This window comes from Pygocentrus nattereri, chromosome 8 (assembly GCF_015220715.1).
Source record: "Pygocentrus nattereri isolate fPygNat1 chromosome 8, fPygNat1.pri, whole genome shotgun sequence".
In the NCBI taxonomy this organism is placed as follows: domain Eukaryota; kingdom Metazoa; phylum Chordata; class Actinopteri; order Characiformes; family Serrasalmidae; genus Pygocentrus; species Pygocentrus nattereri.
Genome location: NC_051218.1, coordinates 33,678,823 through 33,750,911, shown reverse-complemented (window position 1 = coordinate 33,750,911; position 72,089 = coordinate 33,678,823). Strand labels below are relative to the sequence as shown.

The 72,089-nt window shown below is 36.3% G+C and overlaps 4 protein-coding genes and 1 long non-coding RNA gene across 7 annotated transcripts in view; 4 read left to right on the top strand and 1 right to left on the bottom strand.

Annotated features, from left to right (window-relative positions):
• Positions 1–19,065: 19,065 nt before the first annotated feature.
• On the top strand, positions 19,066–21,388 carry LOC119263878. The gene is made up of 3 exons (XR_005130599.1): positions 19,066–19,119; positions 20,555–20,638; positions 21,254–21,388. It is a non-coding gene; the product is annotated as an uncharacterized LOC119263878 (long non-coding RNA).
• Positions 21,389–23,285: 1,897 nt separating this feature from the next.
• Positions 23,286–34,840, top strand: LOC108416017. The gene is made up of 7 exons (XM_037540359.1): positions 23,286–23,375; positions 23,479–23,826; positions 24,165–24,175; positions 32,850–33,171; positions 34,110–34,202; positions 34,584–34,624; positions 34,718–34,840. The coding sequence occupies exons 1-7, from the start codon at positions 23,330–23,332 to the stop codon at positions 34,838–34,840; spliced, it is 984 nt and encodes a 327-aa protein (XP_037396256.1). The 5' UTR covers positions 23,286–23,329.
• Positions 34,841–36,816: 1,976 nt separating this feature from the next.
• On the top strand, positions 36,817–40,945 carry LOC119263822. Its single transcript, XM_037540358.1, has 6 exons — positions 36,817–36,859; positions 36,979–37,329; positions 37,583–37,915; positions 39,098–39,217; positions 39,352–39,395; positions 40,762–40,945. The coding sequence occupies exons 1-6, from the start codon at positions 36,817–36,819 to the stop codon at positions 40,909–40,911; spliced, it is 1,041 nt and encodes a 346-aa protein (XP_037396255.1). The 3' UTR covers positions 40,912–40,945.
• Positions 40,946–53,109: 12,164 nt separating this feature from the next.
• On the bottom strand, positions 53,110–57,393 carry LOC108417069 (T cell receptor alpha chain MC.7.G5-like). Of its 3 annotated transcripts, none has more exons than XM_037540664.1 (6): positions 57,315–57,393; positions 56,855–57,205; positions 56,025–56,367; positions 55,359–55,481; positions 55,221–55,279; positions 53,110–53,394 (listed from the first exon to the last, which is right to left on the bottom strand). In XM_037540664.1, exons 1-4 carry the CDS (start codon positions 57,334–57,336, stop codon positions 55,370–55,372), a joined length of 828 nt encoding a protein of 275 aa, XP_037396561.1. In that variant the 5' UTR covers positions 57,337–57,393; the 3' UTR covers positions 53,110–53,394; positions 55,221–55,279; positions 55,359–55,369. The 3 variants fall into 3 exon arrangements, with proteins under 3 accessions (XP_037396561.1, XP_037396563.1, XP_037396562.1); XM_037540666.1 differs by having other exon boundaries at positions 56,029–56,367; XM_037540665.1 differs by lacking the exon at positions 53,110–53,394 and adding an exon at positions 53,690–54,130.
• A 3,133-nt stretch (positions 57,394–60,526) lies between these two features.
• The window catches only part of LOC108415071, a 22,812-nt gene continuing 11,249 nt past the window's right edge, over positions 60,527–72,089 (top strand). Inside the window, exon 1 of the mRNA XM_037540357.1 lies at positions 60,527–60,632. Coding sequence (XP_037396254.1) covers positions 60,527–60,632 — 106 coding nt within the window. The remainder of the gene's footprint in view (positions 60,633–72,089) is intronic.

Sequence of the window (72,089 nt, the reverse complement as noted above, 5' to 3'; positions counted from 1 at the left end):
AATGAATACAAAGTAATAGAAGGATAAAATATGTCTAATTTGAGTTTATTGAACACAGAACAAGAAATTAATCAATTCCCAAATATTAGGTCAGTTAAAATAATCTCTGGTCTTGCTCAAGGGCAAGAGTTTCACAGTCTATCTTATATTTGAAAGATGTTTACATAATTATTTATTCTCAGTTTATTGTTGGAGAACACATTAATATTCTAAAGGATTATAAATTGATTGCATTAGTCAGTGAATAAATGTAGATATTCTATAGAAAACAGGCTCTTTGATTTTCATCAGGCAACTTAAAGTAGCTCAGTAAATATTGTCATGTATTAATAACAGATTTGTCTGTAAAAACAACAAAATAAATCCTTTTCTACTAGATTCTATCTATTTTTCAGTGGATGATGATGTTTATTTCTCACAGGAGCAGAACACTGAGAACCTGCATTACGCTGCCATCCACATCAAAGAGAAGAAAGCCAAAGGTGGGAGAGTGAAGAGAGAACAGCCTGAAGACGTTGTTTACTCTCACGTGAGAAGCTCCAAAGCTGCTGCTCAGCGCTCGCATCGCTAGTTTCCTAAGATGATCATGAGTGAAGATTTGGACCTTTTCACTCCTCAAACAAGCTCCAGTCTTTAATCTGTCACTGTTTATTTCTTGTTAGTGATTGTTCTGTTGACTGAAAGTCTCGATTCTCTGAAGGACGACGTGAAAACTCAGCTTTAGGGTGTGTGGTCACTGTGATCACTCAGACTGATGGTGTCTGATATTCAGCTCTATTCATAGAAGTGTAGTGAAATTTTGAGATGGCTGAAATATCACAGTGATAAATGATCACAGTGGTGTGTTTGGGCAGTGCAAATGTTTGGGCACCCCTGGTCAAATGTTGATTTTGTAAACATAAGTTTCACTTCCTCTACAGAGAACAGACGTCTGCACAGCTTTAATACATGATTACTGTTAAAATTCAGTAAAATTCAAATAAATAGAAATTTTGTGCAGAAATGTGATGGAATGTGTTAATTTTTTTCCACTTAGATAATCAGAAAAACAGGACTACAACTTTAGACAAGTAGCTGATTTTATTTAATGGAATATATTTCAAAAGAACACATATTAATGTATTAAAAATATATTTAATGGAATATATCTCATAAGAACACATACTAACAATAATTATATTTTTACGTATTAATTTTTAATATAAATTATATGTTATATAAGTGGAAACCGTATGATGTCAATGTAAGAGTAAAAAAATACATAAAAATTATATCATACAGTATGTACAAATAAATCACTGAAGATCAGAGATTAAAGCATTTTTGATATTCATGCCACATTTTAATTAAACCACCATGTTACTATTTTCTCTTCAGTACATATTTCAGCTGTTTCATTTGAGCATTTAAGAATATTAGTAAAACCAATTCCAAAAGTTTTGGGACAGTAGGTAAAATGCAGAAAACAGAAAGTGGTTTATGAACGTACTCATATTCGACCTGTATTGGAAAGAAAACAGTACAAAGACAAGATGCTTTATATTTGTTTCTTATCCATTTCATTATTTTTTGTAAATATACAGCTCTTCTGATATTATTACATGTTCTTAGTTTTTCCTAGCTTTACATAATTTGAAAATTCAACTGCATTTTAATGTCCAAAATGTTGGCACAAGGTCAGTTTAAGACAAGAAACATGATTAAATGTTGAAAAGTAACAAAAAGTTTTGTTAGTTTTGTTGACTAGCTCTGTGTGAGTGAGGATGGTCAAGGCTCACCACATTAATTAAAAAATTCCATCACTGTAAAAATGAATGTTCCTATTCAGACTGTATTATGCACTGAGGAAGTCAAATGACAATAACACATAGAAAATGAGCTCCTCTACTTGTTCTACTTGTCCTTCACTTCATTTTTCACCAGGTTTAGGTATTTATGGCCAGAATTGAAGGCCTGCTACTAATAGCCATAGGTCATCAATGATGAATATAATGTTCAGCCTATTTGTAAATAATTAGTTCATTTATTAACTTATTCTATATGTCCAAAATTTGGCAGACACCTGCTTACCCAATGTTTCTTCTAAAATAAAGAGTATTAATAAGGAGTTTGTCTTTCTTTTTTATTTCATAAACCTTATCATAATGATGAGCAGCAACATGATAGCGAGTTTAAAAAGTGGTTTTAATTCTTTTCACTCAGTCTGGACCTTCTGCTGCGTCGCTCTGGACTTATTATTCATATCGAGTTCACTGGTGATATTTTATGTATTAAAGTTTTTATCTCAGGGCTTCTAGTTTTTGGCTTTACCAACTATATAAGGTGACATTACAAGATTTATTAAGTAAAATATTAGTTATTTAGTTATTAGGTACTTGATGAAGATTTAAATAAATAAAACAGAAAAAGTTGAAAAAAAAATTGAAAAAAAATGCAATCTAAGGCCAACTCTTACTCAAACAAAGGGAGACTGAATAAAACAAAATAGTCATATGTTCTTTTACAATATATGAGAAAGACATTGTCTACAAGGATGGAAGTAGTTAAAGGTGAGTAAATCTCTTTAACAGCAAAACTGAAAACCTTCACAGGCAGATATCCTGAGCTGCTCATATATGACTGCTTCTCTATTGAGAGCTTATGACAGCTGCTGTTAAATATAAGACTATGGCAACCGAAACTATTGATAAGAGCTCAAACAGAGCCCAGAGTACTTTTTATGGCCAAACAGATCAAGTCAAGCAGACAGAAAGACCCATGTAACTTTTACCAGCCAATGAGCTTCAGTATAAGACCCCAGGCTAATGCAGTTTTGTGCTTTGGTTCCATTCTTGCCTACATATTTGCCTTCAGGTTATAGCTGTTGCTTTTTCAATGATGGTTCAAGCTGCAATTATCATCTTACTTCTCTACAAGATATGTAAATTTCATTAAGTTCAATGATTAAAAAAAATATCTATTTTTGTATTTATTATTGTTAATTCTGCTTGTTTTAAAATTAATCCACATTTTTTGAATTGACTGAAAGTAAACTTTGTTTTACAGACTCTGTTCCAGCAGTGAGAAATTCAAAGCCAGTAGTCATCTCAGCTGAGCCTGGTAAAGAGGTCACTATCACCTGCACATTTGTAGATGACTCTAGTGCAGATGTTAGGATGTGGTACAAACAAAGACTGGAGCACGTTCCACTGGAAGTGGGATCAAAGTTTAAAGATAAGGACCCAGTAATGTCACCACGTTTCAAACAAACAAGATTTAAAATAGGCAGAATAGCGAATGGCATTTCTCTCAGGATTGAACATGTTACTAAAGAAGATGAAGGAATGTACTTCTGTGGGCTGGACAGACAGAATGCGATGGACTTTTCTACTTCTACATTCTTGGCTGTAACAGGTGATATAATTGATTGATTGTTGTCAGTGTTGCTTTTATGTAAAATGTCTTTTTAATAAGTCATATTAATGCTTTGAGAATATTTGAAATCATACGAAGCCAGTATTAAATACATTGTTGGCATTGATAGTAGAACATTTCTTACACAGTCTTTATTATGTTTTCTAGGACAGTCAGACATATCAGTGCTCCAAACTCCAGTGTGGGGGTCAGTTTCTCCAGGAGAGTCGGTCACTCTGCAGTGCACGGTCCTCTCTGAGATCAGAGCAGCAGATCTCCGAGTGCTCTGGTTCAGAGCCACGGCAGGACAATCCTTTCCTGAAATCATTTACACTCATCAGAACAGCAGCAGCCGTCAGTGTGAGATCAGCTCTTCTATGAACTGCTCTCTGTATGAGTTCTCTAAGAACATCCTCGACCACAACCATACTGGAACTTACTACTGCGCTGTGGCTGCTTGTGGGAAGATCATTGTTGGGAATGGAACAGCTGTAGAACTGAGTAAGTGTTTTTTTTTTTTTTTTTTTTTTTTTTTTTTAGTTTTTGTACATTTCTTTTGAGAACTGAGCTTAGAGGTCAGTTTAAGTTCAATTTGCTATGCTGCTCTTCACCACTCTACTGTGGTGCAGTACCAGCATCTACAGAGGTTTGATTAATAACCGGCACGCATCACCACAGCGTTTAAAATCCCACCAATAAAATGATGAATATTCTATTTTAGAAATCGTCATGTGGCAGAATATTATGGCAAAATATATACTTCCAATATACTTCCAAATATAACATTAGTAGTAAGCCGAAATAGGGATTTATGCTTAAATACCGTAAACCCTCAGTTCCTTATGATCATCATCATCCACAGCATCCTTAGTTAATGGGGGATTTCAATAACCATGGTACCACTTTACTAGCCCAGAAAGAGTCCTTTCTTTGAGGGAAGCTTTCAAGGCTGAAAATGTCCTCAGCCACTAAGGCAGAACATTTTTCCAGCATTCGAACACCACCAGTCCAGGCACCCATTAGGTACAATGTAGCGTCATCTAAGTGGGCAGCCCAGGTAGCCATGTAGCTGTGGTGTAATGTCACTTAGGCAGCCGGCCCAAGAGGCCTCATAGTTAGTCAAATTATGTTTCGTCCCCAAACCATGTCATCTGTCCAGATGTTTTGAAATTTTTGCATGTGACTTCAGCTATGAAGTATTATAGTGGGTAACATTACAGCCAGGGGTTTAAATCCCTGTTTGAGGAGTTGAGCTGGTATTCATGGCTGCTTTAGGAAACTCCAACACTTCTATGAATGTAAATATACAGTAGTGTCATATTCTAATATCTTACAGCCTGTCCTGTGGATCCCACTGTGTTCTATCTGGGAGCAGCTTTGGGAATCTGTGTGATTGTGATCTGTGTTCAAGCCGTTCGAAACTGCAGCGGTGAGTGTAGCTTAATTTGTCATATATGGTGTTATTATACTTTGTAAATAATGACTGATTAATGCATTTTAAACTGATCTTTTACAATAATAAAATTTCACAACAATACAAAATTGCAAGATTTATGAAATATTAACATACAGAATACATGTAAAGTCCTTTTTTAAAAACTACTAATGGAATAACAGCATTGAATGTCTGACTGTATAACTGAACCTGCAGTTTTTATGTTCTCTTGATTTTATTTTTTTGTATGCTTGCTTTTATTTGCCTTTCTAGATGTGATATGAAAATATGAATACAAAAGTATGAATAAATAAAGTGTATTATTACTATTAGTGGGCTTCATTCAGTAGTGTCTTCTTATGTTTTTTTCCTGTGGAAACACCTAAGATAAAGTTTCAAATAAGAAAACATTAATGACTGTCAGAATTTTGAGGGTTTTAAGAAGAAATTTCATCTTAAGATTGCTTAGTGAATGAGGCCCATTATATGAGGCCTAATAATGAAAATTAGTAAAATAATGATTCATTTTTTATTAATTTGGCTTGTGCAAACTGACTGTAACTAAAAGTAACCAGCACTGAGGTCATATTCTCTGATCTAAACTCTAAATATGACACTGTGATCTTTCTTTACTCCATCATAGGGAGAGATCGTGATTCGGTGGTGGAGAACTAAGCCAGTCAGGTATTACATGTTCTCGCATCTACACTGATGCTGTTTAATTCTTATAGAGTTCTCTAATCTTCAGCCTTTAATATTTCATATTCATCTCTACAGAACTCTGCAGCTGTGGAGCTGAGTTATGCAGCCAAAAGCCTGACAATGAAGAGTGGACGCTCTGGACACAGTGTTTACTCTGAAGTCAGATACTTCTCAGTTACTGACCCCAACAATCACTGACTCACTGGACTCTCTTCTCTTGTAGCAGCAGAAGTGAAGTTTGGGGATGTTTTCTGTTACTGTCAGCTTTGTAATCTGTATCTGTTTATTTGTGTTTGTGCTGATTTCAGTCAGGATCTACAATCATGTGCTTCACTTTGCTCTTTGCTCAAAACTGCATGACTGAAAAAAAGCAGTCTGGTCTGGTATGAAGTGTCAGTTCTCTGAAGGAGCCAAGTGAGAACAGCTTTAGAGTGTGTGGTCACTCAAACGTGTGACAAACACATTAATGAGCTCAGGTATCTGATATTGTTCACTCTCAATGGAAATGTAGAAGACGTGTTTCAGGCTGTAGTGAGAACAGATCTATATACACAGTTACTGTTTATTTGCTTTGTTTAACATATTGGGAGAAAAGTAAAATAAAATGTGGCCTCCACAAAGTTATGGAAGTTAACCTAAGCACATAAAGTCCAGTCAAGTTTGGTATGAACTGTCAGTCCTCTGAAGGAGCTGAGTGAGAGCAGTTTTAGAGTCTGTGGTTACTCACAACTGTGGTTGCACGACTGAAAAAAAAACAGTCTAGTTTCAGGTCTCTGAAGGAACAGAATTTGTGGTCACTTTAGACATTTAAACGTGGCAAGCATGCGCTCAGATGGTGTCTGATATTGAGTTCATGAGGCTGTAGAAGACGTATTTCAGGCTGTAGTGAGAATTTCCATATAATCAGTCTAAAATAAAGCTGTGGTTGCTCTTCAGGCCTTTAGAGATTATGACTGATAGCTTGAAACTGAATTCATGCTCCACCTGTTTATTTACGTTTAAAAACTTCTGTTAATAGTGTTCGATTTATTTGTTGACTTTGACATATCGAAAAAAAATTCACAAGTCAATGTTTTGTTATTTATTAGGTTTTTCAACGTGTTTAATTGAGCATATAAACAGTAATTGTTTACTAAAGTGTGCTGAAGTGTGTTCTCTGTAGAAAATCAACATTGTGATATTTACTTATTATTATTTTTACTTTACAAAGTATGACTTTTAGCAGCCAAATAAACACACTTCACATTTCAGGTGGTTGCGGGTTGCTTGCTGAATATAAATATAATCTTCTTATTATTTATTTAGTTCTGAATAGGTAACCGGACCTGTTGACACAGAGAAAGCTCCAATTCTTCAATAAGGCACGTTTTAGTGTTTTTTGAAATATGAGGTTGTTTAATTGTTTAAACCATTTACAATGTCTACATAACATATATTTTACATGAAAAAATATATTAAATCATTTTTTTCACTTATTCTTTGAGGTCACAGGGCAGACCTTTCAGCTTCTTACTGAGACTTGTTTTCTCCCCTTGGTAATGTAGAGTAAAAAGATGTGTGTGTTCATGGGCTTGTTTGTGCTCCACTGTAAGCAAACTAGCACAGTGAGGAGTTTGTCATTATATCAAACCACACCACTCTTTTTTTTTAAAACTGATTTTCCAAGTGTGGCTCAGAGGACTCTTGGGCTGGTGATCTGATGCAGCCTGACCGCTTCAGAGACCTGATTGAAGTGATATCACAGCCTGGATTGGCTGCTTGATTGACAGGTCACTTCAGCTGTGGGGCTGCCTGGACTGGTAGTGTTTGTCTGCATGAGCAGCACTATGGCAGCACTAGAAGGCCTCTCAGGTTGGCTGCCTCAGCGACACTACATCACACCTAACTGGCTGCCTGTGATGGCTACCTGGATAATGCTGCATTGCACCTATGAGGCTGCCTGGACTGACGGTGTTTGGCTGTGGGAATATGCTAGCTCTTTGTACCTAAGGACATTTTTGGTCTTTGAGGCTTTTGGCCTCCTGTGTGATGCAATGTAGTTGCAGGACTAAGGACTCCTTCCATGCCAATGAAATGACTCTATACCATGGTCAGAGAAACCCCCACCCCAGCTACCTGTGGGTACCATGAAGTTGTGCGTGTGTGTGTGTGTATTCTGTGTTGTGTATTTAGGTATTGCTGATTATGCATTTTGTTACTTTCTGATTGGAAAGCGTCTTCAGCATGGGAAAGGCACTATATAAATAAAAGTGATGATGATAATAAAGATATTTCATGATGAACTGATTGATATAAAAGTTGCCTGATATATTTTTTTTCTTTCTCTTATAAAGTTACTGCTTTAGAGATAAAGGGTTTTGTTCTAACAACAACCATATCCTGTTTCAATCTCCCACCATAGTATACATCTGTCTTTTATATTAGTACTGAATTACTGTCAGTATATTTCATAAACCTTATCATAATGATGAGCAGCAACATGATAGTGAGTTTGGTTTAGTAGTTTTAATTCTCATGTTGATAAATGCCTGGCTGGTGAAATTTGCCTGGTACTGGACCTTTTTTATTTATTAATGGCATTATTTTTAATACCATATAATGTGTTAAATATTTTATCTTAGGTTTTCTAGTTTTTGGCTTTGCCATCTATACAAGGTGACATTACAATATTTATTAAGTAAAATATGAGTTATTTAGTTATTAAGCACTTAATGAAGATTTAAATAAATAAAATAGAACAAATTGAAAACAAAATGAATTGCAATCTAAGGCCAACCCTTACTCAAACAAAGGGAGACTGAATAAAAGAAAATGGCCATATGTTCTTTTGCAATATATGAGAAATACATTGTCTACAAGGATGGAAGTAGTTGAAGGGAAGTAAATCTCTAACAGCACAACTGAAAACCAAAACAATCCTACATTGTTTATTCTACAATGAAAACCTTCACAGGCAGATATTCTGAGCTGCTCATATATGACGGCTTCTCTATAGAGAGCTTATGACAGCTGCTGTTAAATATAAGACTATGACAACCAAAACTATTGATAAGACCTCAAACAGAGCCCAGAGTACTTTTTATGGCCAAACAGATCAAGTCAAGCAGACAGAAAGACCCATGTGACTTTTACCAGCCAATGAGCTTCAGTATAAGACCCCAGGCTAATGCAGTTTGGTGCTTTGGTTCCATTCTTGCCTACATATTTGCCTTCAGGTTATAGCTGTTGCTTTTTCAATGATGGTTCAAGCTGCGATTATCATCTTACTTCTCTACAAGATATGTAAGTTTCATGAAGTTCAACAATAAAAACTATTTTTGTATTTATTATTGTCAATTCTGCTTGTTTTAAAATTAATCCACATTTTTTGAATTGACTGAAAGTAAACTTTGTTTTACAGACTCTGTTCCAGCAGTGAGAAATTCAGAGCCAGTAGTCATCTCAGCTGAGCCTGGTAAAGAGGTCACTATCACCTGCACATTTGTAGATGACTCTAGTGCAGATGTTAGGATGTGGTACAAACAAAGACTGGAGCACGTTCCACTGGAAGTGGGATCAAAGTTTAAAGATAAGGACCCAGTAATGTCACCACGTTTCAAACAAACAAGATTTAAAATAGACAGAATAGTGAATGGCATTTCTCTCAGGATTGAACCTGTTACTAAAGAAGATGAAGGAATGTACTTCTGTGGGCTGGGCAGACAGAATTCAATGGACTTTTCTGCTGCTACAATCTTGGCTATAACAGGTGATATAATTGATTTATAAAATGTCTTTTTTAATAAGTCATATTAATGCTTTGAGAATATTTGAAATAATATGAAGCCAGTAGTAAATTTGTTGGCATTGATAGTAGAAAATTTCTACACTGTCTTTATTATGTTTTCTAGGACAGTCAGACATATCAGTGCTCCAAACTCCAGTACGGGGGTCAGTTTCTCCAGGAGAGCCGGTCACTCTGAAGTGCACGGTCATGTCTGAGATCAGAGCAGCAGATCTCCGAGTGCTCTGGTTCAGAGCTGCTGCAGGACAATCCTTTCCTGAAATCATTTACACTCATCAGAACAGCAGCAGCCGTCAGTGTGAGATCAGCTCTTCTACAAGCTGCTCTCTGTATGAGTTCTCTAAGAACATCATCGACCACAACCATACTGGAACTTACTACTGCGCTGTGGCTGCTTGTGGGAAGATCATTTTTGGGAATGGAGCATCAGTAGAACTGAGTAAGTTGTTCTGTGTACTACTAGGCACTCATGTAGTGTGTATATACTTACAAACACTTTATATATCAACTTTAAAATTTGTAAAGCAAATAAAAGGTTCATAAAAGAAATTGACAGTGCATTAGAGCTGTATAGACGTACATTCTGCCACAGTTGTGGGCTTCAAATGATATGTGTCTACATCAAAACAGAAAACAGAAAATATGACAGAAGCAGGTGTTGGAATCCATGTCGTGAGACTATAAATCATAGAGCCTTGCTAAACTATAGCCATGACTTTACAGTTTTGATCCCAAACTTTTGTTGCACCTTAAAGGAAAATTCTACAGTTGTTGATCTTAGATGAAAATTAAGAAAACAAAGTCATTCAGAGCAGTTTAATGTGGCATGATTCACTTCAGAGACACTTAACTGAGCCATATTTCTTTACAGTGGTGGTGATAAAATCCAGGGACCAGGGACCATGAAATACAACGCAAAGTTTACTTATTATCCAAAATAAATATTTATACAGTACTGTGCAAATATCTTAGAATATCTAAGAATATATGAGGTTCTTGTGAATAAACAATACTATTTAAGATACATGCAAACCTGCATAAATATATTAAAAAACAACTAAAAAATGAACATTACTGTGTTTGGTCACAGACTTCTCATTGCTCCCAGTCATTGTATAGTTAAATATATATAATATATACATTTAATAAATATATTTAATTCCATCACCAGCGCATTTGCTTTAATATATTGAGGTACTGATCAGTAAAATCTAAAATATTGGATGACAACTACAATTACTACTGGACTACTTCTAGGAGAAGTTTGGAAAGGGTTGAACAAACATACTGATGGCTGTATTAATGTTATTTGTATTTATTCTAATATTAGTGTTTGTCCGAGTAGATGCTTGCTGACCAGATAAATAGCCTTTTAAATCTAATTTTCTCAGATGCTTAAAACTTTTGCACAGTACTGTATGTGACAGTCATGAAGGGAAAATAGAAGTGAAGATTCTTTCTCATTATTTATTACGTATGTATGTATGTATGTATGTATGTATGTATGTATTTATTTATTTATTTATTTATTTACGGGGATCTATGTTGTAACCCTGCACATATTTCCCAACCATTAATGGAATTACAAAAAAATATATATTTCACATCAAAAAATATATCAGGCATTTCATGCATATCATGCAATAATCTTCTATGACATTAAACATTTACAGTCTCTGGTTTCTATCACCACCACTGTGAACAATTCTGTATGTTTCTCTACAATACTCCAACCACTGCAGCAAACCCCTTATAATGTGTTTATGTATTTTTTAATGACGCAGATTTTATTTTAATGGTGGAATGCCCCTGTACTGAGAGAAAGATGCGTATAAGACCCGACTGAACTAGCAGACCCAACTCAGGTCTGTACTGTGAGAAATAAGTATACAGCAGCTTGAGGTACAGGACGATCAGGGAGGCAGAGAAACAATATAAACTTCAAGCAGACACAAAACTAAAATGTCTTTGATCATGTTTAAAATCAACTTTCTCAACACATGTAAAATGACTTGGTCAAGATAAAAACGTTTACATGGAAAATGGTTTTCATGGCTTGAACTGCTGTGTTCATGTAAACAGTATTTTAATGATTCCTGTCTGTAGATCCTGCAGGTCATATAGATCCTGTAATGCTGACCCTGGCAGTTTTCTCAGCAGTGTGTGTGGCTGTAATCTGCGCTCAAACCATTTTAATCCATAAACTGAGAAAATCTGAATGCCGTGCTGGTGGTAAGAGTTCATTCTGAGATTCAGCTGAACATTTTAATAGAAAGAAAATAGAAAATATTGTTAATACTTATTAATACCTTTAGCCACATTAAACTGTATCTGAAAGTGACTGTAAAGTTTTATATCCTCTACAGAGAAAGCTCAAGAGGGGGCTGTGAATGAGAGGACCACCAGACAGGTACTCTTTATACACTTACTCTTTAATGCTATACGTTAGTTTCAACCAGCAATAAATCTGCCTATTTCTATTTTCATTATGATCTGGCTTTCAGCTGAACTCTCCAATAATTAGTCATCACAATGTAAAATAAATGCTTGAATAATGTAGCTATATGCAAAAGTTTGGGCACCCTGGTCAAATGATGTCTTTTGCTGATCTGTGTGACAATATGTTACACAAATAAGAAAACACTTAAATATGGAACTTGTATGCTACTTTTTTCCCAGTCTGTTAAATTTGTCAAATTAACAGTAAATGGGTATTAAAATGTGCAGACGTCTGTTCTGAAAATCAACAAAACATGTCATTTGACCGAGGACATCCAAGCTTTTGCACATATCTGTACTTTTAATGCAAATTATTTAGCATGAAGCACAAATTATCACCTAGGTTCTCATATTATTGGTATGAAATTTTCATCATTTCTTTCTTTTATGCTGTAGGTAGTGTCAGGTGACCTTTGGAGCTTATTGGTTTAGAGCTAATACGAGTTTAATAAGTCAATATAATAAGTTGTGTTCTATAAACTAAAGTAGAAAGTTTTGGTCATTACTACTTAGAGGCTAAAAAACACAATGATTTTTAATAATTTGTCAATTTCTGACTGAAATTCCAAAGTAAGGGTCATTTCACAGGCAGTTAACAGAGAAAAGTTACAAACAAATGTTTTACATATAATAATTTACATAAATCTAGTTATTAAAATGTGATTAATGTCTAATTACACACTCAAGATCTTAGCCGTTTATCTTTCTGGGTCATGGGGGCTGCTGGAGCCTATCCCAGCTCTCAGTGAGCGAAAGGCTGGAAACACCCTGGACAGGTTGCCAGTCCATCACAAGGCAGACACACACACACACACACACACACACACACACACACACACACACACACACACACACACACACAGAGAGTCCAAGGGGCAATTTAGACGTGTTGTACTGCATGTCTTTGGACTGTTTTTGGACCTCACCCAGCTGGAGAATGGAACCCAGGCCCTTCTTGTTAATGTGTTAAAAATCATAACACCACTGCACCACCGCGTTGTGGCCTACTAAACTCTGATTAGCTCTAATAAACTCCAGACCTGACACAACAGCCTATAAAATGAAAAGGAATGAAATGGCAATATTATGCTAATAAGATGGTACAACTAATTTGCATAAACAGATTAAGTAGATGTTATTATGTATGACTGTTTATTATTTATGATTACAACAACTAAAGCCATTCAGTTTTTATATAATAGACCTCCCTGAATAAACTATGCCTTAATTTATTGAATAAAGAATGAGACCTTAATAATCCCCAATATGTAATCCTTAAACTAAAGTGTTGCCTTCACAATCAGGATTTTACAGTCTTCCTGTATTTGACAGACATTTTTCAGTTTCATGCTAGAGAACTTTCTTCTGTATTGTTTTAAGACAATTGTGTAAGTCAGTGAGTAAAAGTAGATGGTCTTTTGAAAAAAAATAAGTCTGTCATTCATCAGGCAACTTGAAATAACTCTGGTTATTCAGTGTTTTTTAAGAAGAGTTTTTATTTTTTTCTCCATAATTACATCATTGTTTCAGCAAACGATTGTGTTTATTTCCTAGGAACAAAATCCTGAGAACCTGCATTACGCTGCCATCCACATCAAAGAGAAGAAAGCCAAAGGTGGGAGAGTGAAGAGAGAACAGCCTGAAGACGTTGTTTACTCTCACGTGAGAAGCTCCAATGCTGCTGCTCAGTGCTCACATCGCTAGTTTCCTAAGATGATCATGAGTGAAGATTTGGACCTTTTCACGCCTCAAATGAGCTCCAGTCTTTAATCTGTAGCTTTTATTTCTTGTTAGTGATTGTTCTGCTGATTGAAATGAAATCTCGGTTCTCTGAAGGATGATGTGAGAACTCAGCTTTAGAGCGTGTGGTCACTATGATCACACAGACTGATGGGCTCTGATACTGCATTGTCTTCATGTGAGTTATTGATATTGGCAAGAAACTTATGCCTCAAATAATGCATGAAAAATGACAGTGATGTGCCAAAGTCTAAGCACCTCAGGTTAAAAGACATGGTCAAACTTCTGCATACAACTGTAAGCTTGTAAGTGGTTTAGCTTCAGATAAGTAGCTGATGACCAATTGAACATTCACTTTAAATTAATAGTTTGTTTTTCTACCCCAAGCGCTGTTTTAATCACAACTTTACATTAAAGACAACAATAATGTTTTGTGTGTGGTGTTTTAATAAGACATCCTGCTTGTTTAGAAAGGGAACCAATCATTTTCATATATATATATATATATATATATATATATATATATATATATATCCTAATAGATTGGAAACACTATGAATGCAATAAAAACATAATAATAAGTAAATTACTTTTAATTATTAAATCCAATAACATTGTAAATTATTTCTAACGTTATTCAGAATCAAATGATGATGTAAAAATAGAATGTCACACATCATTCATGTATTCACACATATAATATTTTAGTCAGTGGTGTTTTCCATTAATTTTCCACTAAATATTTTTATTCAGGGGGGCTTGGATAGTCACATCCACTAATCTCAGAATGGGAACAGGACATGGACATGGAACAAGACATGGAACTGAAATTCCACTCTCCTGCATTAATATATATAAAACTGTAGTAGATTATATTTTATTACTTTATTCATATACTTTCAAATTCATGCCAGATTTTTATAAATCCATCTATGATGCTGTTTTCTCTTCAGTGCGGATTTCAGCTGGTTTAACTGGTCATTTAAGCAGATTTAGATTCAAGCAAGTTAAATGTTTTCTAAAGTTCTTAAAGGACACATGACATTTTACACGTCAAACTCCTTTTCCTTTGTGTTTCTTTAAGGAAAACTATGATGATGCAATTGTGATTAAATATATATGCTATATGTTGTGTTTATACAAGAATCCAAGAATACAAGAATTTGTTCATTCTTTTATTTACAAGCAGTCAGTATTAAAATAGGAAAGTCATAATTGATTAGAATTATAACTGGAAATGTTATTATAACGATTTATTCCCAAACAGTTACCAAAACTCTGTATTCTTACTTCTAAATAAAATATAATTGAAAGACATAATTAGATCAAGTGAATGAAGCACATCACTTGATTCTCTGATGATTCATAAGTCATGATTCATTAAATATTACTGAACAGACATTTACAGAATAATATAAACAGGATAACATGACTTTGTGATTGTGACAAAACCAAATCTCCATTTATTTATTTATTTATTCATTTATTTTTATTTTTGGAGTTGCAGTTTACATTGCGTTAAACTAGTATGATCAGCAGACAAATAGAAATGGTCCAAAATGACTTTAAAAAATCCATTGTATTAAATTCTATTAAAAACTATAGACTTTTCCTCTTTTTCTGTAAAGTTTGTATGTTGGAGATACAGTTATATGCAGAAGCATGTGGAGGCTTTTTCGGTCTTGTGTTCAGTAAGTGAGGCGCTTCTCAATGTGGTTCAGATTTAATAATTGACTTGGTATTTGAATAAAATTCTGCTTTTGAGCCTGAAAACTCCACAGTTCTTTTAAGTATGGATGCATGTGAAACTTTCAGAGTGTGGCAACATGAGTGTTTGCAATTTTTTCTGTATTTGGCCCCAATTTATATTAAATGTCTAAGACAATGTAAATACAACAATACATGCAACAGCAATGTAACTGCTGGTGATGCATTCAGTGTCCAGTTTATGTAAACACAGTTTATGTAAACACATATATGTATCAGCTTTAGCTCACTTCACTCATCAAATAGTTGCAGCAGACAGCATCATGTAGTTACAATGTGTAATAAAGTGAACTGCTATTTTTCCAACAATACTGTTCTGATTGTAACAAGAGATGCTACTGTGCATAGTATTAAGAGTATTTTCACTGAAGCTGCTCAGCAAAAGCCAACTTTCCTAATATTTAGCTAGTTATAGTAGAAAACTTTGGTTTAAATAGCCAAAGTTGTGGGTTTGAACCATTCTGTAATATAATGGTAACAGCACATCTTTAAGTGTAGCATTTATTAATGCATCTAATTATTTGTGTTGTATTATAATCCCAAAAGCTATGTCTGGATTATTTAATTTCACTGTATCTACAGGGCAGCTATATTTTCAGTTTTTGACATAATTTGAAAATGCATGTTGGTCTTTATAATATGTGTACATTTCATGAAGGATGGACCAAAATAAATGGCAAAAAATTACTTTATAATATCTGGTTCCATTCACTTATAGATAGATAGATAGATAGATAGATAGATAGATAGATAGATAGATAGATAGATAGATAGATAGATAGATAGATAGATAGATAGATAGATAGGGCTTTATTGTCATTCACATCACACGTGGTACCTGAGGTGGAATGAAACATTGTACTCACGGTCCAGTTAACTCCCAATGTGACAAACAATAAACAATAAATAGAAGGTGCATAAAGGGGAGGACAGATAACAGCAGCATGGACCACAGCAGTATGAGTATGAGGTAGAAGGTGTACATCTTAATACTGGTAATGTATAAAGTGACATGTGTAGGCATGATATAGTGGAGGCATTGATTCAGTACAGCAGCAATAAAATAAATAAGTGGACATGAAGTGCCATTGCAGTTATTGTTCAGTTGGAATTTGAGAGTCTTACAGCTTCAGGGAAGAAGCTGTTCCTCAGTATGGTAGTTTTGCTCTTAATGCTCCGCAACCTCCTACCTGAGGGAAGTGGTAACTTGATCAAATTCATCAATCAATTTCTTGAATTTTGAAGATAATAATTAGAAAATATGCTGTTACAGATATCAAAATATGTATGTAAATTATGTAATTAAATGTAATTAAAAACTAGCTGACACAAATATTTATTCAAATAAACTGCATTGTCTGTAACATTGAATACACAATAAATAGTAACAATGATGTTCCATGTACTATTAATGTGTAATTACACAGTTATTAGAGGTGCTACAAATAAAAAGATTTACGTTTTTGTTTCCTAATTTTGAATCTGACTTTTTTAAAGGTTTTGGCAAGTGGACTATAATTTTAATTTCACTACTTTTCCATTAGAATGCACAAAAGCCTGTTGTTACCAGTAGGTGGCAGTGTGAGCACTGGCTGTGTTTTGGGTATCAACTGTGGTTTCATACTTCTTTTCTCTCAGACTTGAGAGACTATAGTGAATATAAGCCACATCTTCTGTCTAATTACTTCATTTTCAACCCTGTTTTACAGGAACATTGTCAGACATACAGGACACTGACTTTTAAAAGAGTATCATGGAAAAAATTCTGTAACTGTTCAAATGTTTTTATTAATGGCTGAAAGTATTTATTGGTCACTGTTGTGGTCACTATTGTATGGTATATATGATTGAGAATATATGTGAGATTCTAAGAAAACATGCGTGGAGTTATTTTTGCAGTTAGCCTGTTTTTCCAAATCCTTTGACTGTCCAAAGTCAAGTCAAAGTCAAATCCAAAGACTTTGATTAAATTCCACCCATTTAAAGAACATTCAGCATAATTCAAGTGAGGGGAAGTAAACTAAGTCATTCAGAGTGGTCTGATGTGAAATGGTTCACTGTATATGATACTGCACTGCGTTGGTGTTCTGACTTGGCCTGAATTAAAGGCCTAGCTCTAATAGTCTCATTATACATTCAAGTCTTACATTCTTACATATCTCACATATATACATTCATTTCTTTGTAGACTCCTGATCATTCAGTGTTTCTTCTGAAATCAAAGCTATTTGAAATCTATTTGAAAGCCATTACTTATTACATACTAAGTATTATTCTTGAGTAACTACAGGGACTTCATTGCAAAGTAGCTGAGCTATTCTTAGGTTATAGAAGTGTGTAATAAAACTTTGCACCCCAGCCCTGGAAGAGGTTACACAACAAGCAGACCCAAAAAACTCAAATTTTAGCAGCCAATGACCTTTGGATTTGATCTACTGAGGCCAACCAGCTGATTGTACTCTGTACTTAAAATAAAAGCTGTGTTCTTCTTCTATGTTGAGTGTGAGGTTAAATTAATTAAGTTTTTACATATCTTCACTAAGGGCACTAAGAATCGACTGGAGTGGACTGTTTTTTTAATGGTACATAAATCATTATTAACAAGGAAGTCAGAAGAATGACTGGTGGGAAGAAAAAAAAACAAAACCTTGTGACATTTCCCAGCCAGTGAGATCTCTTGAGCTCAGCATACTAATACAGTTTCCTGCTTTGATAATAAGGTCCCTTTTCAAGTTACTTCAGATAAGCTTCTTAGAATGAGGAAGATGATGATGATGATGGCTCCAATGATTCTAATTTTATCTCTCTACATCATATGTAAGTTATGAATTTCACAAAAGTTATTTTTAAATTCTGCACTTGTGTAACTTCTGTTTGTAGAATGTCATCCACTGTTTTTCTTATTGCTCATAATTGATTTCATGTCATTTTGTAGGTCTTGTTGAAGCTGTGCAGCTTAATGAGCAGTTTATCTCAGTTAACACTGGAGAAAATGTTACTCTGTCTTGCAAAGTTGAAAAGTCTGATACTCACGTTAAGGTTTGGTACAAACAACAACTGTGGCAGAAAACTCAAGAAGTGGTATCAAAGTTTGACAAGAAACCTCCATTCATTTTAAATGGTTCAAAATTCAGTGTAAATGAAGATTTTTCTTTGACTATTAAAGAAACTTCTGAAGATGATCAAGGAATGTACTTCTGTGGGAAAACTGATGGAAAAACATTCACATTTTCTAATATCATAGTCTTGGCTGTGACAGGTAATCATATTACTGCTTTTAATGTATAATCATTTACAATAGCTTTTTTTTTAGTAATGTTGCAATCATATTACACAGGATTTATTATGTTTAGAACAGAACATTGGGTTAATGTCTTACATTTTAAATGATTAACATAATACCATTTTTGATCATGACATAATGTATCTATAAGTAAGACATCCTTATTATATTCACCAGGGCATCCTCAGTTAAACATATCAGTGCTCCAAACTCCAGTATGGGGGTCAGTTTATCCAGGAGAGTCGGTCACTCTGCAGTGCATGGTCCTCTCTGAGATCAGAGCAGCAGAACTCCAAATGCTCTGGTTCAGAGCTGCTGCAGGACAATCCTTTCCTGAAATCATTTACACTCATCAGAACAGCAGCAGCCGTCAGTGTGAGATCAGCTCTTCTACAAGCTGCTCTCTGTATGAGTTCTCTAAGAACATCCTCGACCAGCACCATACTGGAACTTACTAGTGCGCTGTGGCTGCTTGTGGGAAGATCATTGTTGGTAATGGAGCATCAGTCCACTTAAGTAAGTCTGTGTCTGTTTATGTGCCTGAAAGTTTTAAATACTATAACGTTGTTGGTTCCTGGTTAACAGTGAAATGAAGGTGTATTACAAAGTCTAAAATTGTTTTAAATTTGACAGCATTCTAAAATCATGTGGATTAAATTCATTAGTTTATGCATGCTGTCATAAACCGAACATTAACTAGATTTAGGCCTGGTTCTGTGGGACTTTAAAAGTAGGCAAAGAACTGTCAGAAAAGCTTTGCTGAAAACACATTTAGCCAGCCCACCTTACTCATACCAAAGACCAGTGCTGTAGTGTGCACATCACTTTTCTGGTATGTAGAACGGCTCTGACAAATTATACTTCCTTTTTCTGAACATTAAAGAAAATAAAAAATAAAAAAAATAAAAATCTGTAAGTTCACAGTAACTTAAAGTAGGTATTGTAATAAATATGAACACACAATATAAAGTCTTTTCTAATAATAACTTCTCATGAAGTATTTACTAAACATTTCACTAAGAATCTGCAGGAAAACATGTTACATACAACATACAAGCTCCATTATTAAAATTGAAGCTACAGCTATATAGTACTAAACGCAATGTGGGAGAGTCAATGTATGCCTGCGTTAGCTTGGCGCTATCATAACACTGCAAAACCCAAACACTCTTAAAACAGAAAGTCAACTTGAAATTGTAAAATATAACTGTATACACTGCTTTTCACTGTGTTCATCTAACTCAAACTTCCCAGTTCAGTCAAATGTTCTAGTAACTTTGAACAGCAACACTTTCATTTGTTGTGCAACTTTCTAAGAGTTCACCCCACCATCAGGAGATTGGAAGTTTGAAACCCAGTGATTCCACATTCATAGGGATCCCTGTCCATATGAGAAAGCCCAATTCATGCCCCTGTTGCCCTTTCTTCCCCTTGATACCCTTGATTCATGGGCCTGTTTGCATCTTCTGTTATTGGTCCTGATGTTTACTTATGTTTACTTATCCAACTTATCCATGTAAAGCTCTTATATCATGTTATTCCTGTGAAGCACTCCTCTTCCACAGAACCTAGTTGTGTTTTTATCTTGTGGTTGTAAACTCCACAACGTAAGTTAAAGCCTTGATTTTCCAGTAGTTTTGATGATATATTGACAAACAATTTCCAGCTGGCTTTCCTTCTATTTTTGAATAACCATGCATCTTTGAGTGAATACATTCATTTGTTTGTGATGTATCCACTCTTTCTGAATGGACGTCATTGGAGTCATGCTGAACAGTATTTTGTTTGCAACATTAATCTAAAGAAGAACTTTATCTCTATGACCTGTGCATCATTCATAGATTGAAATGAAGCTCTTTTCATTGCAGTGAAAGATCATGATCTGCTGCTGTCCAGGTTTGAACATCTGTGAATGTTAATATACAGTAGTATCAATTGTAATGTCTTACAGCGAGTCCCACTGTGTTCTATCTGGGAGCAGCTTTGGGAATCTGTGTGATGGTGATCTGCATTCAAGCCATTCAAATCTGCAGGGGTGAGTGTAGCTTAATCTATTATGTACGATGTTATTATGCTTTTGTAAATAATGATTGATTATGAACTTTTAACAGACCCTTTACATGTCTCTCTTAAAAATGCAATGGTTTGGTAATATTTACTGAACATGTACAAAAGAAAGAAAACAAAATAATAAAAATCAAATCTTTGGTCAGGCCTGACCTCACACTGCATGATGCTAAGACAGTATATGTTTGTTTTCTGCAGTTCAGGTTATTGTAATACATTGTTCTCTGACATCTTCAAAAAGAGTATAGACAAACTACAGCTTGTATCGAATCAGCAGAAAGAGTTCTTACATCAACGCAGGAGAGTGAATATATTACTCCAGTACAGGCCGCACTTTACTGGACACATGTTCAGTATTAATAGACTAGCACCATTTATTCAGTTGAGCTCAACATCTGGTCCCATTTCTTCTTTTATACTGGCTTTTATTTGCCTTCCTTTTACAAGCATTTCTGCATTTTAATGTATGAAAGCTGCTATCTAACTACAAACTGGGTCTTAAAAAAAGTGACCAGCACTGAGGTCATATTCTCTGATCTAAACTCTAAATATGACACTGTGATCTTTCTTTACTACATCATAGGGAGAGATCATGATTCGGTGGTGGAGAACAAAGCCAGTCAGGTACTACATGTTCTCTCATCCACACTGACGCTGTTTAATTCTTATAGAGTTCTCTAATCTTCAGCCTTTAATATTTCATATTCATCTCTACAGAACTCTGCAGCTGTGGAGCTGAGTTATGCAGCCAAAAGCCTGAGAATGAAGAGTGGACGCTCTGGACACAGTGTTTACTCTGAAGTCAGATACTTCTCAGTTACTGACCCCAACAATCACTGACTCACTGGACTCTCTTCTCTTGTAGCAGCAGAAGTGAAGTTTGGGGATGTTTTCTGTTACTGTCAGCTTTGTAATCTGTATCTGTTTGTTTGTGTTTGTGCTGATTTCAGTCAGGATCTACAATCAAGTGCTTCACTTTGCTCTGTGCTCAAAACTGCATGACTGAAAAAAAGCAGTCTGGTCTGGTATGAAGTGTCAGTTCTCTGAAGGAGCCGAGCGAGAGCAGTTTTAGAGTGTGTGGTCACTTTAGTCATTCACACGTGGCAAACACTCATGAGCTCAGATGGTGTCTGATATTGTGTGGATGGAAATGTAGAAGATGTGTTTCAGGTTGTAGTAAGATCAGATCCATATACACAGTTTATTTGCTGAATTTAACACAATAATAAAATATGAACTGTGTAACTGCTGTGCATGTTCTCATATATATTCTTTAACCTTAGACTCTAGTGTGTTATTTTAATTCATTATTCCTGCCTTTTAATCTCTTGATGCAATTTTCTTAAAAGTTTTTCTCAAATATTTTGATGTGAAAGCTGAAAATCTGTTGATATGTTTCATTTTTTACAAAATGTGTCTTTCAGGAGGAAAAATGCATTTAAATGTATTATTTTCTGAATAAATTAACCGATGATGACTTTGGCTTGCAGCACTCTGGTGGTGTTATGTTTATTATCAACTGAAGCATTAAACATGTTACTGTAACTGATTTTAATGGTAATATCTGAAAGAAACCTTTTGCAATAGAATAGTGGTGAAAACTACTGAATAAGTCTTGAGTGTAAATATGTTTAGCTGGTTTTGAGAACTTGCTGTCCACATAATGAAGCCATGTTTATATCCTGCACTGCTGTGAAGAACTAAAGTGTGTTTAATGTGTAAATGTTTTAAATGTGTTTGTTAAATAATTTTCATGAAAGTTTTTTGTTCTATAACCATGTGAAGATTTTTTTTTACATGAAATAAAATAATGTAAGACATCAAATAAAATGGATTCATGAAGGAACAAAACATTTAATAGCTACAAGATTTAATAAAACACTGTATTTTACATGAATATAGTGTTTCTCTGATGTGTTTATTTAGATGTTTGTTTACATGAATCCATGTATTATAGCTCTAACACAAACAATATAAACACGTTTAGATGCATATTTTGAAAACTTGTTTAACATATAACATATTTAAATAAAGTAAATGTCTCTTATGCATTTATTTTGATTTTGAGAAAAATCACAAATCATTACTGTGTAAAATAATTTTGTAAATATCACAGCTTTATCACAGCGTTAGTAACTATATAAAATAATAATGCAATAATAAATCTAAGTACAACAACAAAATCAAAGTTAAAAACAAATTCAGAATCTGTGTTTTGTTTATTAATGTGTTTATGACCAAAATTCTTTACAATGTCTAAAAACATTCATGACTGAAAGAAAGAAGTATAAGAATTCAGAGACAATTAAATCTCTCTAACATTGTTACTGAAACCAAAACAAGCCAACATTCTTTTTCTAAAATGAATCTGGTCTTCAAACTTTCACAGGCAGAAATTCTGAGCTCCTCACATTTGACTGCTTCTCTGTAGAGCTGATAGCAGAGACGATGACAACCATAACCACTGATAAGAGCTCACACAGAGCCCAGAGCACTTTCTGTGGCCAAACAGATCAAGTCAGCAGACAAAAAGAACCATGTGACTTTTACCAGCCAATGAGGTTCAGTCTAAGAACCCAGGGAGCTAATGCAGTTTGATGCTTTGGTCAGTTACAGCCTTTAGAATATTTGCCTTCAAGTTGTAGCTGTTGTTTTTCTGATGATGGATCCAGCTGTGATTATCATCTTACTTCTCTACAGAATAGGTAAGTTTACCCAAAAAAACCCTTCATATTAATTATTGCTGATTATCGTTTGTGTCTTAAGTTTCATTGCAAGTTTTTTGTTATACTGAACTTTGTTTTAAAGATTCTACTCAAGCAGTGAGGAATTCAGAGCCGCTGGTCATCTCAGCTGAGCCCGGTGAAGCGGTCAATCTCACCTGCACATTTGTAGACGACTCAAAGAAAGATGTTAGGATGTGGTACAAACAAAGACTGGAGCATGCGCCACTGGAAGTGGGATCAAAGTTTGAAGACAAACCGGCTGTGATTCCAGGTAAATTTGACAAATCGAGATTTAAACTCAACAGAATAGCGAGTGGCATTTCTCTCAGTATTGAACGCGTCACTAAAGAAGATGAAGGAATGTACTTCTGTGGAGAGACTGGAAAGAAAACGCTGGACTTCTCTACTGCTACATTCTTAGCGGTCACAGGTAACATTTAATGATCTCTGCTTCAGTTTTCTGCTTATTCATTCAGCTACAGCAGAATGTAAAGGAAATTGAATTGTTCTTGTATATGTGAACTTACCTTTTCATTGTAAATACTGTTACAGCTTTTACCAGAGGCCAGTTAAAAATATAATATTGCTGTTTCTAGTGCAAATATCCATATTATAATGCTGTAAATATCTATAAATTAGCACCATCACAGTCTATATTCATAATAGAACACATATCTCACAGATATGCTATTATTATACTGTCTTTATCCAGTGATGATACTGTTACAGTTGAATACAAATGTACACTGTTTATATTATATTTTCCAGGGCAGTCAGACATCTCAGTACTCCAAACTTCAGTACGGGGGTCAGTTTCTCCAGGAGAGTTGGTCACTCTACAGTGCACGGTCATCTCTGAGATCAGAGCAGCAGATCTCCGAGTGCTCTGGTTCAGAGCTGCTGCAGGACAATCCTTTCCTGAAATCATTTACACTCATCAGAACAGCAGCAGCCGTCAGTGTGAGATCAGCTCTTCTACAAGCTGCTCTCTGTATGAGTTCTCTAAGAACATCCTCGACCAGCACCACACTGGAACTTACTACTGTGCTGTGGCTGCTTGTGGGAAAATCATCTTTGGCAATGGAACATCAGTAGAACTGAGTAAGTGTTCCTGTGTACTACTAGGAACTTGTAGTATATTTGTTTTATTTATGTGTAATTCTATCAACGGTTTGGGCTTCAAAGCTTCAAGTCAATGATATGTATCAACATCAAAAGAGAAAATAGAAAATGTGACAGAAACAGGTTTTGTAACTTGTGTTGTAAGACCACACATCATACATTATTTATACAGTATAGTGTAGCACTTACTACAATGTTAAAAGACAGTTGTTGTTGTTGGACTAGAACTAGGTTCGTAAAAGAGCAGTAATTGTTTAAAGAGTAATTGACCATAGAAAATGGAGAAAACACCACAGACCAAAAGTTAAGTTTAGAATTGCCGGCTTTATCAAAAATAAAAGAGAAAAGAAAAGTAGTAGAAATGTATTATTAAGAAATAGGATCCTTCAAGACATTACAGACACGACATATAACAGAGATAAATAATTGCATATGAATGCAAAGAGAGTCAAACAAGTCTTACTCAGTTACCCTTTAAGTTAGGAAAACCGATTTTTGAATTCTTAACCTCTAGTTAACTTAACTTAGTTGGTTTTAGTAGTTTAATTAGTATCTCAGTTGAGCTCTTATTAGTGTTCTAGTATTAGCTTGCAGTTATTTCATATAACTATTTTCTTTAAATTTATTTTTAATTATCCATCTTCAATGTTAATCAATTTAGGCCTATTTTTGTTATAACTAAATCAAAAGCATTTGGTATTACCCTCTATCAGTAGGTTATTACATACAACCAAAAAAAAAAAAACATAGGGCATCTCACTAAGCCCGAAAGTTAACACCAGTAAATGTAGTATCAATCAACCTTACAGTTAAACACGTTCAAAGTATATACATAACATGAACCATAAAACGGTTAACTGTATCAATGTCCATTAAATCGAGTCCTTAGTCCCTCTCACTCAGCAGCGCGAGCACTCCACGCACTGCTCACGTGATTCAGAGAGAAAGTAACGGTTCAATCTTGAACAGTCTTACCACGGTTGGTGATAGATCCTCAGCAGGGAGAGGAAGGGAAAGGCTGAAGCACCCGGCCTTCTCTGCGATGTCCACTCTCCCCGGATGGGAGAAAAAAAAGACATTTCTTTCGAAGCACAACACACAGTCCAGTCGTAGCTCCTACCTCTGATGGCTCGCCATCTATTTTCCTTGATCACGCGCTGGATGCGTGCTCCTCAAAACTTCACTTTTCTTCCGCGATTCTCGAGAGTAATTCAAACTAAAACGCTGAACAAAACCACAGTCTATCAACATAGACAGAAGGGTAAACAAAACTCTTACAGAAACAAAATAAATAGTCAAATACACTTAGATTTCTTTCTTCTTACTGGAGCTATTCTCAAACGCGACTTCACCTGTTCTTGCTTCCTCGATTCTACACCAGAATCCTCCGGGAGAGAACGACTATCAATGCGGTGATTTGCTGATAGATATGACCTTTCAACTTCAACCAATGATAAAATAAATGACCAAAACCATGAAATAATGTTTTTAATTCTATTTATCTATTTTAGATGTTTTTAATATCACTAAAGTAAATTATTTAATTGATGAATTTCTGCTTGATATTTATTCTTATTTAATAACTATTTAATAACCAATGACTACTTTCACCTGGGGTACAATAAACATTAGTTCATAGTTTTGATTTCAAACTGAAATTGAAATGAAATGAAAATAAATGAAGCAAAGTTAGTCAGAGTGATGGAGTGAAATGGTTCATTGTAGAGAAACTTTTTATGCTAATTTATTTACAGTGGTGTTGATAGGAACCAGGGGTCATAATATCAGCAACATGTATTTTATTCACTATCCGCCAGTCCAACCACACAAGTTTATGAATATTTGCTCATTTTATTAATTTAATGTTGGTGATGAAATAAAGGCTGATTCAGATTTTCGTTTATGTTGTGGAAGGTAGTGACTTGTTAGAGGCACTAAACACTTCAAGTCTTTGATTCTTGTCATCAGCACTGTGAATAAATCTGTCTGTACTATGAGAGATAAAAGTAAATGATGGAATATTAACATAAAATTCAAACTAAAATAGTTAGATGGGAAATGGCTTGAATTTCTCTATTCATGTTTACAATGTGTTGATCATTCCTGTCTTACAGAAGATCCTGTAGTTCCTGTAATGCTGACTCTGGCAGTTTTCTCAGCAGTGTGTGTGGCTGTAATCTGCACTCAAACCATTTTAATCCATAAACTGAGAAAATCTGAACACTGTGCTGGTGGGAAATGTTCATTATGACACGTAGCTGAACATTTTAATAGAAAGAAAATAGAAAATAATATTAATACTTACAAATAAATGTAGACCCATTAAACTGTATCTGAAGGTAATTGTGATGTTTTATCTCCTTTATAGAGAGAGTTCAGCAGGGGGCTGTGAGTGAGTGGACCACCAGACAGGTACTCTATACACTTATTCTTTATATTACATTTTAGTTTCAACCAGTGAGAAATCTGCCCATTTCAGTTCTCAGTGCTCTGGTTTTCAGCTGAACGAGCAAATTACTCTGCAGAGCTCTTCATCAGACAGTTGGAGTGGATGATAAAATGTACAGAAAATTGCAGGCGGTCATCCGAGTGCCAAGTTAAAGGAAAAGGAGGATAAACACTTTGATATTAGAGTCATGTGTAAAAGTTTGGACACCCCTGTCAAATTACAGGTCTTGTTAATTTTCTGAGTTATCATAAAGTAACACATCCTCCAAAGGAAGCAAATTTAAATATGGCAGTTTGTCTTCATTTCGGGGCATTTCTAGTCATTTGGGTTTTACATATTGGGGAAAAAAAAATCAAACAAATCATGTAAAATATAAATGCGTCAACAGTTTTGCACAGGCCTTATATCATGTTTAATGTCTTTCTCCATGTACTAAGCAAATGCACAGTAATTCTGGGTGATCAAGGGTGCTCAAATGCATGTGACTGTCCATTCTTATGCAAATTATTCAATAATGAATCTTCACCTATATTCATATTTTGTGTGTATTTCATGTATTTTATGTGCATTTTTGGCATTGCGTAGTTTATAATGAGCCACTAATACTTCACAATGTGCTCTGTGTACCAAAAAAATTTAATGGTCACTATACAGAGACTAATAAGTTTACAGTCAATCAATTTGTGTAATTTATGTTGTAAATTAAAGATCCTTGCATTGATTTTTTTGGGTAGGCATAAAAAGCACATAAACATAAAAAGCAATAAGTATTTTTTAAGTTTAGTGTAATTTCCAAAATACCAGACAAAAACCAAAATACAGACAAAAATGAAAATTGCTAACTTTTTTTAAGTGTCACAGCCAGGTTGTGAAATTGTAATGCAAACACATTTTTATGCCTCTAATAAGTGATGAATAAAACATTCATTAGTTTGTGGAATACATCTTGAAATATTTCTGACTTATTAAATTCTTCTTAACTCTAATACAGTACCTCAAGAGCTCACACTACTGAAAGCCTATAGGAATAAAATGTAGTCAATATAAAATAAAATTAATATGCATAAGCAAATTATTTCCAATTTATAAAAAAAAGATGTTGATAAAGTCCAGATGGCCCTTCCTTAAAATAAAGTGCTCAAGTGGTCATTCAGGAGTTCACAGTCTGTCCTGTATTTCACAAACTTTCACCCCAATCTGTAATATTTTTAAGATGAGTGAATCAGTGACATCATATATTATAAATCATCATCCTGAACAATAACTTCATGCAGATGATGATACATAGCTAAGAAACTTGCTTTAAACTCTGAGCGTCTGTCTCTATGAACACGTAATTTCCTTGCTCACAACCACTGAACTCACACACAGTTTAAAATGATGCAGCTGCTTGAGTAAAAGTGTGAACTTTTACTACTTACTTACTCACAGAATATAAATAGTCTTTTGCTGAATGTAATTAGCAAGTAGTTAACATTAATTACACAATAATTCACAGTGTTTACTGAACGATAAATCTCAGGATTAATGTGTGAAATAGCAGCCTAGATATTGAGGAGTTTAACCCCCCTGTAGTTCTCTGTGGTCTATTATAAACAGAGCTGAACTCCAGCAAACGATTGGTCTGTAACCACAATCTGAGCACAAGCACAAAAAAAAAAAATCACACCTTCAGACGACGTGGCTTTAACAGCAGTTCATACACAGAGCAGCCTGTCAGGGTCAGCGGTCAGTTTCCTCACTTAGAATAAACAACATGTAGACACTGATATTCACACAGATAAAGTGTGTGAACTTCTTTCTTTCCAGGACAGAAGGTTCTTGACTTTCTCAGACAAACATAAATAAACAGAATAAAAAAACAAATTGCTGTTTAAAAATTCCATAGCTTTCAGTTCCATCCCTTACTTTGAGTTATTCACAGAAATCTTCAGGGATATTTTACACACCTGCACAGTTCAGTCTTAAAAAGTAATTACATTTTCTGCTTTTCACAATCCCAATAACAAATTCAGATTCATCACTTCAGAAAACCGCATTTCACATCTCACGTCCAGTTTCAGTTCTATTTAGTACAATTTGTCTTTTCTTTTAGGTCATTTAACCACCTCTTATTGTAAAATCCTTAAAGTATCATCTTCTAAATCATCAGTAAATGTTCATCTTTGTGTGTTTCAGCAATCGAGTAAAAAGCTCTGGAAAATGTATCACTGATTACTCTGATTATATTTCCACTTGCTCATTTCTTTGCTGATCGTCTGTTTCTGAAACAGGACTCTGACTCTGAGGAGTTTGATTTCACTGCATTACGTTTCTCTGAGAAGATGAAGAGAAGAGCACTAAAGGAGAAAGTTTTCACCCGAGTGAGATTCTTCCCTGTTTCTGACTACAGAGCAATTCAGTAAAGCTGTATTACACCACAGGAAAGAAGTCTTACTGAGTTCATGTAGTCATGTAGACTCTCTGTGTTCTGCTGATATTTTATACCATATTTTATGTATGAAAGAGTGTCCAGATATACTCTGTATACAGCTGAATAAAAAGTTTTGCTTGTTTTTGCATATATACAGACTTTTTTATTTATTTATTTATCTATTTCTGGCCTGGCATGTGAACCATATGGTAAATGTGAGTAAAGTAGTGGTTCTCAGGCAGGACATGAGATGACCTTGGCAAATTCACTGTCTACACTGATTTAATCTATATACAAGTTTTCATCTATAGTTTACAAAATTTGGGGAATTGCCTCAGCTGGTCTTTATACCTTATGGTGGTTATACATTGTTTTGTTTTAGTTTACAGCATTAAAAACAAGCCAAACTAAAGGTTTTAAATGTGAAAAACATGAATCCTGCTGGACTCTGACTCTGGTATTTGTTTTATGTTACATCTATCATGTGTGTTTATTGTGCATAGATCATCTCAAGCTTTCTGATGCATCGTAGTAGACATGTTGCATTGACCAATGATTAAAACTGAATACTTGGATAAAAATTGGCCAAACTGGCAACACCTTTAAACTCATTTAAGTGGCCTGAGAAACATCTGCTCATTTTAATTTGCTCCATCAATGTATGCATGACATCATCCATGATGTCAGTCATTCACTGAAAGGGGTCAAGCTATTTAGATGCTCTAGTTATAACCTGATAAGATACTGAGGTCAGAATTTAGAGGGCTGTCACTGACAGAGTGAGTGTCTAGGCCTCTCTCTAAAAGCTGTGCAGTCTTTGATGCCCTGTACTGACAACAGCCTCTCAGTGCCATTAAAAAGGGATGCTGAGCCAGATCTGGGTTTAGAGCTCACTGCCCTGGTCCTGGATATTGGTCAGCTTTCTTCAGCTAAACAGACTCACTGATACAGCAACACACACACAGGCCTACTGTGTATAAGTGAGTGGTGTGTGTGTGTGTGTGTGTGTGTGTGTGTGTGTGTGTTTGTGAGATGTCTTATAGATGATAATCTGGGGTTTTTGCTTGATAATGGGTGGTACTTGCTCTGAAAGGTTTGAAAACCAAAGCTGTAAATCTTATTTTTTTATTCTAAGCATGTTTTCCCACTGTGGGGCTGAGGTGACCAGCTGTGGCCACCAGAGGGAGACAGAGACCCCCTTTATAGCAATCAGGACGAGTAGCATGACCTGTGGTCAGCCTGCTTGAGGAAAAGGCCCCCACTATTCCAGTGGCAGTATATATGTGGGGACCAGATGAGGTCAGTCACGTCCACTTCCTGTGTGGTGGATATCAGGAACGTGTGAGACTGTGCAGACGCCTTAATGACACAAATCTCCAACAGGCTGTTCAAATCACCGCACAGTTTGTAGGAGCTGCACACAATTTTTAAACATGTTGAAGGAACAAAAACATCACAACTATTCAGCGCCATAGTGCACTTTCACCATAACATCACTTTCAGTTACTAGTTCCTAATTATAATCATTATAAAAAAGAATAAATATTATTTACACTGTTTAAAATGACTATCATTCATATTATTATTATCATTGATCAGTGAATAAATAAATAAATACATAGCTAATAAAAATAAATATTGCAAGCAAACAATAGACAAAAAGATTTAGAAAAAAACAGAAGTCATAAAAATGTTTTTAAATACTTCATTTAAAAACAGGTGTTGGTGGTATAGTTGTAAGCTTAGCTGCCTTCCAAGCTAAGGAGGTTAGGGACCCAGCCTCATGACCGGAAGGTTGCCGGTTCAATGCCCAGCACCGACAGCACGTGACTGAGCTGTCCTTAAGCAAGACACCTAACCCCCAGCTGCTCCCCGGGTGCTGCGGATTGGGCTGCCCACTGCTCTGGGCAAAGTGTGCTCACTGCCCCCTAGTGTGTGTGTGTGTGTGTGTGTGTGTGCTCAATAGATTGTATGTGGTGTTTCACTTCACGGATGGGTTAAATGTGGAGGTGAAATTTCCCCGCTGTGGGACTAATAAGGGTCTCCTAATCTTCATGAATTATGAACCATGATTGTCTGTATTGTTGAGCTGTTTTTGCCACACTAAACAACATCAAACACTGGATTTTGTTTAAAATTAACATCAAGTATCACTGTTTACTGCATGTTTGTTATTATTATTATTATTATTATTATTATTATTATTATTATACATTGGAAATGCACCATGCTTTATATCATTAGGGATTTTCTACTCCAGACGTTACAGTGCGGTATTTGTGAGTCACAGTTTTCACATCATTTTCTGTACAATGTTTATTACTGAACGGTGTTTATTCTGAGGCTGTAAGATGATAGAAAGGCCTGTTCATCAAATGAGAGTCCAGTCTCTGTAGAAGTGGACAGGTACATAAGATGATAGTGAGCATCTAAGTATCTGGTGCTCGCTTGATAGTATCTGGTGCTTACTACGTAGTATCTGGTACTCACCACATACTATAGTATCAGGAGTGCACCAAATGTTTACCTAAAAAAATCATCCCCTTCACCTAAAAAAAAAATAAACAAATAAATAAATAAATAAATAAATAAATAAATAATTCACTGCATCCCTTCAGGGTCTCTGTACCTACCTACCTGAAATTTTTTCTTAGGACTGTGAGTTCTTTTGTGAATCAGACCTTTGATGCTCCCTTTCTCAAAGTTATTAATGTTATTATTCATGCAGTTTATAATCTAAACTTTTTATATCTGCACAAAGCTGCTCTAAAGTATGTTCTAGGTTTCTGCACCTGGTGGGGAAAAAAAGTGACACTGTGACTTTTGCCAGCCAATGAGATTCATCTGTTGAGCTCAATGTAGTTTGGTGACTTGGCCAGAACTTCCCATTCCAGTTTACATCAAATAAGCAAAGCATCTCATGATGATGATGATGATGATGATGATGATGATGACAACGATGACGATGATGAAGGCTCCACTGTGGATTCTTTGTTTAATTCTCTATGCAACATGTAAGTAAGGAACTCTTTTCAGAAGTATTAGATCCTCTATTAGTGCTATTAGTTTCTGAACTTCTGCTGCTAAAATGATTTCATTTTTTTTATAACTGACTTTCTGTTCTTTTGTAGGTCCTGTTGAAGCTGTGGAGCTTAATGAGAGAATGTTTATCTCGGTTAAGACTGGAGAAAATCATACTCTGTCTTGCAATGTTGGAAAGTCTGAAACAAGTATAGTTTGGTTCAAGCAACAGTTGGGGCAGGAGTTTAAGGATGTGGTAACAAAGTTAGCCGACAAAAAAGCCATTTCAAACAATTTGAAATGGGATCTAAACAAAGATTTTTCTTTGACTATTAAAAACATTTCTGAAGATGATGAAGGAATGTACTTCTGTGGACAAAATGATGGGGTCATTTTTACGTTTATTAATGTGATATTCTTGGCTGTGACAGATCAACCTCAATTAAAAATCTCAGTGCTCCAAACTCCAGTACAGGGGTCAGTTTCTCCAGGAGAGTCGGTCACTCTGCAGTGCACGGTCCTCTCTGAGATCAGAGCAGCAGATCTCCGAGTGCTCTGGTTCAGAGCTGCTGCAGGACAATCCTTTCCTGAAATCATTTACACTCATCAGAACAGCAGCAGCCATCAGTGTGAGATCAGCTCTTCTACACACAGCTCTGTGTACAACTTCTCCAAGAACATCCTCGACCACAACCATACTGGAACTTACTACTGCGCTGTGGCGGCTTGTGGGAAGATCATTGTTGGGAATGGAGCATCAGTACAATTGGGTAAGTCCATTATAGTGCTTTGTGTTGTGTGTCTGTATGCTTCAAATAGTGTAAAGCAATAGTTTTGAGCCATGAAAACAAATAACAAAATCCAAACATGTTTCAAATGTGCCTGTATTCTGAGTTTATTGTCTATTGCATTTCACCATGAACTGGACACTGAACAGATTCAGGCCTGATTCTCTTGACTGCACTATCAGAGTCTATGGCCTGGAATCTGCATGCATCTTCAGAGTGTTTAACATGTCACCAATAAAATGATAAATAATCCATTTAAGATTATGTGACATTACATAATGTCAAACTCTCCAATGTATCAGTGCAACAGCGTCATGTATTATGATCAATTCGTATCTTCAGTTGTCAGCTTGGATGTTCACTAATATTGGGAAAAATACCACGCTGTAGATAGACTACCATAAACATACACTGTTTTTTAAATGAATAATACTTAAACATTCAAAACATAAATCATACTAGTCTATTATATCATGCCATTCATATGAAGCACCAGTTGTCCATTGAACATCTGATGCTTTCTGCTGGTGGTTGTGATGTCCACTCATTAGATGTTAAAGCATGAGATATTCTGCCATTGCTTAGACATGCACATTTTGGTGGATACAACTGTTTACTTCTGATGTACCTTCAATGATTATCTTCTGGAAATGGACATTATTGGAGTCATGGTGAACAGTACCTTCTGCAGTATAGGAGGCAGGGGTGTCATTCACTAGACTATACCAACCACTACCTCTACATGATCTGAGCATCATTCAAATATTGAACTGAAGCTCTGACCACTTATATTTCTGTAAATTGAATGTTCAATAAGTATGTAAAGTTTACTGTTTGCATGTTAACAAAATAAGCTGTTTTGTTACATTGCTGGTTTGAGTGTTTATGTATGTAAATGTACAGTAATTCAAACTTGACAGCTCGTCCTATAGATCCCACTGTGTTCTATCTGGGAGCAGCATTGGGAATTTGTGTGATTGTAATCTGCGCCCAAGCCATTCATAACTTCAGTGGTGAGTGTAGCTTAATCTGTTATGTTGGTGGTTATTGTGCTTTTTTAAATAATTTATGGTTTCACATTTTAAAATGATGTTTCTCGCAATGCATGAAACTAATACATTCTAAGTTTAAATGTAAGAAAGAGGCTGTATTAATAAAGTTTATTATAACTATTATTATTATTATTATTATTATTATTGATATTTTTGTGGTTGTTTAGTCTTTTAAACATAAGCAGGCATTTGACATTTTTTTTCACAAAAAAAGTAAAGCAGTGGTTCAGTGTTCATTAACTAGAATTGTGCAAACTGACTGTAACTAAAAGGTCTAAGAGGTCATATTCTCTGATCTAAACTTTAAATATGACACTGTGATCTTTCTTTACTCCATCATAGGGAGAGATCATGATTCGGTCGTGGAGAACAAAGCGAGTCAGGTACTACATGTTCTCTCATTCACACTGACGCTGTTTAATTCTTATAGAGTTCTCTAATCTTCAGCCTTTAATATTTCATATTCATCTCTACAGGACTCTGCAGCTGTGGAGCTGAGTTATGCAGCCAAAAGCCTGAGAATGAAGAGTGGACGCTCTGGACACAGTGTTTACTCTGAAGTCAGATACTTCTCAGTTACTGACCTCAACAATCACTGACTCACTGGACTCTCTTCTCTTGTAGCAGCAGAAGTGAAGTTTGGGGATGTTTTCTGTTACTGTCAGCTTTGTAATCTGTATCTGTTTATTTGTGTTTGTGCTGATTTCAGTCAGGATCTACAATCATGTGCTTCACTTTGCTCTGTGCTCAAAACATCATGACTGATAAAACAGTCCGTTTTTATTTACTTATTTTGTTTTGGATGAGGTGTCAGTTCTCTGAAGAAGTTTAGAGTTTGTGGTCACTTTAATCTTTCACACGTTGGAAACAAAGGCGGTTAATGGAAACGTAGAAGACGTGTTTCAGACGTGAGAATTTCCACTTCAGCATCATCAGTTTAAATGTAAATTTTCTTCTTTGTAAACTTCTTTGTTTAACATCCAGTGGTTTTGTTATTGTCCTGTGAAAGATGAAAATGTTTTGATTTTTTTTTTTTTTGCAACTTATGACTTCTAGTAAACAAATAAACACACAGGAATGTATTTTGTTCTGAATTCTACACAAAACACAGAAAGCATGAGTTCTTCATCTTACTATCTTACTCAGATTCACTCACCTTGCAAGACTTTGACATCTGCACTTTAGTGGTATTACATTTATTTTCTTTTGAAGCATTAGATATGATACTTTAACTTAATAAATAAAAACAATTACCAAGTAGAACAACGAATTTACATTTTTTATTAATTTAAATTAATCATAAAATTGATCTAAACTGGTTATTTCCTTGCCAAAACATATTTTTTCCATTTTTTTCCTGACTCTAAAGGCAGTTTTTGATAAGTTGCTTTGATTCCACACAATATAGTGAACAAATAAAGTTACATGAAAGAGGCCTCAAATATTCTGGAATAACTCTCACTAGGATGAAGCAATCTGAACACAATGTGTTTCTCAGTATATGGAGCTTTGAACAAGCCAGGATGACCCTGAGGCACGACAGCCGTCATGATGTTTAACCTCCATTCGCAGCTTCTGGGTGCAGACCCCTGTACCCCTTCATGTGTCATGAGCATTTTGTGACGTACGAAGTGACAAAAATAGTTTATAAATGCTTTAGTTTCTCTTCTAAAGTGACTATTTTGAGATACAAGGTTCTGGGCTGACAACGACTGTAAAAGACATTAAGTGCTCAGTGTTTAGAATGTCTGTTTAATTGAATTCTACCTACCACCAAAGTACCACATGACACAATAAACATTTCTTAAACAGAGATGGTCTATCTTTGAAAAGTTCTCTATCATTTATGAATAGTTCACTGGTCAAACATATGTACTGATGTTACTATGTCAGGTCTTCTTCTTCATACTTTCACTAAAACATTTTTTAAGGCATCGTCTATGACCTAGTTTATTAATGGTGATAATCTGGTGATTTTATAAATAAACAAGTCTGTGTAACTTTGGTTCATTAAATTTAAATTAATATAGAAAATAAAAAGGAAATTTGTGTCTAAGGTCATCCATTGGATACACACACAGATACAACTGCTCATAAGAGACTGTCAGTAAGGAGATTACAGTCTCTTGGAGGAATGAAGTACAGAGGAAAAGAATATTATTTGTATTGTTGAACAAAGTTTAATCACAATGTATAAAACACAATAACATCTAAAACAGAGTGTAAGCACTCAGATACAACTTCAGCAGTACCACTGAAAATTATGCCCCATTTCTTCTTAAACAATTGATCAGGATTTTAAACCTCACAGACAGAACTTCATATAAAGAAGTGCTTTTCTTTAGAGACTTATAACAGGTGCTGACTACAACAACCAAAAAAACTGATAAGAGCTCACACAGAGCCCAGAGACCTTTTCTGGTCAAAAAGACCAAGACAGAAACAGTCATGTGACGTTTACCAGCCAATGTGGTTTGGAAAAAAACAACCCAGCGAGATAATACAGTTTGATGCTTTGGTCAGTTACACCTTTTAGAATGTCTCCTCTGAAGTTATAACAGTTGCTTTTCCAATGATGCCTCCAGCTGTGATCATCATCTTGCTTCTCTGCAAAATGTGTAAGTTTCACAAAGCTACCCAACAAAACTTGAATTTGAATGTATCATTGTTCATTCCGCTTGCTTTAATCTCTGTCTACATTTTTTCTTAGTAACTCAGATTGAACTTTGTTCTACAGATTCTGCTCAAGCAGTGAAAAATTCAGAGTTGTTGGTCATCTCTGTTGAGCCTGGTAAAGCGGTCACTCTGAACTGCACATTGGAAGGCAAATCAGGGGAAGATGTTAAGATGTGGTACAAACAAAGACTGGAGCATGTGCCACTGGAAGTGGGATCACAGTTAGAAGGAAAGTCGGCTATGATTTCAAAAGAATTTGAAACTTCAAAAAGATTTAAAATCAACAGAATAGCAAGTGGCATTTCTCTCAGTATTGAAGGTGTCACTAAAGAAGATGAAGGAATGTACTTCTGTGGATCAGCTGGATCAAACACACTGAACTTCTCTACTGCTACATTCTTAGCAGTCACAGGTAATAGAAGTGATTTCCTCTTTCCTGCTTTCATTGTTCTTAACATGTAAGATTTCTTTTACAAAAAGCCCTGAGAATGCATAATAAATGTTGAATATCTGCTACGTGAATCTGTTCTCAAATACATTGTTTCTGCTGATGTTTTGTAAATATATTATGTAATTATCCACTAGTCAATGTAATCACACTTTGAACTCATAACTGATGCACTAGTTCCTTATTATACTGTTATTGTCTACATTATTTTTCCCAGGGCAGTCAGACATATCAGTGCTCCAAACTCCAGTACAGGGGTCATTTTCTCCAGGAGAGCCGGTCACTCTGCAGTGCACGGTCCTCTCTGAGATCAGAGCAGCAGATCTCCGAGTGCTCTGGTTCAGAGCTGCAGCAGGACAATCCTTTCCTGAAATCATTTACACTCATCAGAACAGCAGCAGCCGTCAGTGTGAGATCAGCTCTTCTACACATAGCTCTGTGTACAACTTCTCCAAGAACATCCTCGACCACCACCACACTGGAACTTACTACTGTGCTGTGGCTGCTTGTGGGAAGATCATCTTTGGCAATGGAACATCAGTAGAAATGGGTATGCTTTTTTATTGACTGTGGGCCTTTCTATAGTATTGCAAAAAAAAAAAAAGAAAAGAAAAAATGGCACAGTTGGAGAACAGAGTGTCCACTGACCCTTACTTCACTTCATTAAAATCATAATTCACAATTTTTCAACTCAAACTGAAGGTGTACCTTTATAGTGAACTTTAGAATTTTGATCTGAGAAGAAAACAAACCTGTTCAGTGATTTGATGTGGTTCTCTTTAGAGAAACTATCCAAAACCACCAGAGAACCTACACATGTGCTCTGAGTTTATATATGTAACATTCATGATGGTGAAATTATGGTGAATATGAATATAATTTAGGGGAAGGGGGCTATTTTGTCTTATGCAGAGGTGGAAGAAGGTCTTTACTTAGTAAAGGTGCTCTGGTCCAAGTCAAATTTTTCCTTAAGTAAATGTTTTACTGTACATGCTTCTGTATTTATTAAATCATTTAAGTTTTATTATAATTTTTTTAAATTTTGTGTCGGTTTTGTGTCAAGATCAAGAATGACTTTTTGCAGGGAATAGTAGGTCAAATAGTTCTTGTAGTTAAGCTGTAGACAAGGATTTTGTTTTATATGCATGTATATATACACATATATATTTGCACCATCAACAATATAAGATGTCTTACCGCTATGATTTTCTTTGGATTTCATCATTTACGCATTTCACTTGCTGCTATTTGTAGCTGTGGAAGCAGCCAATCATATGTTTTTATAGATTATCTTGAAATGATCCATTCAGAGTTACGAGTCTAGCTTGAAAATTCTAAACGACTGTGACTAATTGTCACTCAATACGTTTCTATACGATGCAGCAATTTCATGGCAAACCACGTTGTTTTATCGTGGTTTTTATTAGGCAGAATTTGTAAAAGGTTGGTGGAATTCCCCTTCAATGAGATATAAGTATCAGTATTAGACCCACCAGCTTCAGTTCTGGACCATGCATCATAAAAGCTCACCATCTTGGGGTGCAGGATGATCAGGAGAGCACAGGATGATTTTGTTCACATTATTTCAGCTTCTAACTTACAAAATATCCTTGATCAAGTTTAAAATGAATTTATCTACAAAAAAATATAACATCCAACCCTAGACGGAGAAGAGTTTCCATGGCTTGAACTTTGAATTCATGTTCACATGTTGATCATTCCTGTCTTACAGAAGATCCTGTAGATCCTGTAATGCTGACTCTGGCAGTTTTCTCAGCAGTGTGTGTGGCTGTAATCTGCACTCAAACCATTTTCATCCATAAACTGAGAAAATCTGAACACGGCGCTGGTGGTAAGTGTTTATTATGACACGTAGCTGAACATTTTAATAGAAAGAAAATAGAAAATAATATTAATACTTACAAATAAATTTAGTCCCATTAAACTGTATCTGAAGGTAATTGTGATGATTTATCTCCTTTATAGAGAGAGTTCAGCAGGGGGCTGTGAGTGAGTGGACCACCAGACAGGTACTCTATACACATATTCTTCATACTACATTTTAGTTTCAACCATTGAGAAATCTGCCCATTTCGGTTCTCAGTGCTCTGGTTTTTAGCTGAATGAGCAAATTACTCTGCAGAGCTGTTCATCAGACAGTTGGAGTGGATGATAAAATGTACAGAAAATTGCATGCAGTCATCCGAGTGTCAAGTTAAAGTAAAAGGAGGATAAACACTTTGATATTAGAGTCATGTGAAAAAGTTTGGACACCCCTGTCAAATTACAGGTCTTGTTAATTTTCTCAGTTGTTATAAAGTAAAACATCCTCCAAAAGAAGCAAATTTAAATATGGCAGTTTCTCTTCATTTCAGGGCATTTCTAGTCATTTGGGTTTTACATATTGGGGGAAAAAAACAATCAAATCATGTAAAATATAAATGCGTCAAAGCTTTTGCACAGGTCGTATATCATGTTTAATGTCTTTCTCCATGTACTAAGCAAATGAACAGTAATTCTGGGTGATCAAGGGTGCTCAAACTTTTGCATATGACAGTCCCTTCCTGTGCAAATTATTTGTGCATATTTTGTGTGTATTTCATGTATTTCATGTGTATTTTTGCCATTTCGTAGTTTATAATGAGCAAACATTACGTCACGATGAGCTCCGTCTACCAAAGAGTTTTAATAGTCACTATATAGAGACTAATAAGTTTACAGTCAATCAATTTTTGTAATTTATGTTGTAAATTAAAGATCCTTGCATTGATTTTTTTGGGCGGGCATAAAAAGCATATAAACTTAAAAGCTATAAATATTTTTAAGTTTAGTGTAATTTCAAACCAAAATATGAAAATATGAAAATTGAATGAAAATTGCAAACTGCCTCTAATAAGTGATGAATAAAACATTAATTAGTTTGTGGAATACATCTTGAAATATTTCTGACTTATTAAACTCTAATACAGTACCTCGAGAGCTCACACTACTTAAAGCCTATAGGAATAAAATGTAGTCAATATAAATCAAAATTAGTAACGTTTGATGCATAAACAAATTATTTCCAATTTATTTAAAAAAAGACGTTGATAAAGTCCAGATGTTCCTTTCTTAAAATAAAGTGTTCAAGCGGTCAGTCAGGAGTTGACAAGCTATCCTGTATTTCACAAACTTTCACTCCAATCTGTAATATTTTTAAGATGACTGAGTGAATCAGTGAGTAAAGCTGGGCAAAACTGAAATATTGATATTCATAAGGAAATGTGAAGTAGCCCAGCAAATGTTGTTTATTCATTATTTGTTTATTCGTAACAATTTTTTGTGTGTAAATACAGTAACTGGCCTTTTCTTTAAGTTAAAATCTATTTTTCAGTAAATGATGTTTATTTCTCACAGGAACAGAACACTGAGAACCTGCATTACGCTGCCATCCACATCAAAGAGAAGAAAGCCAAAGGTGGGAGAGTGAAGAGAGAACAGCCTGAAGACGTTGTTTACTCTCACGTGAGAAGCTCCAATGCTGCTGCTCAGCGCTCACATCGCTAGTTTCCTAAGATGATCATGAGTGAACGTTTGGACCTTTTCACACCAAATTAAGAATTCAAATTCAAATTAAGACGTGAGAACTCAGCAGATATGAGCTTCATTCACTGCAGTGTAGTAAAACATTGAGATTGACCAGCAATATATTATTAAATTAAGGCCTAAATATAGTCTTATGAAAAAGTTCTGGCTTTATGGATTTTCAAAGTGAGAATAAGAAGTAGAACATCTTCTATAGAGAATCACACATCTCTCATTTTAAAGCACAGTTACTGTTCATTTGTTAAAATAAACACATTGAGGAAACAATATGTGATCTGTGCTAATATGAAGGTACATTTTATGTTTTATTTTATTTATTTGGGGACCTCTCTGGTCTAATTATACACAGTGAGTACCGTTCACTGTGAAATGGTGAGTCTTTGTCTCCTATTCTCTCTGGTGGATTTGTTAACTTATTTTCACTTTGGAAATCAACATTCAGGTGGATTGTGGGTAGGTTGAGGATGTGTTCATCCTTCAGAACCTGTAAAGAACTAAGACTTTATATGAATGGCTGATATTTGTGGGGCTGAATTCCAGTAAAGAGAATTGAATTGTGAAATAATGAATGTCTGTGTTTGAAATGAAAAGCACTGCATTGAAGAAAAGCTACGTTAGATGAGAGTCAGTCAGGGTGGAAGCCATGTGTGTCCTTTGCAGGAGTAAAAATATTCAGAAGTATAAAAAAGAGTATAAAAGTTGTAAAATGTCATGTTGCTGTTTCTGGTTTTAATATTATTTTAGTGCGTTTGAAGTATAATTGTATGCATTAGTCTGTGTGTCCTGGTCAAATTCTATGTTTTGCTGATTAATTCGTTATGCATCTTCTACAGAGAACACACTTATGCCATTTCAGTACACAATTACTGTTAGTTTAATAATACATACATTGTGGCATCTAATGTATTTTATTTTATTTTTATAATATATTAAACCTTGGCAGCAAAGTCAATGAGATTTATCAATAGAAACATGTTAATTGAATATAAAATATGTGGAAGTCACCTTTAAGGTACAGGGAACTTTTCTTAACTGATATATTAACTTAGAGGATGACCAAAACACGTATTTATTATTAGTGATTTTCACATATCAGATTACAAAACATGCACTAATTTACATCAAAATAAATAAAAAATAAATTAGTTATATTTACTTGATTTCAATGTCTAAGTAAATTATATATAATATTGGTTTGAATCATGAAATGTCAAAATTATATTCAAAATGTTCATAAAGACATGCACACCCTCCTCGTCTACAAACATATCATATAGTATGTTACATTTTGTTGGCTACCGGAAACTAGAAGTGGAGATCTACATTGGGCATTCCCAAAACAACTGGCTTTGTCTGTAGTGTCTCTGTCCGTGGTGCTGAAACAGATGAATGTTGCTGTCCACGGTTCTGAAAATCACTGGCCTAATTTTTCAGTGCTGAATACATTCCCATCCTTTAGACTCTCCTTTAAAACCTTTTACTCTCTTTTAATCTCACTCTGTCTCTCCAGTGAGAGAAATATACGTTTTGATATTGAGGATGTGCTGCACATTTGGCTGACTGCATTGGTGTATAGCCACTAGAAATGTTTGGATGTGCATATGTGCTGAATCAGCAGTACAGGTGGAGTGACCTTAGTCTGGATAGAAAGTGAAAGGGTTAACTCTGCTCTAACTCTACTCTAAGCAGACTTTGCAGCAAGCATAGCTACTGTCCTTGGCAGTTTGCACAAACAACTTGCTCCTCTTATCGGGACAACATTCTGTCCAGAACATTTGTTCTCTTTTGTAGGTAAGATTATCGTACACAGAGCAGAAGCCCCCCTCCCTTGGGCAGTTCCGGTGGTCTGTGAGTGTCAGCCTAGCATTTCATGACTGTTAGACAACTTATTTGGGTCCAGCCTGTTTGCTTGTACGCAACAGGGCAGGACGTGTTTGTATAAAAGAAGGAGTGCCGTTCTTTCTTTGTGCAGAAGACTTAATAAACTCTTTGACTGATTAAGAGAGTGGTTCTGTCTTCCTGCACCGAGCACGCTCGCTGCGACTGAGACTTTCCACAGGACAGGTGATCCACTCTCTGGTTCCTCTTCATAAACGGACCAAAAACGGCCGGTCCTTTTCAGAAAGTAGAGTACCTGAATGTGCAGGAGCTGCATGAGAAACATAATAGCATGCATCACCAGAGAAATTAACTCAGAAAGTGAAAAAAAATAATTAAAATGCATGCTATGTACTTAAATGCCAAAGCCAATGCCAATGGGAAACCTATCTCTAATTAACCTCACCCCCTCAGGCCACCCACTAAAACCAAAAACATGCTATTCCATAGAGAGGGCAATAATAAAAGCAGTTATGCCCATCACCACAAGGGGGTGCTTCCCACACTTTGACTATTAAAGCATCAACAGTTAAAGCCTGAGGGTGGGAGGAGGAGCTACAGTCCACATGTTCCTCCTCTTGCTCAAAGTTTCAAGATACCCTTTTTAATGAGTGAGTTCATTTATTTTAAGGTGCACCCACTGCTGACAAAGAAGTGTGCTCATTCAGCCATGTGGTTTAAAGCCTTTCCAGAAGAGCAAAGGCCATTACTGCAGCAAAGGGAGGAGTGTCCCTTTAAAGACTTTATGAACACCCTTGATTTCAGAAGAAATGAGGTCTCTGACACACACACACATACACACACACACACACACACACACACACACACACACACACACACACACACATATATATATATATATATATATATATATACACACACAGTATTTACTCATCCATCCAAATCATTGAATTCAGGTGTTTCAATCACTTCCATGGCCACAGGTGTATAAAACCAAGCACCTAGTCCTGCAGACTGCTTCTACAAACATTAGTGAAAGAATGGATCACTCTCAGGAGCTCAGTGAATTCCAGCATGGTACCATGATAGGATGCCACCTGTGCAACAATTCCAGACATGAAATTTCCTCACTACTAAATATTCTACAGCCCACTGTCAGTGGTATTATAACAAAGTGGAATGGATTGTGAACAACAGCAATTCAGCCACAAAGTGGTAGGCCAAGCAAAATGACAGTGCAGGGTCAATGAATGTTGAAGCACATAGTGCGCAGAGGTCACCAACTTTCTGCAGAGTCAATCACTACACACCTCCAAACTTCATGTGGCCTTCAGATTAGCTCAAGAATGGCACAGAGAGCTTCATGGAATGAGTTTCCAAGGTTGAGCAGCTGCATCCAAGCCTGACATCACCAAGCACCAAGTGTCGCATGCAGTGGTGTAAAGCACTGCTATTGGACTCTAGGGCAGTGGAGACATGTTCTCTGGATTGTCAAATCACAGTTCAGGGATGACCCCTTCCTGTTCCAAGGGAACTCTTAATGCTTCAGCAGTCTAAGAGATTTTGGACAATTTCATGCTCCAAACTTTGTTGGAACAGTTTGGGGATATCCCCTTCCTTTTCCAACATGACTGCACACCAGTGCACAAAGCAAGGTCCATAAAGACATGGATGAGTGAGTTTGGTGTGGAAGAACTTGACTGGCCTGTACAGAGTCCTGACCTCAACCTGATAGAACACCTTTGGGATGAATTAGAGTGGAGACTGTGAGCCAGGCCTTCTCATCTAACATCAGTGCCTGACCTCATAAATGTGCTTCTGGAAGAATGGTCAAAAATTCCCATGAACACACTCTTAAACCTTGTGGAAAGCCTTCCCAAAAGAGTTGAAGCTGTTATAGCTGCAAAGGGTGGGCATATTAAACCCTGTGGATTAAGAATAGGATATCACTCAATTTTGTGTGTGAAGGCAGATGAGCGGATATTTTTGGCAATATAGCATATATGTATGTATGTAAAGGTATTAGGTCACACATCAATCATTAAATGTATGTGTTGTATTTAGTCCTATTGCCACAGGTATATAAAATCAAGCATCTAACCCTGCAGTTTGTTTACAAACATTTGTGAATAAGCGAATCATTCTAAAGAGCTCCCTGAATTCCACCATGGTGCTGTTATAGGATGCCACCATTGCAAAAAGTCAGTTCCTGAAAACGACGAACTGAATGTTATGATTATGGATTTAGAATGGGCTTCATAAAAGCTCCTGTAGCTGCAATGTGTAGGTGTCCCAATATTTTTGTCAATAACATATTTATATGGGTAGATTTACAGTATACCCACATTTTTCTTATGGTATGAAGAAGTCTTGGGCCATCACATTTATTTAAAAATAGCACTTTTAAAAATTACAATAGTAGAATAAAAAATAAATTTTTCTTGCAGATTGTTTAATATTTTACTTCAGCTCGGAGTAGTTCTAAGATTTCATAAATTTCATTAGTACCACACCAGATCAGCACACTGTACATTTTATTCCGTTTTATTATCATTTTAATGCAGCAGCTTCTCTCTCACTCGGTACAGAAGTCAGTTTGTCAGACACTCTGGAAAATTCACACAGAATGTGAGCAGTGCAGAAGTACCAATGTGGTTTTTTAATAAGGGCAGAATGTGAGATCTCACACCGTGTCGTCCTCTGCTGACTGTGAGCTTTTAGATTTCACACCTGATTACACACCCGAGACGCTTAAGGTGGAAAGAGAACAGAGCAAAAGAAAGACGTTAATCAACCTGTGTGTGTATGTGTGTGTGCGTGTGTGCGCGTGTGTGTGCGTGTGTGTGTGTGTGTGTGTGTGTGTGTGTGTGTGTGTGTGTGTGTGTGCGCATGCGCGTGTGTGTGTCTGTGTGTAGTGTTCTGCTCAGTGACAGCTGGGACAGGCTCAAGCACCCCCTGAAAGGTATTGTAAATAAGAGGCTGAGATAAGGAGTGTGTGTTTGTGTGTTTTTTGAGCAACAAGCATTCTGATATATTCAAGAAACATTGTAAATGCTTCATGCCTTCATGCTTGAGAGTAAAAGGAACATGCAGGAAAAAGGCCCCGTCCTTCAAGAGCTAAGGTGGATTGAAGCTTACCAAAAAAAGCATCAGTAAATAGCAAACTGTTTCAAAACAATGTTTCTCAAAAAGCATTTACAAGTATTTTATGCCATACAGCCTGCATAATATCATCAAAAAAATTCAGGAATTCTACAGAAGTATGTATGTAAAAAAAAAGAAAAAAAAAAAAAGAATGCCCATGACCTTTGACCCCTTGACTGCCTCAAAAACGAATATGGATCTGTGATGCATATCACCACGTGGGCTCAGGTTTACTTGATAAACTTTTGTCAGTAAACAATGTTCATCACTGCATCTATAAATGCAAGTTCAGGCTGTCCTATGCACAGTGGCCATGTATGTGGACGATGTTCAGAATCTTTAACAGGCCATGTTTTTGATACACTGTACTGTTCTTGCAATATATGATATCATATTTGATGTTGCAGTGAGGAGAAACAAATATAGACATTTAGTTTTTCTGATTTAGTGTACATATCCACCTTCTTATTCCAGTGAACATATCCATCTTCTTATTTCAGTGAACACATCCACCTCCTTATTTTAGTGAACATATCCACCTTCTTATTTCAGTGAACACATCCACCTTCTTATTTCAGTGAACATATCCACCTTCTTATTTTAGTGAACATATCACCTTCTTATTTCAGTGAACATATCCACTTTCCTATTTCAGTTCAGTTTAAGAAGTAAAATGGATCATATTAGTATCACATCAGCATTTTATTGCAACATCACTTTTCACATTATGTTAAAGGAAAATATTTGCATGACTAATATTACTTCTAGTATATGAACTGAGAAATAGTTATAAAGTACATCATATAATTTTTACTTTTGCTGAAGTGAAATTTTAATGGTGAAAATCTGCTGGAGCTATGATTTCTCTTCATTTACAATTGTGTACACAGTATTAATAAACTGGAACTTTATGCTGTATGCAGATGTTTAATATTTGCATGTTGTGTCTGAAAATAACCGGCGCATGTCCTGTGACAAACAGCTATAGTTGAGCATCCTGTGGAAAGTTTGACGAGTCGGGGGGGGGTGGGGGGGTGTTTTTCTGAGAAACCTTATCAGAAGTGGTCAAAGTGGTCTGCAGAGACAGCAGTGCAGTAGGTGAAGGAGCGAGGCGTAGAGGAGAAGAGCAGAGCTGCAAAAACCACCAACGGCCTAAACAGCATCTACAAGCAGAGGCATCCACTGACATGTCAAAGAGTTCTAAAATATACACAAACACATGACCACACATTCTACATGCAGTACGTCCAGATCAAAATATATCAGCACATGCTTTACCCTAGAAATTCAGTTCTGAAAATATTAGCATGTGTTTCTGTAATTTAAAAAAATAACTATAATCAAAAGGTCACTCAATATTGTCATCAACAAACACATTGCGCTTATCGTGGATGCTGTGCAGTGTGGATATTTAATGTGTATGTACTTGCATTGAACTCAAATTTAGCACAATATTACAATTGAATGTTAAACACTAACAAATTCATGTACAACTACACTGTGTGCCAGATTTATTCAAATTTAGCTGCCGAAACTCAGCTACTTGATTCAAAGAGAAAATTTTCCCTATAAGATCTTAGCGTTTAAAGGAGGAGGCTGCTAAAAGATGTGCAGTTTGGAAAATCATGACCAAACATCATGACCATCATTATATGACCAAAGGCATGTTGTTACTTGATCATCACACCTACATGAGCCTTTTGGACATCTCATTCCAAAACCAAGGACATTAATTTCCAGAAGATTAGAGTCTGTCTGTGGGAATTTGTGCCCATTCTGTCAAAAGAGCATTTGTGAGGTCTGATGTTGGGCGAGAAGGCCTGACTGGTGATTCCGACATTCCTACTCATTCTAAATGTGTTTAGTGGGGTTGAGATCAGGGCTCTAAGCAGGCCACTGGTGTTTCTCCACATCAAAATAATTGAAATCTGTGTTTTTTGCCCGTCCCAAACCCTAAAATATAGCCTCCATCAAACTTTACTATTGGCACTGTGCTTTCTGGTAGGTAGTGTTCTCCTGAAATCCGCTAGGACAAGATGTATATTTACCTATATTAAAAGTTTAATGAGTCACTAAAACTTTACAGCAGGTTAAGATGTAAAAACTGTTGATAAGGGACTTTTTTAGCTTACACTATTAATGTTTACAAGCTTATATTGCTGACTATTTTCATCAAATACAGAGGAAAATGTTACAGTAACTCAAATTCAGAAAATGGGGACAGTACAGTATGACAACCTTGTAAAGCCTCAGCAAGCAATATGAAGGCATCAGGTAATTACTTTAAATAACTAATATTATATAATAATATTATAAATAATAATTAATAAATACTTTTAATAATTAATCAATAACCAGGGACAATTAAACTTTTCCTAGAGCACATCTAATGATTTTCTAAAGACTTCTCAGTTGGTTATTTACTGGCTGATAATTGTCACTTTGTTAAGCACACAGTAGGGAGAATTTTGCATTTTAATTTGTATATTTTTATCACAGTAATGGAGTTACTTATTGCAGCTACTGGCTTGATAAAGTTAAATAAGGCCGTAACAATGAACACCTAAAATATTTTTATTTCAAATATTAACCACATACTTAATATACAAAATTATAATTCATTATAAATTTAATCAGTTATTTTTGACCAGATTCTGCAAGCATACAGTATGTCATGTGCACCAGAAGACCTCAATGAATGTACATCTGTAAACCTTGCTTTAGGCCGGTGTGTGTCAGGCCCATGGGGCAAGTCAAACCCCTGACACAGTGTATTATTTAAATAAATTGCTTAATCATCCATCATTCAGTGCTGGCAGTGATGCCTGTAGAATGATTTTTTATTCAATTATATTTATTTAAAGCTGAAATATCAGATCTAATAACCAACAGCTTAATAGTTTGTTAATGACTGTAATAGTTATGTAATAATTACGTTACAGATGCATTAATCAATGCACCATTTTATTTTTTAAACAAATATCACTATTAAATGAAAGTGACATTAAAGTTTAGGTATAATTCACACGTCTGATTAGACAGGGGATGATACTGTCATCACTCCAGGGCTTCTTATTTTACTTTTCTCTCCTAAAACTGTAGTTTATGAAAAGCTACCATGATACACTTTCGCCATCATAAAGTGAATGGAGTGAATGTTTAAAACTCATTTAAGCTGCACAATTGGACCTTAAGACCACTGTAATACCTTTGAGGGTGCATTTCAACAAACATGTACCTGTACTGTATCTTACAGTGTACTGACACCTAGTGGAGATTTACAGTACTTTTAAATATGCCAACATTTTGGATTTGAAAGTGTCACTGCTGTGCTGAGAATGACCCACCACCCCATGATATCTGGTCCAATGATAAACGAGGAAAATGACTAATGATAAATGAGAACTACTGACCACAGAATCATCACAATACATAAGATATAGTCTGTAATTGAACATCTACAAAGTGAATAAATAAATGAGTTGTGGAAGTTTTTTTTTAATTAAGTGGACGATGGGTGTCTTTATATTGTACATGGTCAACTGTACATTTAGTTTTATTTACACTGTGTCTCTGTCTTGAAGCAGAACTGTGTTGCTCTCCTTGGTGATGCAAACCATAGACTACTCTGGAGAACAGATTTTTTAAATGAAAATGATTCTATTATTAATAAAATTCTTAATTAATAAAAGTCGAATTAATAAAAGTTTATAAATAAAATATTAGTCTCTGTTGCTTATTCTTAATCTTTCTTTTACAGATCAACAATCTGTAACATTTAGTGTCACAGTGTACAAACAGTTTGAAAAAACTTTTCAGTGTTTTCAGTGAATAAAATGTAAAAACAGGGTAACATTAGAAATGAAGAAGACAGGGAGAAAGAGCAGGAGCTGTGAAAGCACCACACTGAGCAGACTGACCTGCCACTAATAAAGAGGAAAAATCTCTTTATTTCAAGAAAACATAGACAAATTAATCTTCATTTATTCTAATCATTTGTTCCAATGGGTGTTTACAGAAGCAATTAAAACTTTTCTCCTGTTATGATGAACTATGATTTGAACTATTAGGATCTTTCTGTTGGTCTCTGTGCCTCTGTTGAACTCACTCACACATCATGGGCTGGTTCTGTGTTTTCGTGGCAGCCTCCGGTGCAGCCCCTCATTTGCATGGGAGTTTACTAAGAAAGAAAGCTGAGGGCTCCAGTGAAGCGTTTCAGGCACAGTTACAGCTGACAGTGTGGTTTAACTGCTGGTTGGAGGACTTTAGGCATGGAAAACTTCATGGATTGTTATACATCTGTATTTAATTTGTTTCCCTAAAACTAGGAGTAGTGTTGGTTGCTAGTTAGACAGCTAGCTAACAAACAAACTTTGCTTTGATTCTGATCTTTTATGGTCTGGACAGAGAAATACAATAAAACATTTTTTGCTTTTTTAATGACATTTTTCTTGCATAAACTCTCAAACATGCCATCAAGCTCCAAAGTGTTGCTTGGTGACTTTTCACAGCTGTGGTGTTGAGGGAGGTTCCTATTGGTTGGACCATCTCTATTGTGAAGGTGGGGCTGCTACCTCACTTCCAACTGTGGATGCTGAATGGCTGGATTGTGGTGACAGTGAATCAGCTGTGACTGGACAGGGCCTTTAGATCTAGATATGACAGCAGGAACATTTCTTTGAGGACCAGTTCTGATCAGCTGACATCAAGGATGTTTGTGTTGTGGACTTGGACCTCCTGTTACAATTGGGTTCTACACTTCACTGGGCTTGGGAAAGGAAATATATCTGAACAGCACTTTGATCTGCCTTGGCTTCTCCACAGACGTCAGGGGTTGAGCAATCAACTACAGTCAGAGTGGTTCCTCCTGTTTTGACTGCATAGTTGTTCACAGTGGAGGGGAACATACTAGAACTACAGCAAGCCATGTCTGGAGGCCAAGAAGGATTATGTGGTGTTTGGCTGTAATGGATGAATACTTTAGGGAGCCAGTGTGCTGAAGATCCTGAGTGTGGAGGAGGAGCTATGAAGAGCTACACTCACCTTTTATGCTGGTCCCTCATGGATGATGTTCTGGACTGTTCTGAGGGTTTCTGTGTGGATTGCTGGGATGGATCACACTCAGAAGCATGGGAGACTATGTACTGCTGATGTGGAGGATGTAGTTTTAAATGTAAGAAATTGTTGGAGTTTAGTCCAGTAAGCAACTGGAGAATCAGAGAGTCGGCCTGTTCAGGGTAGATATTATGTTTTAGTAGTCCAGCTTTAATGAAATTCAGTTTAATTCAGTTCTCAGCTTCTGCGTTCTACTTTATTATTCTAATAGTTTAGATCAGTAACACTCACTAGATGTAGAATGAGTCTGGAAAAAATGCAAAGAAAGCAACATAAATAGCAAATATAAATGTATAGCATACAAATATTATTACTCATCATGATGGGCAAATGCAGCAAAAACAATTGAGTGTCACATACAAACACATAGTTACCATAAATAGTGGGGTCCAGAAAATTGAGCTCATGTTAAACATCTGGATTTTTTAAAATTTTATTTTAAACATAGAAATAAACCAAACATGTAAGTGAGCAAGTAAAATAGTGAAGCTAATTTTTGACATTTAACATAAATATTATGTAGAGATGAAGGTCTTTAATTAATTAATTTATTTATTTACTGCTGCTGTTAAAAAAAATGCAAAGAGATATGAAATGTGACCTTTAACAAAATTGCTGAACGTCTTGCTGACTGCAGAGTGAATAAAAACAGAGAAAACCCCTGATGTTTTGAAGATATTTGTATTGTGTTGTTTGTTCATCCAGTTTCTGTAGCTGCACTCTGTGTCTAAAGAAAGCTGCTACGTGTCCTATGACAGATACAGATGAGCTTCCTGTGGAAACTTTGATGGTGAGAGGGGCTGTTTTTCTGAGAAACCTGGTCAGGGGTGGTCAAAGTGATCTGCAGAGATAAAGCAGTGAAACTTCAGCAGTGCAGTAGGTGGAGGAGTGAGACGTAGAGGACAACAAAAAGCTGTGAAAACCACCAACGACCTAAACAGCACCTAAAAGCAGAGGCGTCCACTGACACGTCAAAGAGCTTTACAAACAAGCACAAACATTTACTCTATGATTCTGAAGTTTGGAACTACTTTTTACTTCTTATTATATACAATAATACCAGAAACTTATGTAGAATACTAACAAACTAGAAATATAAATTATTATTATGGTATTAAAATTACCCAACGCAGTTCAATAACATGACTTAAAGCAGTTAGGAAAATGATTAAATATTCCATATATTCAAAATATATTAATAAATATATATAATAATTACAAAAAGTTGCACTTTCAGAAATGGGCTGAATGGTCAGAAAGGCGCAGGTCATTTGATTCTTATGACACATTATTTGCAGTTTGTGTTTGTTTGAATTCACTATTTCATTGTGTGATTCGGTCACCTTAGAGGTGAGAGAGAGAGAAAGAAGGGAAGTGGGTGGAGAACAAAAGGACTGAGAGGACAATATCATTGGTAATTGTCACATAGTGATGAAGGAGGAGCCTCAGTGAGGAGAAGAGCAAATCCCGCCCACAATGTCCCCAACATTTGCATACCTCATGACTGAGATACTCTGTCATCAAAACATTCTTTTAAAGCCTGGACTCATAGTTACTTAGTCACATGTTTGTACAGGTTACAGCTCACAGAACAACCTTTAGCAAGTGAAAGCAAAAAGCAAAAGAACAAAAAAGAGAAATGATAATGTGTTTGAAGAGATAATGGTAAATACTACTGAGGAAAAAACTCACTGGTCAATCTTTGAAGAAGAAAATTGATTGACTCAGCTGGAATTGTTTGGCTTTGAACTCTGCAGTTAGACACTTCAAAGATCCAGCTTTGAGATTTGCATTTGAATGACTCACTGTCAGCTCTGGTTTCAGTAACCAATCAGCTCAGTCGCATTAAGTTATACTTTATTAATCCTACAAATGGGGAAATTCCACCTCCGCATTTAACCCATCCGTGAAGTGAAACACCACATACACACTAGTGAATAGATACACACACTAGGGGGCAGTGAGCACACTTGCCCGGAGCGGTAGGAAGCCCTATCCATGGCACCCGGGGAGCAATTGGGGGTTAGGTGTCTTGCTCACGGACACCTCAGTCATGTGCTGTCGCCCCTGGGGATTGAACCAGCAACCTTCCGGTCCCAGGGCCAGTTCCCTAACCTCCAGCCCACAACTGCCCCAAGAACATTAAACCCATCTGATCACATCAAAAGTCTTAGACACCCAGTTCAGTAAACAGAACAGGAATCAGAGTCTGATCTGAATGTATGTCTGACTGGAATAAATCACTTCAGAGCACACATCGTCCTGAGGCCATCTTCTCTTCTTCTCCCCTCTTTTAGTATCTGTCTCAGAGAAGGTGGAGTAATACAGTTCCATAGCATCACGTTCCTGTAATGAAATGAACATTTTATATATTCTTTTTAAGATTCTTTTGACTAAGATTATGCAGCTAAAGTCTGTGGAGCTGGTTTGCTGTAGCCAGGAACATGAAAAAAACAGGCCCTACTGGGGCTTGAACACCTGCCCCTTTAGTTTCAGAGTGTAAGAGTGCCCTGTTGGTTCATATGTAGCAGTTCAGGCTCCATGAGCATCATTGCTCATGGGGGCCCTCTATGGTGCAGTAAGAGCCCCTTCTAGATTTCACCTGACACCTATAACATCTGTAAGAAAGCAACACTTTGCATTATGTGGTCATGACCAAACAACTAGCCATAACTGGTTGCTGTTTATTTCGTGTACCAAGTTGTTATTGTAAAATATTTGGGATTTTCACAAGAGTCACTGCAGAAACAGAGCTTACGGCTATCAGAGTGCGTGGATGGTAACATTATAGCTTAGCAAGTTGGAGTTCATTACTCTTAACTCTTATAACATTATTATAATGTTTTTTCTTGAAAAATCAATTTGCTGTGAAGAAAGTTATTGTTTCATTCATGTTGTCATTTTTTTCCTTGATTCCCTGCCACCCCAAAGGGTCTTTTCAAAGGCCTGACCAAAACATTACTAATGACCATCTTCTTCCATTTTCAAATCTGCTCCAGTAGGTGGGCACTCAAGAGTTCCTCCCTGAATCCAACAAACTACAGGCCGCCTTCACTTGTGATGACAGCTGGAACATCTTGTCCTGACAGCAGGGATGGAAAATACTAAAGTCATGGTGACTGGGTTACTAGACGAAAAGGGAAACAGGCATATTTGGCTATTTGAGTAAATCGGTTTATTAATTTTACATGAAATAGTGCATAAGTTGCAGCAGAGGAGGGGGTGTGGCCATGCTGTGCAGTGCCGATATAGCCACACCCTCACCAAGCTGAACCAACACAGATGAGCTCGGGGAGCTTCATAGGTTTATCTTATATTTTGGATGATTTGTACTTTATTCAAGAATTTTATTTAAGAAATAAAAACACGTCTTACTTCTGTGGGGGTTATGATAATGTCACACTATGCAGGCCAAGTTTACCCTTGTGTTTAATTGTGTTTGAGTGAACTGCAGTCATTCTAGTCAGCCTTGCTAGCCTGATTTACACCAAGTATGATCAACATGTACCCAGCATTAAAGCTAATAACTACTAAAATAACTGTTAATTATATCTGTAAAAGGGCCTGTATCACAGAAAACCAAAAAACATTTCCTGTTATAAAATATTACTGGCTGTTGTCTTTTATGTTTAAGAACTTTTAAGTGTCTGTGGTGTCTGTAAGTTGTTACCACTATTAGCTCATTTTGCAGGTTGCTCTGGGTAAGACCACATTCTAAATAAATAATGTAAACAAATAAATAAATAAATAAATAAATAAATACATGTAAATTTATTAAACTGATTATTCCACTTCCAAAATAGAAATGTTGGTCTTTGTTTCAGAATGTTTATTCAGTATGCTTTGGGAAACAGTTTTCCTGGCAGCATCTACAAGTCTAATGCCAGAGACTAATGCTTTTACTGTGTCTGTGTGTTGGCATCACTCTTTAAAACAGTAAAGTATTCCCTTTATTATTATTATTATTATTATTATTATTATTATTATTATTATTATTATTATTATTATTAGTAGTAGTAGTAGTAGTAGTAGTATTAGTATTAGTATTAGTATTAATTAGTTAATTAATAATTTTTTTCTTGCTTTCAGGAAAACACAACTCCATAAAATCCCTTTCAATTTCTTAGAACAGGTGTTTGGTATGACTTCCCAAAAGAACAATGATGGCATACCTGGTCTTGTAGCTCGCCTGGTCTTGAGAGATCGTGTGTGTCAGGGTGAGATTTACTGCCTTGAAATGCACAGAGAAACAGAAGATCAGAGTTACTGAAAAAAAGAGGGAAAATATGTGGATTCCTCAATTAACTCACCTCGGCAGTGTTTACAGATTTTCCACTTCATACAGAAGCAGCACAGTGTGACGTTCTAGACAGCAAACAAACCCAGAGCCAGTCCCATCACAAGTAGAGCTGAATGTTGAGGCACAGAGTGAGCTAGAAAGGAGAGATCAGACCTTAAATACATACAGTTTTAGTAGCTTCTCCTGTTGTTTAAGCTTTGTTTCCTGTGAAACTATGAGAAGTGAAGTGGAGGAGAACAAAGACATTGCCTTACTAAAAACTGTGTGGCACATACATCACTGTTAGAGTCCAAGATCATCCATGTGTTTAATATCCAATGAAAATTGACAGTTAAGTATCTTCATTTTTATGTAATTTTATAATTATTCAACATCAAAGGGTTAGTGTTCATAGTCTTGGTTGTTAAGAGTTACATTTTTTTTTTCCGTGGCATTAATTTTTTTGTTGTTGTTTTGTTTTCTCACTTATTTTTCTTTGACTATTTACTAAACCATTATTTTGATTATTAATGAGGGGCAGTGCTGTATTAGTACAGTACACAGTAATATGTGGTTTAATGCACTCTCTAATAATTTCTGAGTACATAAATGGCACAGCCATCTAGAAGTAAGTGATGCTACGATAAACTTCTCTGCATTGTGTGCACAATTTAAACATGTTAATTCTTTTTAGCACCTGCCTGTTTCCACAGTTGATCCACTGCCCCAAATGATCTTCCCACAAGCAGCCACAGCGCAGTAGTAAGTTCCAGTATGGTTGTGGTCGAGGATGTTCTTAGAGAACTCATACAGACAGCAGCTTGTAGAAGAGCTGATCTCACACTGACGGCTGCTGCTGTTCTGATGAGTGTAAATGATTTCAGGAAAGGATTGTCCTGCAGCAGCTCTGAACCAGAGCACTCGGAGATCTGCTGCTCTGATCTCAGAGAGGACCGTGCACTGCAGAGTGACCGACTCTCCTGGAGAAACTGACCACCGTACTGGAGTTTGGAGCACTGAGATGTTTAAGTTATGATGATCTGGTCAGAATAATACAGTTATTAGACCGCATCCATTGTACATATTGAGGTGCAAAGTTCTACTGGTATAAAGTAGCATAATAGTGCAATTAATGGATATTCACAGTCCGTATTTTTAAAAGATTTCAAATATTTTGCATAACGAACCAATCAAACTAAGCCTAAAACATCTAGGAATACAATAATAGTCATGACAGATTGAAATGAATTACTTATTTCTTCAGTTTCTGTGCATTATTTGTACATAATTTGGATAGGAATTTAATACAGTTAACACTCTCATGAAATGTCATTTTCATGTTAATAGATACAGTGTGGCTACACTGATTAAACCCTTTAATGGCCAGGACCTGCCAGTAGGCCCTGATTTGTTTTAAACACGTCTATAACTTCAAAATAACAGTGATTTTGTACTGTAGTCCATGTTGTCACTGAATAATAAGGCTCAAAATAATTTTATGGTGGAAAAATACAGATGAATAATTACCTGTAATAGCTAAGAATGTTCCAGTGGAAAACTTGATCATCTTCATCACAGATATCCCACAGTAGTACATCGCTTTGTCGTCTTTTGTAGGGTGTGGTATAGTCAGACTAACGCTGTTCTCCACTCTCTCCAGTTTGAAGCTTGAGTTTTTGAAATGTGATGAAAATACTGCTTCCATAAATGCCCCCTTGATGCCCACCTCCTGAGGCATTTGTCCCACTGGCTGTTTGTACCAAAACACGTCTTCAGTACTCTGACGGTCAGCCAGTGTGCACTGAAGGGTAACGGCTTCACCAGGCTTAGCAGAGACATACGACTGTTTCTGGTAAATATCCACAGTTTCTGCAGCGTCTATAAAAGAATTATTGACCAGTCAGTTTTAAACAAAACTGTTAGTGGCTTAAACAGAAACTCTTAAGGTTATTACATAACATTAAAACTATAGAGCAATAAAACTTACATATTTCACAGACAGACAACATCCAGAATCCAGGCTGAAACCGTCCTCATGACTGAAATGACTGACACTTTGAGTAACATGTTTAAAAGGAAGTGATTGACAGACCAGGCTGCTTTTGCCTGATAAGCTTACAACATTCTCACCTCATTGGCTGACACAGGTCATGGGTAACAGCAAGGGTCTTTTATGTGTATTTCTCCTTTTTCCTTTTGTTACATAGTTTGACCACCAGAAGCCCCCCTGGCTTCCTTTCTAATCTTGCTGTCTATCCCTTATCGAGAGCTCTTGCTATTAATTGTTCATTTTAACAGTTGAAAACACTTTTCTTGACTTTTTTTTTAAAGTTTAAATTATTTATTTATTTTTAAATTTCTAAATCTGGGATTATTTTAAAAATAGGTTATTCTGTTTTTTTTTTAATAGAGGGAAATTAGAATAGTGTGAATTAGCATGTAAAACTGTAAAACTTGAATTGAGTGTTAAACATATCAAATAATGTTAAATATTAAAAAAGGTATTTCCTGTAGTAATGTATATATTATAAGCCATATATATATATATATATATATATATATATTATTTTATAATACCATAATTATCTCGCATTCAGTGGTGGTTTATTATAATTTCTTGTTGTCGTGTTTCTTCTCTGGGTTGTAAGATTGAAGACTTACTGTAAACCGAGGCAACTTTAATGTTTGTAGATCATGTTGTCATGATTTAAAATGCAATATTGCCATATGAATTTGTGCCATTAAGGAATTTTGTTCTACTTTTATTTTGAAGGAATTTTTTTGATAAAATATATCTGTGAGTTATCATTAATAAAAAGGTTTGCAGCAATTAATAATTTAGAAATGATTAAAATAGAGTATAGAGTCATTTTTAACTGAGCCAGATAGGCCCAGGCAGCCTCAGGTAGGAAAGTTAGGCCTAATGTTTTCAGATGATAGGTGTTCGTGCCAGGCCCTGCTTAGAATGTCTTAGGAGATAAGCTGACATTGACATGTAAGAAATATGGCCTGTTCACCAAAAGCAAGCTAGCTTTTAGTGAGGAGATAGATAAGCAGTGAGCAAAGACAGGTCGTGACTCTTAAATAATGAAAAAAAAAAAACATTATGGAGAAGGTCCTTGTCAGACAAAGCATAGAGGTGTCGAAAAGTAAATTTAACATAGTGAATATAATGATAGCCAATGGCAACCCTAGAATGGCCAGAGAGGAGGAGTGAAGAAAATACCCCAGGGAGGAGCAATGACCATATTAAACAAAAAAAAACAATATAAAAATGAATGTATTGTGGTGAATCTTTGCATTTTTTGCAATCTGGATGCCAACTTGTCACCTGAAACTTAATAAAAGCCTTTTTCTTCAAAACGGCTGAAATTTGTTTTTTCATCTTCTTCATTCTTGTAAAAAAACTTTTAAACTTTTTTGGCAGTATTGCTTTTTATACTTTGCAAGAACATTTTTAATCTTTTGATTTAATAACATTTTTATATTAGAAAACAGATTAAATTAAAATTAGAATATTAATTAAAAAACAAATTAGGTGTAACATAACACTATGTCCGAGACCCAGGGTGGAGGCTGGACTACTCTGGATCTCGACAATTTGTATGTGCTTTCATATACAAACAATGCAAGGAACCATTTACTTTCAATATAACAGATCATTTTTAATGAGAAAATATCTAGTGCAGTTGACAGTTATTGTCCCTTCAGTGCTGCTCAGATATAACTAACTTCTATAACCCTGGAGTCTGAATGGTGCTGTTCAAACAACATGACTCTAGATGTTCCTAAAACCAAAGAATGGTGAAACTTGATAGTCCACTGGATGCTCAGCCTGTCCTTAAATAACATTCAGCCTCTCTGACTTTCCTCCAAAAGTGATGGTCAAAACAATAAACAAACAAAAAAGCCGCTGGCTGGGTGACAAAATGCACTTAGGCCACTGACTTAAAGTAACTTTCATGTCACGCTTATGTCTGTCTTTATAAACCTGTTGTAACGGTGGGGAGCGATGATGAGGTGGACGCATATGCTGAGATAACCAAGCTTTATTACAGGCAGATCCAAAATTAGGGTTGAAACGGTCCAGGGTCAGAGAGCCAACATGGAGAGCAGGAGGGACAGACATAACGAAACAACCACAGAATTCCAAACAATACACACCTCAGACATCAAACTAATCAATGCTATCATACTATCAACTATCAACGCTAGGAGGGTGAAGGCTAGCACAGGCTTCGTCCCAAGACCTGTGAAGCCAGACACAACATCTTTTCGAGCTGCCACTCACGGAAAGTCAATGAACAGCCGAACAGTCTAGGAGGAAAGTACAAACCTCCAGATCTGTTATGTCAGCTAACAGACGCCTGTGCTGACCATCATCCTGTTGAGTGTTGGGGGTAGAAGGGAGGAGGAGCATCCTATCCACCCAGAGAGAGCGAGGCCAATTGTGCTCTCTTGGACTCCTGGCTACAGATGGCTGTAGCATCACCTGTAGCATCGAACTCGCGATCTCCTGATGATAGGCTTAGATGGTTGTTATTTCTGAGCTTACAATAATATTCATTTTATCATGTTGAGTCTTTAGAGTTTTTTATGCTTCTATGAAAGAAACTTATGACAAAATCCCTTATATTAAGGCATAATAGAACAGATGTGATCTTCACACTATGATTAAGGAACTGAAAATATTTATTATGTCACTTACATAGAAAGGAGAAAACTTGTGGTCATAGAAGAACATGTCCAGAAACCTGATGCTTTTGTCAGTCACTTCCTCTCAAGAGTACCTCAGTGGAAATCTGTTCCTTTTATGGCTATGGCTCTGACTTGGACTCTCATTTCATTTCTCTGTACAACATGTAAGTTTATGAGCTCTTTACTAAAAAGTTTTTCAGTCGTTAAATTTTCCTAATATTTTGGATTCTTGCTAAATTCTTTTTCTTTGTTTTTAATAAATTCTGTCTTGTAGATCCTGTTCAAGCTGTGGGTCTTTCTGAGGCATCATTTGTCTCAGCTGAGTCTGGAGAAAATGTTACTCTACGCTGCAAAATTAAGGAAAAATCTGATCCAAGCGTTAAGAGCTGGGTTTGGTACAAACAAAGTGCAGGACAGGAACCTCAGGAAGTGGCAGTGAAGTTAACCGACAAATTACCCAAAACTTTATCAGAGAAATTTAAAATAAACCAGAGGTTTGATATGACTATTGAGCATACTAATGAAACCAATGAAGGAATGTATTTCTGTGGAAAAGAACATATGAACACCATTAAATTTTCTAAAGGCACATTTCTAGCCATGAAAGGTAATAATTTACCATTTTACATTTCATTAACATATGCATCCTGTGCCTGTCTCAAAAGGTGCACTGAGATCTTGCAATGTGTTTATTACATTGTCCAGGTCAGCCTCAGTCAAACATATCAGTGCTCCAAACTCCGGTATGGGAGTCAGTTTCTCCAGGAGAGTTGATCACTCTGCAGTGCACGGTCCTCTCTGAGATCAGAGCAGCAGATCTCCGAGTGCTCTGGTTCAGAGCTGCTGCAGGACAATCCTTTCCTGAAATCATTTACACTCATCAGAACAGCAGCAGCCGTCAGTGTGAGATCAGCTCTTCTACACACAGCTCTGTGTACAGCTTCTCCAAGAACATCCTCGACCACAACTATACTGGAACTTACTACTGCGCTGTGGAAGCTTGTGGGAGGATCATTTGGGGCAGTGGATCAACTGTGGAAATGGGTGGGTGCTAAAATGGTGATGAACATTTTAAAAATGAATAATTTACAGAATACCTTGTTAAAAAACCCAATGAATAACTTTCATGACACATTTCTTAACAGTTGATTAACTTGTAAACAGCAGGCTTTGATATAAAGTGTTACCAAAATATTTATCCGTAATTTTTTATGTATTGTCACGATTGGTCCCTCCCAGTCTTGTCCATGTGCTTCTATTTACATGTCCATGTGCTTTCTTTGTTTTGATTCTCAGTCCAGCCCCCTTGTTTTCTGACTCCGCCCCTGATTTTTGCCACCCGTGTTTCAACCTGTATCCTGTTATCCCTAGTTAGCCCTCGTGTATTTAAGCCCTGTGTTTGCCCCTTGTTTTTGTTGGTATTTGTTTGATTGTGCTGGCTATGTTTTATGTAATATTTGATGTGTATTTAGAGTTTGAAGTGTTTAGATTTGTGTTCTGTGTTTCTATTTCATCATGTCTGTCCCCCATCCCGCGGCATGCCTGTTCCCATGGCTGCACCCCACCTCCATCGCTGCAGCCCAGCCTCTTATTAAGGAGAACGAGGTCAGACTTCACGAGAGTTACAAATTGGCTTCAGTTGTTGTTCCCTGCAAAGGAGAAAAAAGTTTCATTGCTTTCCTCTCAGCTAGCAGCCGAGGGCGTCACTGCAGGCCCTCCTGCCTCCTTGGGTGCTGCTGCTGCAGGCTCCCCTGCCTCCGTGATCGTTGCTGCAGGCTTGGCCTCCATGCCTCCATGGACGTTGCAGCTCCTTTGTTCCCGCCCGTCCCACCCTCGCCTGTGTCTGCTGCTCCCCGTGGGCCTCCTGTTTCGCCTGTGTCTGCTGCTCCCCATGCGCCTCCTGTTTCTCCTGTGTCTGCTGCTCCCCGTGGGCCTCCTGTTTCTCCTGTGTCTGCTGTGTCCCCTGTTTTGCCTTTTCCTGTGTTTTTGCCCTCCTCGGTTCCTGGTGTTGACATGTTCCCCTCTGCTGTGTCTGTGCCCGTTCCCATTCCTGTCTCTCCTTCAGTTCCTTCTCCTGGAAGTTTTATTGTTTTTCAGCTAAAGCCATTGTGATCTGTAAAAGGTGAACTGTGGTCAGTGTGGTGGTGAGTTGGTGTTGTTAATGCTATAGAACTAAGATTTATTCTTTAAAACAATAACTATTTTCATAGCTTATAACTGTGGTAATGTTCACTGATCCCGTGATGATGTCTTTTATTCTTCTCTACAGAGCCGCTTCAGCAGGGTTCTGTAATAGACAACACCACCATCCAGGTGCGGTTTACACAGCAGCCCCATCACACTGTTACAGTTGATCTGGTAGCATCTGGCTAAGGTCAACACTCAACTGACAGTAGATCTGCTGCAACTTTCTAAGTTTAGCTTTTGCTTAATCTACTTTCTGTCTCTGATTGAAATATCTAACACATTCCAGAGTAATATATTTGTAAGGGGGTGTCTGGGGTGGTATGTTGTGCTGATATCATTCACATTATCTTCACTCCAGAGTTTCATATTTGATTTATTTTTTTTTAACTGCAGGATATAAAAGGTACCTTGATGCACTTTCTATAAGAGCATTTAAACAAAAATGGACCTGTACTGTACCTTACAGTGTACTGCCACCTAGTGGAGATTTACATTAATTTCAAACATAGCAACACTCCGGATTTGAAAGTGTCAGCACTGTGCTAAAAATAATCCACCACCTAAATAATATCTGGTCTATTGATAAATGAGGAAACTGATCAGTGATAAATAAGAACTATATCTCATCACAACAGATGAGATATATTCTGTAATTGTACATTGATATAATTCTAAAGTGACCAGTGAGTGGAATTGTTTTTTGTTGTTGTTTGTCAGTGTGTTTATATATATATATATTTACCTCTGTACATTCAGATTTATTCACACTGTGTATCTGTCTGTAGTCCTGAAACAAAACAATGTCGCTCTCCACGGTGCTGAAAAACACAGGCTGCTGTGAGAAAAATAAATAAATAAATAAATAAACTTAAAACTGTCTAAAAACCTCTCTATTGCTGTTCGTCTCATTGGTCGAGTATCAGAGGGACCACAATGTACAATTTAGCTTTACATGATTTTTTTTTTCTGAATGCAGTGGTGTTACTTTAGCAAAATGGGGTTATTTTAGGAATGAGACCCCCTGGATGCGAAAATGGATGGATGGATGGATGGATGGACCCCTTGGATGCCCTTTTTTACATTATTGACAGAACTGCCTACACTGCAGAAAATGATATGTTGGCAAGCAAAATAATCTTAAAACAAGTCTTAAAGTCTAATATTTTTTCACTTTGCAATTGCTGTGAAAATATAAGATTTAATATATTTCTAGAAATCTTTATATTAAATTATCTCATTACCTTGATGAGTAATTTTGCTTGTTTGAAGAAATGTTTTTAATATAGTAAGATAATTTTGTACAGAGTAGAAGGAAAATAAGGAGTATTACCTTTTCCAGGAGGGTTAGGGTTTGGTAACATTATCCCATCTGAGAGAAGTAATTAGTAATTTGTGACAGATTACTTTTTTTTAAGTACTTATCCCAACACTGGAGCTACACTAACATTATACTAACATTAGCTGTATGTACTGTTGAGCCTGTGCAGCATTCTGTTCTGAATGGAAAAAATAAAGTTAGCTTTGGGAGTCCAGCCATAAATCTTTTCACCACCAAGAAAATGCCATAACAAAGGACCTTGTCTCCATGGTGTAGAATATCATTTAATTACATTTCCAGACTAGTCTGTCTTTATGCAATAGTGTCATTATGTAATAACACAAAATGATCCATTATTTCCATGACAGTTGCATTGAAATGAATTCTGTGTATAAATTACTATATACTGTATGTATATATATATATATGTATATGTATATACTGTATTTGGGAACAAGTTATTTAATATCAACTTATACAGTATATATAATTTGTATTTTCACTGAGCCCTTGGTAGTTGAATGCAAAGTAGTTAAAAGGTAAAAGATCAGTGTTTATGGAGGAAGAAGAAATGAAGGAGGAGAAAAGAACAGCAATTCCATCCTCTAACAGAAGGGGGCACCTAATCTCCATAACCTTCGACCTATCAGCACATGCCTGGAGCAAACTGCTGGTAGGAGGACCCAAAGCTCGAACTACAGGGATCTCTTCAAAATCAGCATCTGTCTTTTTTGTCTGATCAGGTTGACTTTAGAGACTTTAGGCATAGAGGGCTTCATTGATTTTTATACAGAGGTATTTAATTTGTTGCTTTCAAGAATTTGGAACCAATGTGGATTGCTCATTAGATAACTAGCTAAGAACCTTTGCTTTGATTCAGATTTATTAGGAGGTATCAGAGAAATACAGTGAAACATTTCTTTCTTTTTTTTTTTTCTTTTTTTTTTTGATTACGTTTTTCTTGCATAAACTCTCAAACACTCCATCAACTGACATGGGGTTCCTTGGTGACTTTTTCACAGCTATGGCATTAAGGAAGGATTGGACCACCTCTATTGTGAAGGGGGGGGGGCTAATACCCAGCTTCCAACTGCGGTTGCTGAATGGCTGGATGGTGGTGACAGTGAGTCAGCTGTAACTGGAGACGGCCCACACATTTGGATATGACAGCAGGAGCATTGCTTTGGGACCAATTCAGAACAGCTGGCATCAAGAATGTGTGCACTGTAGGCTTGGACCTCCTGTTACAATTGTGTTCTACACTTCACTGGACCTGAGAAAGGAGAGAGTTCTTCTCACAGGTGACAGACATGTGTAGCGATGAAGAAGATCTAAATAGAAGTTTGCACTGCCTTGGACATCTACATCTACAGTGTGAGCAATCAACTAGATCCAGAGTGATGCAACCTGCCTTGAATGTGTATTTGTTCACAATGGAGGAAAACAGACAAGAGGGACTATGTGGTGTTTATCTATGATTTTTGATTACTGTAGGGTCAAGGTGATCAATATACAGATTGTGTGGGAGGAGCTATGAAGAGATAGAACACCAGTTATGCTGGTCCCTCATGTATGGTGTTTTACTCTTCTGGACTGGATTTATGGGATTGCTTTGTGGATCATTGGAATGGATCATACTAAGAAGCTGAAGACTGTAAAGTTGGAGTTTAGTCCATTAAGCAAGTGAGGAATTTAGATTTGGGTGTTGAGGCCTGTTCAGTGTAGATTTTATTATATATTATTTAATAATCCAGCATCGATAAAATGTAGTTTCCCTCATGCATTCTCAGCTTCTGTGTTCTACTTTTTGATGAGTCTGGAAAATCAACACAGTAGCTGTTACTCTGGATTCTCATAACTGTAAGCTATGAAGAAAACAATGTAAATGACAGCCACAAATATAAAGCACACAAACATTACTCATCATGATGGACACATATGCCAAAAACCATTGAATGTGACAAACAAACGGAAGACAGAAGACTGAGCTGCAATGTTGCTTATTATATTCAAGATTTTAAAACAAAGAAATATGGAATGAAGAAGGAATATTCAATATTAGGTCACTGTGTAAACAGAAGCAGATTATGTCATCAACCATATTTAACAGAATGGTTCGATTAGATAAATATCCTGATGACTGCAGAGCAAATTAAAATACAGAAAACCCCTGTTGTTCTGAAGGCATTTTAATCTGTTATTTTTTTGTTCAGTTTCTGTAGCTGCACTCTGTGTCTAAAGAAAGCTACTACGAGTCCTGTGACAGATACAGATGAGCTTCCTGTGGAAACTTTGACGGGGGTTGTTTTTTCTGAGAAACCTGGTCAGGGGTGGTCAAAGCGATCTGCAGAGATAAAGCAGTGAAACTTCAGCAGTGCAGTAGGTGGAGGAGTGAGACGCAGAGGACAACAAAAAGCTGTGAAAACCACCAACGACAAGCAGAGGCGCCCACTGACACGTCAAAGAGTTTCACAAACACACAAACAAGCACAAACACTACATTTCCAAACCACTTCTTGTAAAAATTGTTCTTATTTTATACTGGACACTTTAAGAAATTGGTCTTATATTATTAAAAACTTTTGAACATTAGGTGCTTTTGTATGGCATAAAACAGTTTTGGTACTTTTCTTTATTTTCTATTTTTTTTTTCCATTGGCCATCCATCCAGTACTGAAGATTCCAGTTTTATCATTTTTGGTACTGAAGATTAGAACCAATAGGACCTTATGTCACTAAGTGTTGTTCTCCTCTGTCTTTGGTATCACTTGAAGCTAAAATCAACTATTCTAGGTAAAGATAAAGTCACTAAGCAACATAACATCACCAATAAGTCCACTAGAATGTGAACTAGAATGTAAAGTTGACATAGTGACTGCTATTTTTTTTAGTTTTTTTTTTTCACTTTGTAAAGAATTCACTAAATTACTCAATAAAGAAAATATAAACTTTTTTCATTCTACAGATGAATCTGTGTAAGCGAGAATGAAAGGAAGTGGGGGAGGTCTAAAGGAGAGAGAGGACCATATCATTGGTAATTGTCACAATGTGACGAAGGAGGAGCCTCAGTGAGGACAGGAGCAAAACCCCGCCCACAACGTGCCCAACATTTACATACATCATGTCTGAGTTATTCTGAAATAGAGCCAGTGAGCACTCTTAAAGCCTGGATTAACATGTTTACTTTATTTGCATGTTTGCACAGGTTACGGCTCACAGATCTACACTTGACAAGTAAAGACAAAGTGCAATAGAACAAAAAAGAAAATGAAGAGATAATGGTAAACACTACAGTTTAAAAACTCTTTGATTCCTCTTTTAGGAAGAAGCTTGTTTATGAGGTATGACTCATCTGGCTCTGAGCACTGCAGTTCAAAACTTCACATGATCTGAAAGGTTAAGAGGCCAGATTTGCATCTGTAAGAGTCACTGTTACCTTTGGTTTCATCTCTATTGCTTTAACTGTACTACGTAATAACTTCACTTTATACTAAAAGTGTTTGCTATCTGGTGTCAACCAGAGGAGGATGGGTTCCCCATGTGCGTCTTGGCTCCTCTCAAGGTTTCTTCCTCCTGCCCTTAGGGGTTTTTTCCTTTTCACTGCTGCAACTGGTTTGCTCATAGGGGCTTGGACCCGGATTTTCTTTCCAATGCTAAATTTTATGTAAAGCTGCTAAATAACTGTTGTAAAAAGCACTATATAAATAAACTTTGCTTGCTTACACTTTTATAACTTGGGAATAACTCAGCCACTTTGCATTATAATCCATGTAGTTATAATAATAATAATAATAATAATAATAATAATAATAATTCTGTAATCAGCATGAGATTTTAAGAGTTCACATCTGATGTTCAGAGTCATAATGTATGTAAATTTATAACTAACTGAAGCTTCTCACTTCAGAGTAGACACTGTCTTGAGGCCGCCCTCTCTTCTTCTTCTTCTTCCCTTTTTTAGTGTTCCTCTCAGAGAAGTGCAAGGCGGCATAATTCAGCTCCACAGTGTCAGGGCCCTGCAGTGAAATGAACATTTTATACAGACTTTTTATGAGACTTTTATTATGTCTTTTGATCAAGATTGACCAATAAATGTAGAGCTGATTTTTGTAGCCAGGTGCATGCAGAGATAGACCCCAGAGGGAGCTTGAACCCCTGTCCCTTTGGCCTCAGAGAGTAACAGTGTCCTCTTGTTCTGTAATAATAATAATAATAATAATAATAATAATAATACAAATAATGAATGGACATCCCTCTGGATCTGTTTCAGTAAGTCTCATCATAGCGTTGCCCCAGGAATAGAGTTTGTGGTTTAGCTCAGGCTTCATAAGCTTCATTACTTTTGAGCGCCCTCTCTGGTGCAGTGCTGATACCTTCTAGCTTTTACTTCAGTAACTTTGACCTGACACCAATAATCTCTGTAAAAGGTCACTGCATAGTGTGGTCATGTTTAATAACAACCAGTAAAACAGCAGGAAGGGGTTATTAATTTGATAAAGAAGTTTTTGTTATAGGCAAATAATTGGGATTTAACCCAGAGTCTACGAAGGCCTTAAACAGAACTTTACATCATTAGTCTTCATCGTCTTCAACCTGACGACCACCTTTCACAGATAAAATAACGTCTACCTCCATATCTCACTATCTACAACCTACATCTGGCTATACTAGGACTGGTGGGTAGCACTTCATTAAAACAGACCCCTATAAACAGCATTTTAATCATTATGTAATGCTTTGTGAGATAAAAGTTATGCATTTTACTTATACATTAATACATTTTAGCTTTTTAATAAGTCTTGTTTGTTTTTTTTTTGCTCAAAAATGTACAATTAATGTAAACACTATTCATTAAACATATTATACTTAATTTATTTAGTAATAATAATAAGAAATTCAACATTATGTTTAGAAGTACACTATAAAGTAAAGTTGCAACTTAAAAATTAGAATCTAATTTAAAAATTATATATATATATATATATATATATATATATATATATATATATATATTCACAAATTAATAATGATCCACCCAATATGAAGTAAATGTCATAAAATGATATAAAATATATCAGGATAGTGACTGTTTAATGATTTAAAACATGATTATGCAGTTATTAATTATGTATTCATAATGATCTTACATTTTTTTTCCATTAAGTACATTTTTAATAGTATGTAGTTATATAATTTATCATTTTAATTACAAAAAAATTTAATTATTATTAAGTATCTGGTGCTTTATATTACTTTGGCTTCCAATCTTAGCTTCTTTTGTAAGTACCTGTGGATTAAAGCCGGGATGGGGAGTAGGGAACTACTTTTTGTAGTTAGCTACAAATATTAGTAGCTAGTAGCTGTAGCTGCTACAGTTTTATGAAATGTAGCTAGTAGCTGTAGCTTCTACAAATTTTTGTGTAAAATATTCGCTACAATTTCACTACAAGCTTAAGTCAATGCATCACAGAACACGATCGGTCACTGGGCTGGTGGTTGCTGTGCAATCCTGGCTGAGCGTGGACAGCTGGAGCAAGTGGGCACACGCTCGCACCACGCACTGATCATGCCTAACTAACAAGCTTAACTCATGGGTCACAACCAAAATGTTCAGAAGAACCATTTTCTCCTTTCAAAAATCACACCACCTTGGAAGCCTCAACATTTTATGTCCATCTTGGCTGCAAGTATATCTCACTATAAGGAGTACATCTCAGTATAAGGAGTACATCTCAGTATAAGGAGTACATCTCAGTATAAGGAGTATATCTCAGTATAAGGAATATATCTCAGTATAAGGAGTATATCTCAGTATAAGGAGTATATCTCAGTATAAGGAGTATATCTCAGTATAGGGACATTTATTTTACCTAAAAATCTAGCTCTGTAGCAGTGGAGCAATTATTCAGGCCTGATTCTCACCCCAAACAGAGTCAGAGTCAATGACGAGGATTTTGAGGCTAAAGTGTTGCTAAAGTTTAATAAAGACTCTGAATGTTATGTCTGTACAGACGCTGATCATATTAGTAGACATAATATTATGAGCACCTGCTTGTTTCTACACTCAGTGTCCATTTTATCGGCTCCTCTTACTATATAGGTGCACTTAGTAGTTCTACAATTTCAGACTGTAGTCCATCTGTTTCTCTGATACTTTGTTAGCCCCCTTTTACCCTGTTCTTCAGTGGTCAGGACCCCCATGGACCCTCACAGAACAGGTACTATTTGGGTGGTGTATCATTCTCAGCACTGCAGTAACCCTGAAGTGGTAGTGTGTTAGTGTGTGCTGTACTGGTAGAAGTGGATCAGACACAACAGTGCTGCTGGAGTTTTTAAATACTGTGTCCACTCACTGTCCACTCTATTAGACACTCGTACATTGTCAGCCCACCTTGTAGATGTAAAGTCAGAGACGATTTCTGCACAGTTTGTGTTGATCATCCTCTAGTCCTTCTTCAGTGGTCACAGGACGCTGCCTACAGGATGCTGTTGGCTGGATATTTTTCGTTGGTGGACTATTCTCAGTCCAGCAGCGACACCGAGGCATTTAAAAACTCCAGCAACACTGCTGTGTCTGATCTACTCTTACCAGCACAACATACACTAACACAGCACCACCACATCAGTGTTACTGCAGTGGTGAGAATGATCCACCACCCAGATAATACCTGCTCTGTGAGGGTTCATGGAGTCCTGACTACTGAAGAACAGGTTAAAAGGGGGCTCCCAAAGTATGCAGAGAAACAGATGGACTACAGTCTGTAATTGTAGAACTACAATGCGCACCTATATAGTAGGTGGAGCTGATAAAATGGACAGTGACTGTAGAAACAAGGATCATAATGTTATGCCTGATTGGTGAATCTTGCTGAAATGTTTAAATTGGAGCAGTTTTATTTCAACAGTTGACAATGTTTTGCATAAATTGCTTTGGCTTGTATTCAGTTATTTTTTGTTGATTTTTGTTAGGAAGAACCCGTAATGATTGACTTTGCATTTAATCTTAATTTTTGTTGGATATCATGCCTTTAGGTGTGTACGTTTGATTGTTGGTTACATTTTTTGGTGATCTGCTTGTACATTTGCAGCTTTTCAATTGTGTGTTTCTTTCTGGCACAGGATTAAATGCAGTGTCTTGTTTACACTGTCAGTTAGGCTTGTTTGGTGTGTCAGGTGGAGATTCACAAACATTCTGACCATCACGCATGGAAAGTAGCTTAAAAGTAGCCACTACTTTTCAAAAAGTAGCTAAAACGTAGCGACTACTCTTTCTGGAAAGAGTAGCTACAATTTTTGGGAAAGTAGCTACAAAGTAGCTAAATACACATTTTTCAGTAGCTATCCCAACCCTGAATAAAAGCATGTCCCAGCTAAATAAATATGAAGGTTAATTTATAAAACAGACTGTTTTATATTTTATATTTTTACATCTGAATATTTTTGCAGAATGTTTGGTCAGTTACTCTTTCATTTCCACAGAATACATGTTCGGTATAATTTCCCAAGAAATAATGATGGTGTACCTGGCACTGTGGATCATCTCTCCCTGAAAGATCATGTGTGACAGGGTGGGGTTTGTTGCCTTAACATGCACAGAGAAACAGAACATTAGAATCACTGAAAAATGGGGAAAAATCTAAAATATTTTGGTTTTTCAACTAACTCACATCGGAAGAGTTCACAAATGTTCCATTTCAGACAGAAGCAGCACAGTATGACGTTCCAGACAGCAAATAAACCCAGAGCCAGACCCATCACACCAAGAGCTGAATGATGAGACCTGGAATGATCTAGAAAATAGAGATCAGACCTTAGTCACATACAGTTTTAGTAGCTCCAGCTGTTGTTTCAGCTTTATTTGTGTTAAATAATGAGAATGGATGCAGTGGAAAAATACAAAGACACCAGTTTTATATACATTACTGATTACTGTGCAGTCAGAGACCACATATAATTTTTTTTTAAGTATCATTAAGTGAATTTCATTCATCAGGGGAAAAGAGCAAAGAAAAACTATATTCAATAGAAAATAATACAGAAGTCTCTTCATTACGCAAGTGGTAATTTAAACCCTAATCTTTTTATACATATCTAATGAAAAATGAATATGTACCTGTATTTCTGGAAATCAAGTGGCGGGTGCTCTTTGATATTTGCACTGCACTGTATAATTGCAATGCAGTACATTTGAATTCAATAAGTGACTACATTGTGTAAGAATGTACTAATTTCTAAAAAATGAAAAATAACACAGCCGTATTCACAGTTAACTATGTTTGTTCCTCCTAGCACCTACCTATTTCCACAGTGGACCCATTCCCAAAAATGATCTTCCCACAAGCCGCCACAGTGCAGTAGTAAGTTCCAGTATGGTGCTGGTCGAGGATGTTCTTGGAGAAGTTGTACACAGAGCTGTGTGTAGAAGAGCTGATCTCACACTGATGGCTGCTGCTGTTCTGATGAGTGTAAATGATTTCAGGAAAGGATTGTCCTGCAGCAGCTCTGAACCAGAGCACTCGGAGATCTGCTGCTCTGATCTCAGAAAGGACCATGCACTGC

Coding starts and splice junctions, on each gene's coding strand:
- LOC108416017 (XM_037540359.1), top strand. CDS start 23,330: ATGATGGATCCAGCTGTGATTATCATCTTACTTCTCTACAGAATAG. Junction 34,203..34,583: donor AGCCATTCATAACTTCAGTG/GTGAGTGTAGCT, acceptor ACTCCATCATAG/GGAGAGATCATGATTCGGTC. Junction 34,625..34,717: donor TGGAGAACAAAGCGAGTCAG/GTACTACATGTT, acceptor TCATCTCTACAG/GACTCTGCAGCTGTGGAGCT.
- LOC119263822 (XM_037540358.1), top strand. CDS start 36,817: ATGCCTCCAGCTGTGATCATCATCTTGCTTCTCTGCAAAATGT. Junction 36,860..36,978: donor CTTGCTTCTCTGCAAAATGT/GTAAGTTTCACA, acceptor TTTGTTCTACAG/ATTCTGCTCAAGCAGTGAAA. Junction 37,330..37,582: donor TACATTCTTAGCAGTCACAG/GTAATAGAAGTG, acceptor TATTTTTCCCAG/GGCAGTCAGACATATCAGTG.
- LOC108417069 (XM_037540664.1), bottom strand. CDS start 57,336: ATGTTGTCTGTCTGTGAAATAT. Junction 56,368..56,854: donor AACATTCTTAGCTATTACAG/GTAATTATTCAT, acceptor TATTCTGACCAG/ATCATCATAACTTAAACATC. Junction 55,482..56,024: donor TCAACTGTGGAAACAGGCAG/GTGCTAAAAAGA, acceptor TCTCCTTTCTAG/CTCACTCTGTGCCTCAACAT.